This window comes from Rana temporaria, chromosome 6, assembly GCF_905171775.1.
Source record: "Rana temporaria chromosome 6, aRanTem1.1, whole genome shotgun sequence".
Lineage (NCBI taxonomy): Eukaryota > Metazoa > Chordata > Amphibia > Anura > Ranidae > Rana > Rana temporaria.
In genome coordinates, this window is record NC_053494.1 from 44,239,830 (window position 1) to 44,311,918 (window position 72,089).

At 44.2% G+C, this 72,089-nt stretch overlaps 1 protein-coding gene and 1 long non-coding RNA gene across 3 annotated transcripts; one reads left to right on the forward strand and one right to left on the reverse strand.

Moving 5' to 3' along the window:
- Window positions 1–7,971: 7,971 nt before the first annotated feature.
- On the reverse strand, window positions 7,972–18,081 carry LOC120943432. Of its 2 annotated transcripts, none has more exons than XR_005750289.1 (3): window positions 17,841–18,081; window positions 10,750–10,852; window positions 7,972–8,083 (listed from the first exon to the last, which is right to left on the reverse strand). It is a non-coding gene; the product is annotated as an uncharacterized LOC120943432 (long non-coding RNA). The 2 variants fall into 2 exon arrangements; XR_005750288.1 differs by lacking the exon at window positions 17,841–18,081 and adding an exon at window positions 12,789–12,893.
- A 219-nt stretch (window positions 18,082–18,300) lies between these two features.
- UBE2I (ubiquitin conjugating enzyme E2 I) lies at window positions 18,301–55,721 on the forward strand. Its single transcript, XM_040356724.1, has 7 exons — window positions 18,301–18,461; window positions 46,639–46,715; window positions 46,809–46,892; window positions 47,680–47,752; window positions 52,351–52,460; window positions 52,539–52,618; window positions 54,637–55,721. The coding sequence occupies exons 2-7, from the start codon at window positions 46,650–46,652 to the stop codon at window positions 54,698–54,700; spliced, it is 477 nt and encodes a 158-aa protein (XP_040212658.1). The 5' UTR covers window positions 18,301–18,461; window positions 46,639–46,649; the 3' UTR covers window positions 54,701–55,721.
- The last annotated feature ends 16,368 nt before the right edge of the window (window positions 55,722–72,089 follow it).

Genomic DNA, 72,089 nt, shown 5'->3' on the forward strand with positions numbered 1-72,089 from the left:
TCATCCTAAAAATAAAGTACACAATCCTGCATCATAAATCGCCCCAGTGCAAATAAATATGTATACACTGGGGGAGATTCAGAAAGAGATACGACGGCATATCTCCCGATACGCCGTTGTATCTCTGAGATCCGACGGTCGGATCTATGCGACTGATTCATAAGAATCAGTTACGCATAGATCTCCCTTAGATCCGACAGGTGTAAGTGACTTACACCGTCGGATCTTAGGCTGCAATCTGGCGCTTCGGTTTTTTACGCGACGAATATGCAAATTCCGATTTCCGCCGATTCAGAAACGAACGCCCGTCGTTTTTTTTTTTTTTACGTCGTTTGCGTTCGGCTTTTTCCGGCGTATACTTACCCCTGCTATATGCGGCGTATCCAATGTTAAGTATGGCCGTCGTTTCAGCGCCGAGTTTTGAATTTTTACGTCGTTTGCGTAAGTCGGTCGCGAATACGGATGGACGTAATTTACGTTAACGCCGGGAAAATTCACGGACGGCGCATGCGCATTTAAATCGGCGTGGGGACGCGCCCGATTTAAATACTACACTACACTCCCCCTAGCCGCGGAATTTGAATTCCGCGGGGGGAGTTACGATCCGCCGGGGGAAGTTTCGAGGCAAGTGCTTTCTGAATACTGCACTAGCCTCTCAAATTTGCGCCGGCGGGTCGTAAATCAGATATATTACGCGGATCTAAGGATCCGCTAATCTATCTGAATCTAGCCCACTGTCTATAGCCCTAATTGAGCACAGGTGAGAATTTTTGTGGAGGCGATATATCCCTCTCTTAAAAACAATTTTTGGCACCCAATTTTAAAAAGCAGTGGTATCGATATACGCAATGCTGACCGAACTAAAAACCCCACAAGAACTGGGCTTTATACAGGCTTGGGAAAGAGACTTGGGGGTTATATTCTCAGAGACGCAGAAGAACCAAATACTTAAGTTCACACATAAAGCCTCATTGGAAACCAGATACCAAGAAGGGGGTATAAGATTTTGAGTAGGTGATATAGAACCCCAGTAGTACTGAACCGGATATTTCCACAGGTATCAAATCTATGTTGGCGATGTCAAGGAGAAGTGGGTACCCTGTTAACACATTTTTTTGGGAATGTCCGGGAATAAAAGACTTTTGGAAAATGGTATCCGAAACAGTCAAAGAAATTACTGAGATATCTCTGGGAGAGAATCCAGCGGCCTTTGTTTTGTTTTTTTTAAACATCACTGGTAAGACATTTGCTTACAACAGCGAAATCATGTATCCCAGTTTTTTGAAAAAGTACAATACAAAACAGATCACAATGGTTTGTGAAAAGAACAGAAATTCAACAAATGGAAAAAATCTTACTATGACGCTAAGGGAACAGGAGGACAAAGTTCCGACAAACCTGGACTCCCTATATCACATATTGGGAGAAGATGGGGTGAGGGGGAAGGGGAAATGTAAGGGTTTTTTTTCCCCCCTCCATGCTTTTCTGTTTCATGTTCATGCCTGAATTTCAGAGGTATTCTCTGGGGGCAGGGGGGGGATAACTGGGGATGGGCCCAGGTTAATGAAAGTATAACAAGGATAGGTCACTATAGCAGGGTGGTTAAAAAGTAGACATGTGCACAACAAAAAAAAATCCATTTTTTTTGTTTAGTTTCTTCTCGTTCCTTAGATTCGTAAGACGCAAATTTTCCTATTCGGACCCGTTCGTATTTTCGTAACAGTTTTATTTTCGTTGATACTGAATGATTCGTAATTCTGTCCAATTTATTTTCGTTGATTCGAAATTTGTAATTTTGTTAGATAATTTTCGTTTAATGGATTCGTAATTTTGTACTTTCGTAAATACATAGCAACACGTGGCTAATCCATATTAAGATATACTTTCTCTTAAGCCCCGTACACACGGTCTGAGTTTTTGCCCAAAAAAATCAAACTGAGCATTTTCCAAAAAATCCGACCGTGTGTACGCTCTATCGGACAAACTTTTTCGGTTTTAAAAGTCTGGCCACCTCCCTTCAGACAAAAATCCACGGAAAAGTTGGTTTGAAGTCCGATCGTGTGTACGAGGCTTTACACTGTACAATGTGACTCAGCACAAAAGAGATAAGCTGATTGGCTAAGATATTAAGTAAGATACATCACTCACTAACTACACTGCCCAGTGCCCATTTGAAAGAACGATACAAGTACACAAATTTACGAACAGACAAAGAAACGGATTTACAAAACACACAAATGAAAATACGAACATACAAATGATTTAAAATACGGAATGCAAATCGTTCGTTATAGATGGCATTTTCGTTTTTGCTTTTTCGGTGTTTCGTATTTTGGCAAGATTGTCCAATCATACGTTCGTATTTTCGTTGTGTGTTATTGTGCTTGTTCGTAATTTTCGTATTTTGGTTCTTTCAGCTTTTCAGATGTTTAAATTGATCCGAATGTAAGAATACTAACAAATTTGTACGAAAATCCATTTGTTACGAACGGGAACGCACATGCCTATAAAAAAGGTTGGGTATAAAAGAGCATCTTGGAGTCAGAGGGGGGTCATTTACGAAAGGCAAATCCACTTTGTAATACAAGTGCAAACTACAAGTGCAAAGTGCACTTGAAATTTCACTGAAAGTGCAGTTGCTGTAAATCTGAGGGGTAGATCTGAAATGAGGGGAAGCTCTACTGATTTTATTACCCAATCATGTGCAAGCTAAAATGCAGTTTTTTTTTTATTGTCCTTGCATGTCCCTCTCAGATCTGCAGCAACTGCACTTCCAAGTGCACTTTCAAGTGCAAAGTGGATTTGCCTTTAGTAAATAACCCAGAGTGTCTCTGAAGTAAAGATGGGCAGAGGTTCACCATTCTGTGACAAGCTGCATCCGAAAATTGTCAAACAATTTCAGAATAGTGTTCCTCAAAGTAAAAAATTGCAAAGACTTTAAATATATCATCATCTACAGTACATAATATCAAAAGATTCAGAGAAACCGTAGAAATCTCTGTCGAGAAGGCCGAAATGCCATATTTGATGCATGTGATCTTCAGGCTCTTGGACAACACTGCATTAAAAAACAGGCATGATTCTGTGAAGATATCACTGCATGGGCTCAGCAATACTTCCACAAATCACTGTATTTCCTGATATGTAAAACAAATAATGCATTCTGTATGCAGGTCAATTAATCGTCTGGCCGATTAATAGATTATGAAAATGGTTAACTATTGTCAAAATTGATTAGTTGCATCGGCCCTAGTTCCTTCCTAGTACTTTTCATCAGATTCTGTGTGAACCAGTTTTAGTAAATCTCCCCCTTTAAAATAATCATTAAAAGTATCAGATGTGTTTTGGTATTTTTCTTTAACCTTAATATTGACAACATTGTGATAAGTATAATACCTGCTTGAGTACTGGATTGTTGTGCATTGTATTTTCTAAAAACATGAATAAAAATCCTCAACGATAACAGAAAAAGTGCAATTTTATTCTGTCATTTCTTTTATAGTGACCCCAAAAATGACATTACTGATACAATAAACAGTAAAAAAACAATAAAAAATAGAGGCACTTTACATTTTGTATCTTTTAATGCAATACAAAACACAAATATTTTTTTTTTACATACATAGGCTTGCGCATGGGGTGTGCCTGGGCACACCACAATCACCCTGAGCTGTCTCCCGAGCTCTTCCCCGAAATGCTACATCCAAAGAGTGTGTATCCAGTACTGCCTGTTAAACAGTTTCACAGGCAGCAGATGGTGAGGCTTGTCAGAGCCGCTCAGTGTGTGAATTGTCAGATAATGTAACTGCTTGCAGAGAGAAAGACCAGCTGTCAAAACTCAGCGGTAATGTCAGGGGTGGGCGGGACCAAACAGCCAATGGGATGGGGTCTGTGCGGGCGGCTAATTACATGTGGCTCTGCCCACTTTCTTAAGTAGCCTAATCATTGGCTGGTGTTTGATTGCTGCTTGATCCCGCCCATCCCAGACATTGTGGCCGAGTTGTGACAGCTGGTCTTTCTCCCAGTAAGCAGTTACATTATCTGAAAGTATCACACACACACACTGAGCGGCTCCTGCAAGTCTCACTATCTGCTAAATGTGAAACTCCCCCTCTCCCCCATCAGTACTACCTATCAGTGCCCATAAATGCTGCCATTCAGAGTCCATCAGTGCCACCTATTAGTACCCAACCATGCGGCCTATCAGTGCTGCCAATCAGTGGCAAAAATGTACTGCCCAACAGTGCCAATCAGTGCTGCCCATCAGTGCCAACCCGTGCTAAATATTGGTGTCAACAAGGGGCAGCTATTCGTGCCCATCATTTTAGCTAATCAGTGCCAATTTAGGACCAATCACTGCACTGAGCTCAGGGGTGGGAAGATTAAATCAGCAGCCAGGCACATTGTCCATGGTTAGGGGCTGCCTGGTGGGGCACACCTGAAATCTGTTGATGTTTATTAATGCCACATGCCAATCTTTTGTATAATATGTAATCACCACACAACTATTTACAATTAACTACTGGAGGTAAAAATAAAAAAAAGTGTCAGTAAAAGGCCTGCCGCTAAGCACTGTTGCGTGTTTCCACATCACAAAAAAAAAAAAAAAAAAAAAACACAACACAGAAGAGGCCATCTCCAAACTGTTCCCGCAAAGTTGGGAGCATGAAATTGTTCAAACTGTCTTGGTAAGCTGACGCCTTAAGAGTTCTCTTCACTGGAACTAAGGGGGCAAGCCCAATCCCTGAAAAAACATCCCCACATCATAATCCCCCCTCCACCAATTTGGACCAGTGCACAAAAAGACACGGATGAGCGAGTTTGGGGTGGAGGAACTTAACTGGCCTGCACAGAGTCCTGACCTCAACCCGAAAGAACACCTTTGGGATGAGCAGAGACTGAGCCAGGCCTTCTCGTCAAACATCAGTGCCTGACCTCACAAATGCGCTTCTGGAAGAATGGTCAAACATTCCCATAGACACACTCCTAAACCCTGTGGACAGCCTTTCCAGAAGAGTTGAAGCTGTTATAGCTACAAAGGGTGGACCAACTCAATATTGAACCCTACAGACTAAAGCCTCATACACACGATCAGACTTCAAACAAACGGTTCCTTGGATTTTTGTCCAAAGGGAGTTGGCCGGGCACACCCACAGCATACACACGCTCTGACTTTTCTGCAAACTTTCCCAACATCACATGTTTTTTCTGCTCTTTTCTGCCACCCTTTGGTCAACTTCTGCTATTGTTGGTTGATTTTAACATTGGTTCTGGGCATGCGTATTTTCACTTTGTACAAAAGTCCGATGGCTTGCTGTACACACGGTCGGACTAGGCACCAATCTGACTTTTGTTGCCGGAAAGCGTGTCCGCTTGCAGAGCGAACTTTTGTCCGATGAAAATCGAAAAAGTTTGTCCGATGGAGCGTACACACGGTCGGATTTTTTGAAAACTCGCTAATTTTGAAGTTTGTTGGCAAAAAGTCCGACCGTTTGTACGGGGCTTAAAGCGGGGGTTCCGCGGGTTTTTTTTTTTTTAATCCCTCGGGCGCTCTTACCTTGTGGAAACAACCACTCGTGTGTGTCCCACTGTTATAGCCGCCCGCATTGTGTTTGGCCCGCAAACGATTCTTTTAAAATTAGTAGATGGACGTTTCCATCTTCAGTGTGGGCACTCTGAAGCCCAGCAGGCATTTACACTTGTGTTCCCTCAGCTAAAATGGCAAATTAGGATCCGCCCTGGTCACATGACCGGCTTGCCGAGTCACGTGACCCGCGAGATTACGCTACAGCGCATCTCCTGGGAGTCTCGACACATCACTCCCAGGAGACATTGTGCTGATCGGGGAAAACTAAACTACCGCGCGGAAAGGTTCCAGGAGGAAGACAAAATGCTGCCAAATCAAGGTAAGGAAACAGATAAAAAAAAAAAAGGCGGATTGTACATGAACGATGGGTAATGGTATGGATGAAACAAACTTGAATTTTAGGGTGAACCTCCTCTTTAAGACTGGAATGTCATTAACCACTTACCGACCACCCACTGTAAATGTACGTCCTGTTTTTAAAGCTGAATATCTCGGTAACGGCAGCAGCTGCTGCCACAACCGAGGTATCCAGCTTTACAGTGGGCGGCCGTGTGAACGATAATGGCGGTCTCCGCGGCGGATTCGCCGCAAGATCGCCGTTATTGGTGGCGGGAGAGGGCTCCCGCCGCTCTTCCGCCGCTTACCGGAGCCGTCGGTAGCGGCGGAGGAGATCGGATGCTGCCGCCTTGTGTGTGAGGACTTGAGTGAGGGCAAGATGGCCCCCACCCGTCCTCATAGCTCTGCTGGGCGGAAGTGACGTCAAAACGTCAGTCCTGCCCAGCGTCTTAAAAGAGACAATTTTTTTGGTGTCATTTTTTAAATGACAAATTTTCCTTTTTTTTTTTTTTTTTCTTGCATTAAAGTCTAATTATGATATCTGAGGTCTTTTTGACCCCAGATCTCATATTTAAGAGGACCTGTCATGCTTTTTTCTATTACAAGGGATGTTTACATTCCTTGTAATAGGAATAAAAGTGATAATTATTATTTTTTTTTTATTTCAGTGTAAAAAATAATAAAATTAATAAAAATAAATAAGAAAACCCCAAAAAAAAATTTTTTAAAGCGCCCCGTCCCGACGAGCTTGCGCGCATAAGCGAACGCATACGCAAGTAGCGCCCGCATATGAAAACGGTATTCAAACCACACAAGTGAGGTTTCGCCCGGGATCGTTAGAGCGAGAGCAATAATTATAGCCCTAGAGCTACTCTGTAGCTCAAAAAATGCAACCTATAGAATTTTTTAAACGTCGCCTATCGAGATTTTTAAGGGTAAATGTTTCACACCATGCCACGAGCGGGCGCAATTTTAAAGAGTGACATGTTGGGTATCATTTTACTCGGCGTAACATTATCTTTCACAATATATAAAAAAATTGGGCCAAATTTATTGTTGTATTATTTTTTAATTAAAAAAAGTGAATTTTTTCCAAAAAAAGTGCGCTTGCAAGACCGCTGCGCAAATACGGTGTGACAAAAAGTATTGCGATGACCGCCATTTTATTCTCTAGGGTGTTAGAAAAAAAAATATATATAATTTTTGGGGGTTTTAAGTAATTTTCTAGCAAAAAAAAATGTTTTAGTCTTGTAAATGCCGAATCTGAAAAACAGGCTCGGGGCTTAAGTGGTTAAAGCGGGGGTTCCGCGGGTTTAATTTTTTTTTAAGTTTTCTGGCGCTCTTACCTTGTGTAGGTAAAAGCTCATCTGTCCCAGTCTTTCAGCCCGCTGCAGTGGTAATCGCAATAAAACGATCTTTTATAAAATCCTAAGATGGACGTTACCATCTTTACTGTGGGCACTGTGAAGCCCTGCTCGTTCTTCTTCCGGGATGCGGCGAATCCTGACACGCTGGCGAAGTCACATGACCCGCCAGACGTCACGTGACCCGCGAGATATCGCGGGATTTCGACACAGCGTGTCTCCTGGAATTCTCAGGAGACGCTCCCAGGAGGGAGCGCTGATGGGGGATATTCTAAAACCACGCCCACTCCCGCGGGGAATAGTGAGTGACAGCTCACAAAAGGGCCTCGTTTAAGGTAAGGAGGCCGATTAAAAAAATTAAATAATCGAACACATTGTGTACCATGGCAGACGTTTTTAACAAGCAGAACTTGTAAATTAGGGTGAACCACCGCTTTAAAGTTCATGTGTGTGTAAAGGCACGTGTCACAATACTTTTGAGTGTGTGGCAAAAAATAATTAAATTAGAGACAAGGTGATTGGGATAAGTGGGAACGGTTTTCTCCACTTGTGAGGCTGCTTTGATTTACACATAAAACAAGCCTAAATACTTTGAAACCAGTGGTGGACAATGAGCAGGTTCTGGCAAGTTTTTTCTTCTTTTATTTTAAATGTACTTCATACACACTAGGTCTTCAACTGGTAATAAAAAAAAAAAATATAAAAAAAAAGTACCTTCTGAAATAAAGGTTGATCAAATCTCTGCTGTGCCAAGCTTCAGGGGACATCACGGGCCTTAATAGAGAGCAATTGAGGCCTGTACACGATCAGAAAAATCATACGAAAAATAGAAGAATCAATTAGAAAAATCGTACAAAACCATCAAAAAGGGTTTCCCAGTGCTAAACCTTTTGCCCTGGTTCACATTGGTGCGATTTGACATGTAAAATTGGCAGCAATGGCCAGTGGCGTACTAAGTGGGGGGCCACACGCTGGGGGGTGTCAGGCAGGCGTCCCCCCACTGAAGCGGAGATAGTGAGTGGTTGGGTTTAGATAGTGGGCGGGTTTAGACAGCACCCCCCCCCCCCACAACTGAAGCGGAGACAGCGGGGGTGAGTGGGCGGGTTGAACTTGAGACAGCGGGTGGGTTTAGGCGGCGGCGCGTAAGGCTCAACACAGCAGAGAGAACCTGAGGTAGGGGCATGGTTTTGCGGGGGGGGGGGGTCGCGTTGGGGTGCGAGCCGCACCGAATTGTGTGCGACACCCGACACGTCAGATCCCCTTCTCTCCATAGTCACGGCTCTGAGCAGAGTGAAGCCGCCTTTCCCCTCCTCCTTTATGTCGACACAGGGGGAGGGGAGAACCGGACCAGTCCACTAGTGCTGTGATCATCTGAGGTACATAATGGGACTGTGGGGGGGGGGGGGGGGTCTGTGTAACATGCAGGCGTCCAGAGGTGCAAGGTGCTGTGCAAGGTGCTGTGCAATTTAAAGGGGTCCAGTAATGCAGGGTGCTGTGCAATGTAAAGGGGTCCAGTTGTGGAGAGGGGGTACACAGTAGTGACAAAATATATTGAATGATACAGAGGTATGCAGGGGGCACAGTGGGGTGTTTTTACATTTTAAGGTGGTGGTGGGGGGGGGGGTGCTAGATATAGGATCTGCCCCAGGTGCCAAATACTCTAGGTACGCCCCTGGCAATGGCAGTCCTTATCGGTGCGACACTGCATTCAGATGAACTTGCACCATTTCATTCCCGCACTCTGTGTGAAGTCTATGGAACCAAAAGAAAGTCCCTGGCCCTTTCCATAAAATGCACAGATGTGAGCTACATCCTTAGGAAACCATGTTACATGGACTGGAGTGTGTTTCTTCAAAACTGAAAATGATAAAAAATAAAAAACTTGTGGGGTTTAACCAATCATTTTTTTTGTACAATTCCCCTTTAAGGGGGCATGGCAGGGGATGTGTCCTATGTCTACATACTTTTGCCAATAGGTGTCCCTCATTCCCATCTCAGAATGTTGAGAGGTACAAGTACAGTGACAGTGCATATTTTCCGGAGGTCAAGTGGTTAAATACTAAAAATATGAGCTCACCAAAGATACAGAACACTTTTTCCTTAAGGACCGATGCACACAGGGGTGTCCAATTTTTTTGAAACTATTGAAAAGTTACAAAACATCATGATGCCCAATATAGGTATGAGCAAGGAACACAGAAAATAATTGTTTTCTAGGTCACCTTGCGTTGCACCTGCTTTGATCTCTGCAGAGCAACACACATGGTATAAACAAGCGCCAACCGTAATATTTCCAGAAAAGCTGTACAATTCCTATTCTGATAACCACCAGGTTTCTCTAGAAGGGAAAAAGGTTCATTTAGGTTCTGTTTCCACTATTGCAACCAAAAAGTCGTGTGATTTACAATGCGACTTTGCAATGCGATTTGTGATGCGTTGTCATGCGACCAGTTAAAACCATGTGACAAAGTCACACTGAAGTCGGAAGAAAGTAGTGCACTTGAGTCGCACCAATTAGAACGGGGACCATTGAAATAGAACTGCACGATTAATCGCGGAGAGAATCGCGATCTCGATTCTCCCCGCCCGCGATCTCCCCGTGGGATGACCCGCGATTCTTCTGTGTTCACCGCTGGTTCCACGTAACCAGCGTGGAACGCAAATGCCGCCGATATCGAAACCGACGTCAGCAGCCTGCGCCGCTGGATAGATGCCTGAGCTTCTCTCACAACAGTAGTTTGTATCCATGCGCCACCCAGTGGTTGCCGGCGGTGCTGCTCCTGATGTATTAAACCTTCTCACAGTTCTGTACAACTGTGTGTATCCATGCGCCACCCAATGGTTGCTGGCAGTACTGCTTCTGATCTATAAAAAAAAAAAAAAAAAAAAAAAAGAGACCGGTGATATGTCTATAATGTTAAAGACCATATAACTCCTATGAAAAAAATCAGAATCAAACTTTTATTCTTCTTTTTTCATAGGAGTTATATGATCTTTAACATTATAGACATATCACTGGTCTCTTTTTTTATATATTCATATTTTCAGATAAATCACAGGTTTATTTATTATTTTTTGGGGGGGGGTTCTGGCATTAAATTTTTGAGAATCGTGATCTTTTGTCTAAGCAAAAGAATTGTGATTCTCATTTTGACCAGAATCGTGCAGCCCTACATTGAAATATATGGGTTTTGACTTGTCATGCGACTTCACATGTGTCAAGTCGCACAACTCAGTAGTGGAAACAGAGCCTTAAAGAAGATTTCTACAAGTCACTTAGGTTGCCAAAATTATGTTATTCTATACCCCCCCTCCCCCACACACACCCCTAAGGAACCGGTTCATATATACAGTGCGGAATGTGAAAACGTGTATACAGCATCTCAGGGCATTGAAGTGCACATTCAGTTATTAAAATTTTAATCTGTATTAAACCCAAAAATGTAATCTATTGCAGCTTACCACCCTGCCAACGGTAGATAGTTTGTCTCCATGTATACAGATACATTCTGCTGGAGAGCTTGTACTTTTGAAAAACAAACAAACAGACTTGCTGGCTTGATCACTAGATGAAAATAGAAGAAAGAAAACCTTAAAAAAGGAAAATACAGCCATCACATCTAAAGCCCGATACACAAGATTGGATTTTCCGCAGACAAAGCGTAGGCCTTTTGTCTGAAGGGCGTTGGCCATGATTTTGTCGTGCATACAAACAGCACACAATTGTCGGCCAACAAACATGAAACTACGTTTTTTTTTCAGCTCTTTAGCGCCACCCTTTGGGCACCTTTTGCTAATGTCGTGTTATGTGAGCATCACTTCCGAGCATGCGCATTTTTACTTTTGCGCGACGGACTTGTGTACACACAATCGGAAAATTTTAAAGCCTGCCATCCATCATTTGTCAGTGGAAAATCTGACAATTGTCCGATGGAGCGTACAAACGGTCGGATTTTCTGCCAGCAACCTGTCATTACACAATTCCCATCGGAAAATCCGATCGTGTGTACGAGGCTTAAAGGGGTTGTAAAGGTACACTTTTTTTTTTCCTAAATAGCTTCCTTTACCTTAGTGCAGTCCTCCTTCACTTACCTCATCCTTCCATTTTGCTTTTAAATGTCCTTATTTCTTCTGCGAAATCCTCACTTCCTGTTCTTCTGTCTGTAACTCCACACAGTAATGCAAGGCTTTCTCCCTGGTGTGGAGTGTCGTGCTCGCCCCCTCCCTTGGACAACAGGAGAGTCAGGACGCCCACTAACACACAGCTCCTTTGTCTATCTGCAACATAGAGAGCGTCCTGACTCTCCTGTAGTCCAAGGGAGGGGTGAGCATGACACTCCACACCGGAGAGAAAGCCTCACATTACTGTGTGTAGTTACAGACAGAAGAACAGGAAGTGATGATTTCTCAGAAGAAATAAGGACATTTAAAAGCAAAATGGAAGGATGAGGTAAGTGAAGGAGGACTGCACTAAGGTAAAGGTATTTTGAATTAGGCGGGGTTACGCCGGGCCATTTGCACTACGCCGACGTAACTTAGGAGGCAAGTGCTTTGTGAATACTGTACTTGCCTCACTATGTTACGTCGGCGTAGTGCAAATGGGATGCGCTACGCCGACCTAAAGATAGGCGGCTGTACGTGAATCTAGCTGAGTATGTGCAAGATATCTCTAATGATATATTATGCATTTCTAGTTTGTCTAATACAGGGGTCTCCAAACTTTTCAAACAAAGGGCCACTTTATTGTCCTTCAGACTTTAGAAAGGGCTGGATTGTGGCCGGGGGGTGCAGAAAATGTCCTGGGCCCAGCACCAGTAAGAATAAACGTGGCCTCAGGGTTGGGGGTCAGTAGGGGGAGAAGTAGGGCCCCTATCAGTAGGAGGAATAGTATCACATCATTGATATCAGTAGAAGAAATAGTGCCCCCTTGTTGGTGTCAGTGGAAGGAATAGTGCCCCAAGGGCCGCATATAGGCTAGCAAAGGGCCACATCTGGCCCTCGGGCTGCAGTTTGGAGACCCCCTGGGTCACAAGTGTGGAAAAAAAATAAAAAATAAAATAAACACACACCCCACACAAAAAGGGGGTTAAACACCCTATATAATACTTGCAGGGTATCCATGTGCAATTGATACGGTACTAAGGGCCATGGGTATCCCCCATGTGGGGGGGGGGAACATCTTTTCTGGGAGCTGAGATTGTATATTAGGAGGCAGACAGCCCAACAGGAAACCCCTCCAAAGGACGTGCATCAGGCTGTGGTATATGAGTGAGCATGTGTGATCGCAAAGGCTAAATTGGGGCTGTAAAAAGTAAATGAAAATTATAAAAAGGTGAGTGATATGTGTATTAAGTAAACGGTGCATAGAGTTCTTAATAGGGAATATATATATATATGTGTGTGTGTGTAATAAAAAAAAATGGCATGAATATGATGCAATCCCCCGAAGGAAAAGAAGAAGGTGTGCAGTCTGGGTGACAGAGGAAATCACAGACAGTTACCTGGTGACATCGCACAGAGACAGGCTCTAAGACATGAAGTGCATGTGAGAGGAGAAAAGCCAGAATGTGAACAAGTCCCAGAAGTGATATAAGTAGCACCTAAGGCTCCCTGGGCTCCTCCCATAAATAATCATGGATAGGAAACCAACACCCATTGTTGTCTGGAAAAGTAAAGAGTATGGTGGGTACAAAGTAAAGGAAACACCACACAGGGGGAAAACAAGAAAAGGGTGAGAAATCACATGAAGATCCTGCAGTTTCACAAAAAGGGAGAAGGGCGAGGAAAAGCAGGGAAGTGTGCGAAAGATTAAGGAACATCCCCAAAAATGTTTACTTTTGAGATTAACACAATTTAAAAGGTGACAATCTTTGACAATATACAGAATGTGGTATGACATAATGGCACCCTAAACATGGCAACCAAGACACACGATTTCTTACATCAGAGTCCTCCCTTACATCCCTGCCCTTACATCAGAGTCCTCCCTTACATCTCTGCTCTTCATCAGAGATCGCCCTTACATCAGAGTCCGCCCTTAATCTCTACCCTTACATCAGAGTCCGCCCTTAAATCAGGGTCTGCCCTTACATCTCTGCTCTTCATCAGAGTCCGCCCTTACATCAGAGTCCTCCCCTAAATCTCTGCCCTTACATCAGATTCCTCCCTTACATCCCTGCCCTTACATCAGATTCCTCCCTTACATCAGTGTCCTCCCCTACATCCCTGCCCTTACATCAGAGTCCTCCCCTACATCTCTGCCCTTACATCAGAGTCCGCCCTCACATCTCTATCCTTACATCAGAGTCCGCCCTTACATATCTGCTCTTCATCAGAGTCCGCCCCTACATCAGAATCCTCCTCTACATCTCTGCCCTTACATCAGAGTCCTCCCTTACATCCCTGTCCTTACACCCTTACATCAGAATCCTCCCCTACATCTCTGCCCTTACATCAGAATCCTCCTTTACATTCCTGTTCTTACATCAGAGTCCTCCCCTACATCCCTGCCCTTACATCAGAATCCTCTCTTACATCCCTGCCCTTACATCAGAGTCCCCATAGATAAATAGGAAGAAAGAGGTGCTACTCCTCATAAAATAATATGCTGTGCAAAGAAGTAAAAATAAAAAAATAAACACTCAAATTGTTCACCAGGATTGTACACCAAATCACTGTGAATAAACAAGTATTTTACACCATGTGCTAAAAAGAGGAATCAAATGGCAAAAAACAAAAGCCTCCATACAAATCGTGTGTCAAGTGATAATCAGTTCATTGCACGGAAAATCCTCCAAACACAATGCCTTTGAAGAGGGTGATGAGAGCTTTTCAAACAAGAGCTCCACCACATGAGAAGAACGCTCACTCCCCATATAAAGGTGACCTCTGAAGGTCTCAATCACTCTTCATAGAATTACGCCGGGTCTTTAAGGCTGGATTCACACCTAGGCAGTTTTAGTTCTTTTTGCAGATTTGCACTACAGAACGTGTTCCATAGGAAACCATGTTAAATGAACTGTAGTGCAAACCTGCAAGATGCAAAAAGCACTAAAAATGCATAGGTGTGAATCCCGCCTCATAGGTGATGCAAACCACAAACCCAAAAACATAATGTAATCATGGTGCAATGTTTTATTCCAATAGGGAAATAAAAGCAGAGAATATATTGCACTTACATTTATAGGGGCTTTAAAAGCATCAACAAAAAGAGACTTTGGAGCTTGCCTACAGAGTGTGCGTTCCACAAGTAGCGTGTAGGGTTGCGTGGTCTCTACGCATTTCGCACTCTGTGCGTCCTCAGGAAGCCCCTTTTTTTCTTTTAAGGTGGCGCCATTCTTTATCACTTTGAATACATCAGTCCCCATGACAACAACATTTCCATTAGAGTCACCCTTAAAGCGGTAGTTCACCCTCCTTCACCTCATTATTCCATTACTTTCGGCATCGTAGCGCGAGCTACGGTATGCCGGTCTTAAATTTTTAATCCCCGTACTCACAGTGCTATCGATGATTGAAGAATCCGACTCCCGCGGGGAATGGGCGTTCCTATGGTGAGAGAAGGTGATTGACGGCCGGCTCTGGCACGTCACGCTCCCCGAAGACAGCCGGAGTAGGTCTCGGCTATTCACAGCGCCTGCGCACAGGCTATGCGCAGGCGCCGTGAAGAGCCAAGCCTATTTCGGCTATTTCCGGAGAAGCGTGACGTGCCAGGGCCGGCCGTCAATCACCTTCTCTCACCATAGGAACGCCCATTCCCCGGATTCTTCAATCATCGATAGCACTGTGAGTATGGGGATTAAAAATTTAGGACCGGCATACCGTAGCTCGCGCTACGATGCCGAAAGTAATGGTCTAATAAAAAAAAAAAACTTTTTTTTTTTTTTTTAACAGGGTGAACCCCAGCTTTAAAAAAAGAGTCCATATCAGAGTCCTCCCTTACATTGATGCCCTTTCATCAGAGCCCATATTACAACAGAGATCCCATAAGGGTCCCCCTTTATCTCAGAGTCCTTCATTACATTTCTGCCCTTACATGAGAGTCCCCCCTTAGATGAGAGTCCACCCATACATGAGGAGTCCACCCATACATGAGGAGTCCACCCATACATGAGGAGTCCACCCATACATGAGGAGTCCACCCATACATGAGGAGTCCACCCATACATGAGGAGTCCACCCATACATGAGGAGTCCACCCTTACATTGATGCCCTTACATTGATCCCATAAGAGTCCCCCTTTATCTCAGAGTCCTTCATTACATTTCTGCCCTTACATGAGAGTCCCCCTTAGATGAGAGTCCCCCCTTAGATGAGAGTCCACCCTTAAATGAGGAGTCCACCCGTACATGAGGAGTCCACCCGTACATGAGGAGTCCACCCGTACATGAGGAGTCCACCCGTACATGAGGAGTCCACCCGTACATGAGGAGTCCACCCGTACATGAGGAGTCCACCCGTACATGAGGAGTCCGGAGTCCGCCCTTACATGAGGAGTCCACCCATACATGAGAGTCCACCCATACATGAGAGTCCACCCATACATGAGAGTCCACCCATACATGAGAGTCCACCCATACATGAGGAGTCCACCCTTACATGAGGAGTCCACCCTTACATGAGGAGTCCACCCTTACATGAGGAGTCCACCCTTACATGAGGAGTCCACCCTTACATGGGAGTCCATCCTTACATGAGGAGTCCACCCTTACATGAGGAGTCCACCCTTACATGAGGAGTCCACCCTTACATGGGAGTCCACCCTTACATGAGGAGTCCACCCGTACATGAGAGTCCACCCGTACATGAGAGTCCACCCGTACATGAGGAGTCCACCCTTACATGAGGAGTCCACCCTTACATGAGGAGTCCACCCTTACATGAGGAGTCCACCCTTACATGAGGAGTCCACCCTTACATGAGGAGTCCACCCTTACATGAGGAGTCCACCCTTACATGAGGAGTCCACCCTTACATGAGGAGTCCACCCTTACATGAGGAGTCCACCCTTACATGAGGAGTCCACCCTTACATGAGGAGTCCACCCTTACATGAGGAGTCCACCCTTACATGAGGAGTCCACCCTTACCTCACACACTTAGGCCCAGTTCACACTGGTCTAACATGTGCTCCAACTTCAAGAGCACAGGTCGCATGACATGTAAAAATCAATGGTTCCTTATGAGAGCCTTCCTAACTTGTGTTGGTCCAACATTGAAAAAGGTTCCTGCACTACTTTGGTCCGATTGATCCAGATGTAAACATCCCTTGTAATAGCAATCTATCGTGACAGGTCCTCTTTATGAAGAGATGCAGGGTCAATAAGACCCCACATCTCTCCTCTAGCCTGGAAAGCATGAGATCGGAAAAAAAAATCACTGATCTCATGCTGACAGCCGCGATCGGGGCTTTGTTTACATCCGAGGGCCCGGGCATGACATCATATTGTCGTGCCTGGGCCTCCGATGGTCATAGAGATGACTGGTGACCATCTAGGAGAGCCTGGAGAAGCACCGGGTGGCGGTGGGACATCCCGTCACCTGTAAGAGCGATCAGGCAACAGAACTGTTCATTCTTATCGTGAACAAAATCGCCGCCTGAAAATAGTGATGTCTGAATGATGCCTGCAGCTGCACCCACCATTCAGATATCCCCGCACAAAGTCAAGGACGTCAGATGACGGCGTGCGATATTGAAGTGGTTGAGGCTCATTTCTCATTCCGGAGAGGAGCGTTTGGTCGCAAAAACAAAAAATGCCTGCCATTCTAAAACGCACTTTATCGCTAGGCGTGTTTAGTGCTTTAGTGGTGTTTATTCATTTCAATGGCCAAATTAAATGAATATTCTGGCCAATAAAATAATAGAACGGCCAAGCGCTAGACGCACCTAAACATGTTTGGAAAACGCGTCTTTGGGCGCAGTTTACGCCGCTTTATCCTCCTCTGGTGCACAGGGGTCCAGGGGAATAATAAAACCCATCCTGTGCACATGGGGCCAAATACATTTCGGCTGCTGCATAAAAATGAAAAGATGCCTCCAGCACCCAATCAGATGTCTGCTTTCATGCACCAAGCTGAACTAGGACAATGAGCCATGGACTGTGAGTGCCTGTTGATAACACTTTTATTTCTGGTTGAATAACTGGTATAGTTTATATTTATGACAGAGGTGTGGCTGTAGTCTGGAATAACATTGTGTCCCTGGTCCTATCAGGTGTGTCTGTGAAACCCGCAGACATTAAACTCACACATCTATTTCTGTGAAACAAAAGTTAGGGACCATCTGCACTGCTCTCTTCGGCTCTCTCCAACCTCTGCAACGCCGCTTTTGATTGGCGTAGATTTGCTGTCCCCGCCCAATCCTAGCCGTCTGCACCAATGAGCGGAGGGCTCTCTGCGCTCCCGCGCCCGGTGCCTCCCGACCAGAGGAGGGAAACCCTCAGCAGTTTTAGGCCTCGGCCGCGGGGTGTCTCCCGACCCGTGTCCTCGGAGCTTTCCTTCGATAGATATCGATAACTGAACGCCAGCTCTCTCCATATATGCCCTCCACTCACGGTTTTCTGCTGCGAGCCGCCCCCGGTGACTTGCTACACATTCCTTGCGGCCTGCTACCTCATCCCGACTGTCGCTTGGCAGACGGTCCCTAATTTTTAAGAAGCGGCTCCTTTAAGTGTGTAGCTGTCTAAGGATATGCCTGAGCGGATTTAAAAAAAAATTGTAACCGGGATGAAATATAAATAGTTGGTGGATGTTGTAATATGATATCAATTCACCATTTATTATATGTCAGGGAATGTGCCGGGGAGAAATTGTGGTGAAGTGTAGAGTGAACTCTGTGCCGTTATACTCGCAGGGGACGGGCTCTGAGGTGTGTTAGGTGAGGAGAGTGAAAACTCAATGTAATATATCCGGCAATTGTTTTATTTGTATAAAAATTCAGGACCCTGTCAGGACGGGGCGCCCCTCCCCCACTCCTGGCGGGGTTTTCCTGTTACTCCCTTTTGTCAGGCATGAGTGAGGGCAGCCCCGGCGCGGGGTCCTTGTGACATGAGGTCCTATTTAGTCTGGGTCAGGATCAGCGCGGCTTCAGGAGGGAAACTTTAGCGGCTTTGTCCCGAGACAAAGAGCAGAGAGCGCCGCCGAGCCCGGATTGTCAGGGGGTGAAGCTGTATCAGGTGAGGGGCCCCCGGGGGCCACAAGGGTAGTGAGGGGGTGCAGCCGGGTTCCGCTCTCCCTCCTCCCCCCGGGGCACTGCGGGGACGGAGAGGGGAGGAGGCCGCATCGTGACTCGGAGCAGCCAGTCCTCCGCCCGGTCCTGCTGTCAGTGCTGAGCAGGGACCTCCTCCACCGGTTCCTGCATGTGAGGAGGAGGAGGAGGGCGCCGATGTACACTCACTCTTCCCATTCATTCCTATGGAGGGACAGGGAGCATGCACTGCCCACCCAACATCACCTGCACTGCCCACCCAACATCACCTGCACTGCCCACCCAACATCACCTGCACTGCCCACCCAACATCACCTGCACTGCCCACCCAACATCACCTGCACTGCCCACCTGACAATTGCACTGCCCACCCAACATTGGATGCACTGCCTATCCTGATCCTTTAACATTACCTGCACTGCCCACCCAACATTGGGTGCACTGCCCATCCTAAACACCCAACATCACCTGCACTGCCCACCCAACATCACCTGCACTGCCCACCCAACATCACCTGCACTGCCCACCCAACATCACCTGCACTGCCCACCTGACAATTGCACTGCCCACCCAACATTGGATGCACTGCCTATCCTGATCCTTTAACATTACCTGCACTGCCCACCCAACATTGGGTGCACTGCCCATCCTAAACACCCAACATCACCTGCACTGCCCACCCAACATCACCTGCACTGCCCACCCAACATCACCTGCACTGCCCACCCAACATCACCTGCACTGCCCACCCAACATCACCTGCACTGCCCACCCAACATCACCTGCACTGCCCACCCAACATCACCTGCACTGCCCACCCAACATCACCCGCACTGCCCACCCAACATCACCTGCACTGACAATTGCACTGCCCACCCAACATCACCTGCACTGCCCACCCAACATCACCCGCACTGCCCACCCAACATCACCTGCACTGCCCACCTGACAATTGCACTGCCCACCCAACATTGGATGCACTGCCTATCCTGATCCTTTAACATTACCTGCACTGCCCACCCAACATTGGATGCACTGCCCATCCTAAACACCCAACATCACATGCATTGCCCACCCAACATTGGGTGCACTACCCATCATGAACCCTCATAATTGGGTGCACTGCCCACCCAACATTGGGTGCACTGCCCATCATGAACCCTCATAATTGGGTGCACTGCCCACCCAACATTGGGTGCACTGCCTTTCCTGAACACCCAACATTACCTACTCTGAACCCCTGACATTGGGTGCCCTGCCCCCTCTGAACCCCTGACATTGGGTGCCCTGCCCACGCTGAACCCCCTGACATTGGGTGCCCTGCCCACGCTGAACCCCCTGACATTGGGTGCCCTGCCCACGCTGAACCCCCTGACATTGGGTGCCCTGCCCACGCTGAACCCCCTGACATTGGGTGCCCTGCCCACGCTGAACCCCCTGACATTGGGTGCCCTGCCCACGCTGAACCCCCTGACATTGGGTGCCCTGCCCACGCTGAACCCCCTGACATTGGGTGCCCTGCCCACGCTGAACCCCCTGACATTGGGTGCCCTGCCCACGCTGAACCCCCTGACATTGGGTGCCCTGCCCACGCTGAACCCCCTGACATTGGGTGCCCTGCCCACGCTGAACCCCCTGACATTGGGTGCCCTGCCCACGCTGAACCCCCTGACATTGGGTGCCCTGCCCACTCTGAACCCCCTGACATTGGGTGCCCTGCCCACTCTGAACCCCCTGACATTACCTGCACTGCCCTCCAGCATCGGGTGCGCTGCCCGCCCGCGAGTCCCCCAGCATCGGGTGCGCTGCCCGCCCGCGAGTCCCCCAGCATCGGGTGCGCTGCCCGCCCGCGAGTCCCCCAGCATCGGGTGCGCTGCCCGCCCGCGAGTCCCCCAGCATCGGGTGCGCTGCCCGCCCGCGAGTCCCCCAGCATCGGGTGCGCTGCCCGCCCGCGAGTCCCCCAGCTGTGTAAACATCCTCCCCTGCTTCTACAGCATCCTTTCTAATTCCAGCCACCAGAGTTAGTTGGCTTTGAATGTTCACTTGCTGCCCTGGAGGTACAGCAGGTTGTCTGTGTTGGGAGGGAGTCAGGTGGGCATATCTGGTGTTCCAGGGATGATCTATTTTCAGCATGAAGACTGCAGAATCAGATATGTGGAGTTAAGGGAATATTACACTGGTGTAAAAGTGGACTGAATAATAGTGAGCCAGCACAATCTATCCAATCCATCAGTGGATGGCATTACAGCGGAACTCTACATCTCTCTTTCAATGCAAAAATGACTGATTCCCTCTGGGACTCACTGTTCTGGTTAGGACTGTACTGTGCTGAATAGGGATCCTCCTGTTGCATTAGGAAGATGCGTGTCATCTATTCTCTTGGCTGTACCATGATGAAGAATGGCCAAATGACAAGTTTGTAGGCGGAGGGTGGGTGTATGTGTATATGTCAGGGGGGGGGGGGGGGTGTATGTATATGTCAGGGGGGTGTGTATGTGTTGCAGGCAGAGGTGTGGATTTAAAGGAGGGCGGGTAATCCAAAAGAGAAGAGGAGGAACCAACCTGCTACAGTGTGTTTTTTTATTTTTTATGTCCATTCATTAACATAAGGAAAATGAACACAACCAGGATTAACCCCTTTATGACTGCACAACACCTGTGGGTGGGCTTCAATGCCCACATGCTGTGCAGACAATTTTCTTTCAGTGACGATTGCACTCCCAGCACAGAGATGGAGCTGTGAAAGAGGAATCCCCCTGTTTATCTGATGCTTGGCTGTGCATATTGCATATACCCGCCTACACAGTGAATCCAGTGTTGTCGTCCTAAGATCCTCATCTCAGCAGCCCCCAGGTCCAATGCCAACATGTTTCTACGTGACATCATTGGAAGGCTGCCCTGGCACTTCCAGGTTAAGGCCCAGCCTCCCAATGATGTGCCACTAGGCCCTCAACATCCTCTGTTAGTGAATGGGGGTGATATGCAGGGTTCCAAATGCCTCCTGGGATATGAACATCATGTATTTCAAGAGGCATCGGTGGCACTGACATCATTCGCTTGATTGAAGGTGGTTTTATTTTTTTTACCCATCACACTTACCTAGGTGGATGCAGCATCTGTCCCTCAGTGCCTCTGCACTAATAACTGAGCGATTGAACCTTGCCGATGACTCGGTTCTCTCTGCTTAGGAAGCTGAGAGCTGCTGCCTTACAGTCAGCAGCTCTCTGCTCTGCCCCCCCCCCCCGTGCTCACTGGAGAACTGAGCTGTGGAGGAATAAGGAGTGGCTGTCTCAGGCTCTCAGTGAGTTGCTGAGACTGGCATCAGTCCAGGCACCTGGCGGATCCTGATGTTGTTGTCATGCCGCGGTGGCTGGACTGATTCCTGTGACATTTTCAGTGCTGAAAAATGAGTCACAGGAGCGCATAAAGAATTGCACTCTGGTGACCCATAGGAGAAGCCCAGCCAAACAAGCTCAGGTTGGACTTTTCTCCTTCAATGTATTTTATAGTCGTAGTAGAGCAACAGCCAATTTGTGTAATCACTAGTAGGTGTCCACTGTTTTAAGAATGTTTTGTGGAAGATAGGGGATTCCCAAAGGGTCTCTGCCACATTCATTTTCATTTGGCTCAGCAGGTGGCAAAGTCGCACTGGTAGACTATGTAAAACAGGTGAGGAGGTTTCTGGAACCGATGACCAGATCCTTCTGAGATGCTGGCCATTGTATCCAGTAGCTGTCATACACTAACAAAGGCCATTCATGTCTGCTCACTTCAGCTGAGTAATCCAGGATGACCACCAGTTTGTGGTCATTGGTGATCGGGTCTCTCTGGTTGCTTTTATTTTCAAAGATGGTGGGAAATGATCATGTGTGGAGTATTGTGATCTGGCTGTAGCAGGCCCAGTCTGTAAGCCCTCCACTGTAAGGGGCCATGCAGGCCAAGGTCCTCTGGGTTTATTTTTTGATGGAGAATGTATTGGGTCCACCAATATCTATGGTTTCCTGAAGTCCCATGTAAAGGTTTTCTCTGGGAATGATTCTTAAAAAGGTGTTCTGACCCCCTGACAAAAAATTAAGTCAACTGCTACAAATCCTGTAGCTGCTGACTTTTAATATTGGGACACTTGCCTGTCCAGGTTTCCTGCAATGTCGGCACCCCAGTCGATTTTTGAATCGGCTGTCGGGCACTGCCACTCCTATTAAGGGAAGACGTCAGTGGAGCCTTTCGCCCTCCACAGCCGGTTCCCTACTGTGCATGTGTGAAATGCACTGTGCTTTCTAATTGTCCTGGTGGAGGGGGAGAACGTCTGAGGGATGGTGCCATCTCTGGGAGTAGAGAAGGGGGACTTGTCAAAAAGCAGGTACAGTTTCCTCTCCTTAAAGGTGCAAAATGTGACACTGGAGGGAGGAGACGGATGAGCAGAAGTTTCACTTTTGAGTGGAACTCTGCTTTAAGATTCTCCAGTGTCTTGGCTATAGCTGAGTGACTGAGTGTAGTGCCTAAAGGTGGTTTTCTTTTCAAGTGGCATGTCTGCAGGAAGGAGCTCTCTTGGTCAGCTGCTTTCTACACTGGACCGAAAGTAGAACTTTTAATAGCATGTATTTCTGCTACTGCAGTTTCATCTGTCTGCTCTTGAGATTTATGGCCTTTGCTGTGGAATTCTAGAAATGTGGATCTTTTAGACCTTTTCCCACTAGAGAACTGATCCGTGTTGGCCAGTAATTTGCATCCAGAAAATTAGGTTTAGATTAAGGTACAGTTGCCTATCCCAAAGCCCCCAAAAACTTCTATGAATATATCCGTGTTGGTTAGCAATCTACATTGACCATTCCTCTTTGGGCTCGTGGTGATTTGTATTCATTACCTTTACTAGCGGTATCGTAAAGAGAGCTCAAATTGGGGGCCCCTTCATGCATTTGCATATTTCTAACTTTTTTTTTTTTCTCTCTCAAGTCATCTTCCAGGGCAGCAACTGAGATTGGGCTCCTTCCAACTGGAACGGGAAACTCGTCACCCACCATTATAAAATGTGGCACTCGCATTTGTCCCTTCGTTTTTGTTTCCACCGACAGGACATCACCTGTTTGGGGTTTCTTTTTTTTTTTTTCTCAGGAGCCTCCCTTTCCAGCATTCAAGGCACCTAGCTGCCAGACAAGCGCAGATAGGGGACCCCCGAAAACTGCGTCCTACCTCGGGATTCCAAGGTTTTCATCTCTATTGGGAGATATGCAACCATCCCCTGCTGACCGGTCGATGGCCTCTTCCCCAGCTCCTGTCACATTGACCTTACACTGGCCTGCTCTGCGGGGATCATCTATATTGAAGGAGGCCTCCAAATCTTCAACTGTTTTCTCTGGCCAGGCATACCAAGATGGTGAATGCCCACCCACACTGCATGTTCCAGTGATGCTGGGCTTACAAAATTTTGGGATCGGGACGTGTGCTGAGCTGGGAACATGGCATTACAACATCTAAGAGGGAGGCAAATGGCAAAGGGAAACATCCGATATGTACCCACCTTGCATATTGAGGGGAGCCAAGGCAGAACATTTAAAAGGGGGTGGTGCATGGCTTTTGCACAAACTCAAGTTGGACACCACCCGCCCTGCAGATGGATCCAAGGTATGCCAGAGGGTAACAGAGGTAACCTCTTCTCTTGCCAAACCAGGTGTTTCTAGGAGCTGAACGTATAGTGTTTTTTCTTCACTGGTTCCTTTTGTCATTTTGTTTTTTTGGCCAAGGCCCCAGAAGACTAGCAGTGGCTCCCATACACACCCTAAAGTATGTGCTTCATGCAATTCAAAGTTGACAGCTTGCTAGGCTAAACCTCTATCAAAAGTGCATAAACAAACTGGTGGCAAAAGAATTGCAAGGTGTTTTTAAAGGTCTAAAGTGTCTTTGGTCAAAAAATGTCGGCCACCTTTTCTTTCATTACGGAATATGGTTCAAGGTCTGCCGATGTAATGCCTATGTTAAATGCTCCCAGCCAATCGGCTATTCCCTCGTAGCTGGGAAGACCCCTCCATACAGAAAGAGGCTGAGCATTCTGAGGAACCAGAATCTGAGGACGTGGAGTCCTCAGGGGGAGGATACAAAGAAAAAAAGTTAATTTTTCTCCTCGACACAAAGGAGATGCTGAAAGCCATTACCAACACTTTAGGCATCAAAGAGGAATATTGAATTATTGCATGACAAGATGTACAGGAGCTTACAACCTAAAAGTGTACATCAATTCTTAAAGGCTATCATTTTTAAAGAGTGGGCAGAGCCACAGAAAAAGATGTTCACCCCTACCGCTATAAAGTGAAGATTTTGGCTTCTTGGTGAGGACAAAAAGATTGATGCTTCCTATTCTAAAATATTGAAAAAAATAAAATAAAAAAAATCTCTGCTTGTCCTTTGACACTGAGGCTTTAAGAGATGCAATGGATAAAGAGGGCCTTGGAAGCAGGCGTGGGGAACTTTCAACTGATCATTGTGACTTCAAACATAGCCAGCATTAAAATGCTCTGGCTGAACCAGTTTACATCTCACCTAGAGGTAGGAAAAGCCAGAGAAGAACTATTGAGAACATTAACACTGAATAAAGCTGTGACACTTATTCCAGACTCCTCAGAAGAGCCAGTATCAATTAGGGCTAGGTCCACAGCCCTAATAAACTCCTCCAGGAGATGCAACATCAAAAATCCAAGTTGTGTACAATCCCTTTCTCTGAAGTTTATTTTCTGTACCAGAATTGGGATCGGTACTGGACAGGTCTGCTGACCAAAAAAAGGGTTTATTACCAAATAACAGAAGTACTTTGTGCGCTCAATGGCAAGTACAAAAGTAGCAGAAGGAAACAGAGGTGGTCTTTCACAAAGGGTAAAAATAGAAAGGAGTTTCTGCTCAAGCCTTTCTACTGCAAAGAAATCCAATGACTTGATCTTCGTGTCCACCTTGGTCAAAAGAGATTCAGACAAATACATTCTTAAACATCAAGTTATAATTCCCTGGTGCTGCTCTCTCGCTCTCCAAAGGGATTTTGTTGGCCTTCCCAGAGAGGACGGGGAAGGTTTTACTCGCACATTTCCTAGGATAAAACCTTCAGGGAAAACTCTTATCCTACGCATCCCAAACCTCAACCCATTAAACGGGAAGGTACAAATTTTTAAATGGAATTTGATATACTTGATCTGTAATATTTGCAGCTTGGAGTTTTCATAGCAACACTAGATCTCAAAGATGCTTACCTTCATGTACCCATTCAACACAGCCATCAACAATTCCTAGGATTGGCAATAAAAGGCCCAAAGATTTCAGTTCACTTTCTGTACTCTGCCCTCCCCCTTTAACAAGAACTCTCTCAAATTTTGGCAGATGCTCTAAAGGGTTACGGGGGTTTGGTATTGTGCCTTACCTATGCGACTTCTTTCTTTTCGGCGACTGAGGAAGTAGCATGCAACCTGGAAACAATTTCAGTACCTTGGCTGGTTGGTAAATGAAGAGAAAGCATGAGTTAGACTGCCACTTAAGCTATGTAGTGGACTCTACAGAGAGGAGAAAATAAAGTAATGGATGGTGTGTTCAAAATTCCCCCTTAAGTCATGGGCTACATGAGCTGGTTTTTGAGAGACAAGATATAAAGGCAGGGATACCCATGGACACAATACACCATCAGAACAATGACGCCAGTGAATGGGAGCGTGGTTTAGAGACTAGGAAGCCCAGGGCATATGGGACAGAACCTGAACAACGGGCAGACATGTTCTGATACACCTGGCAATTCAACAACCATGGCATAGATCAACAGGCGGGAGGGTCCCTGATCTTGCTGCTTGATGGCACTAGCAGGTAATGCGTCCGGCTCGTCTGAAGAAAAGCATACTGTCTTTGCTGGCAGATTTTTCTGAGCAGAAAAGGCCTAAAACAGAATGGTCTCTAAATCAGTAGACATTAAAGGAGAAGTTATTTCTATGGATCACAGGAGTGCAGTTCATTCGGGGGTAAAAGCGCACCCGCTAGCGGCCGACTAGTGCCACGAAATTGACGGTAAAACGCTGCTAAAAATAGCGGCGCTTTACCGCCGACGCCACGCCAGTGTGAAAGGGGCCTTCGAGCTGGTGGGGGACAGATGCAGCATTCGACCATTGCTGCATTCACCTAGGTAGGTATGATTCTGAAAAAATAGCCATACGTCTTAAGTTGAATAACAGATACATAGAGGCATACTAGAGGAAGATCTTTTTTTGCATTACAACGCCAAGGTCCCTAAGGGTTTTTGCTCAACTTTTTTTTATTTTTATTTTTTCTTTAAAAAAAAAAAATCATGGCAATAGGTTTGAAAGCTTTTGCTCCAGAGGTGGCCTCTTTCATCACTTTCCTGTTTAATTCAAACCTCATACTGAAGGTCATTTTTAAAATTGGAGCATTGAAGGCAACCACCATTCTTGTAGCATTTCACTGGCCTCAAAGGGCATGGTTCACTCACCTTTAAAATCTCCTACAGCAAGGGTGAGTGACCACATCTGCATGTAAAAAAAAAATGAATCCTTTAAGGCTTGGCTATTGAGAGGATTCCTCTGAGAAGTAAAGGGTCAGATATGGTGACCGACTCCCCACTAGCCAGCAGAAAAAAGGTTACCTTGGGTATCTGAAAAGATTTCCAAAAACTTTCATTCTTGGTAGTATGAAAACAAACTGGGAAGCAAGCCTCTCTTTCCACAATCCTATAATTTTTTTGCAAGCAACAGTGGATGAAAACCTGTCAATCGGCACTCCGAAGGTACATATCTTGGCTTTATCTGAATTTCTTGACATTGAAGAATCCCTAGTAAAACCTTTAAGATTCGTAGACCGGTCTGGACTACCGCCTGCAAAAGAATTTCCGGCTTGTGACCTTATTGCTGGCATTTCTATTACCTCAGTTTGAGCCCATCGAAAGAATGTTCAATAAAATTTATTGTGCTAAAAAAATATTTTATTAGTTGCTATGTTGTTGGCATGCAGAGTAAGCAAAATTCAACGCTCTCCTACCTAGAGCTGTACTGTTCTACCTTTTATGGATAAGGTGGTCCTTAAAACTGATCCTGCTTTTCTATCTATGGTAGCCTCTGTTTTCGCAGATCCAAAGTCATCATTCAATCTTTTGACGCAAACGTTTCCAACAGTAAAGAGAAATTTTATGGATTGGAGAGGCCTCGACTTACCTGGAAAGAACTAAGGACTGGAGAAAGTCATCCGCCATGTATGTTCTGTTTTTCGGGACTAGCAAAGGCCACAGGGCCTCCAAAAGTACTATTGCAAGATGAATCAAAATCTCCATAACCCTGTCCTACAAATCCTAAAATCCTGATACTTTCCAAAGGAACCTCTGCCCAATCTCATAGGGCCTGGGCAGCGTATGCAGGAAAAGCAGGAGCAGCTGAGGGCAGCAACACAGTCCAGCTTTGAAATTGCCACATTTTCTATCGATCGTGCCAAGACCAGTCAGTTTGCAAGAAAATCCTGCAGGGGGTGGTCCCCCCCTCCTAACTATTCCTTGCTAATCAAGCACTGCCCTGGAAGATGACTTGAGAAAACTGTTGGGTACCTGGTAATTCCTTTTTCCAGGAATCTTCAGGAACAGAACGGCTTCCCAGCCCACAATAGTGCGCCTTCCATTTTTTTTATGGCTGTATTTAAATGCATATTATACAGAATCACAAAAGTGAGTACACCCCTCATTTTATCTTTTCATGTGACAACACTGAAGAAATGACACTTTGCTACAATGTAAAGTAGTGAGTGTACAGCTTGTATAATAGTGTAAATTTGCTGTCCCCTCAAAATAACTCGACACACAGCCATGGTCTAAACCGCTGCCAACAAAAGTGAGTACACCCCTAAGTGAAAAATGTCCAAAATGGGCCCAATTGGCAATTTTCCCTCCCCAGTGTCATGTGTCCTGCTAGGGTTGCAGGTGTGTTTTAAATTTGTTTTTTTCTGTCTGTCGACCAAAGAAGTTGAGTGCACGTGCTCATCGTTGTATCCAGAGGTTGTCTATGGGAAGACGTAGGAGTGCTGCCATCATTGCTGCAGATGTTGGGGGGGGGGGGGGGGGGTGTCAGCCTGTCAATGCTCAAACCATAAACTGTATCAAATTGGTCTGCATGGCTGTCGTCCCAGAAGGAAACCTCCTGGCTGGCCTGGAGACAGATGCTGGGAAGGAGGGGGGAGGGGACAGCAGCCTGTCAGAGGGAGACATTTTGACCATGGTGATCAACGCGGAGCTGCCCTGGTTATGGTCTGAATAGAGAAGGGCATACAGGGGGGGGGGGGGTTTACAGTTGAGGGCAGATTGCATAGCACAAGCACTGTGCTGTGTAATTTTGCTTTAAGGGACCAGAATCTACTTTAACCCCCCAAAAAAACACTTTAATGGCTGAGTTATTTTTGAGGGGACAGCAAATCTACACAGTTATACAAGCGGTACACTCATTACTTTACATTTTAGCAAAGTGTTATTTATTCAGCGTCGCATAAGAACATATACCTTTTTTGTTAAAAAAATAAATAAAAAAATGTGAGGGGGTGTACTCCATTTTGTGAGATATAGGGGTTGATTTTCTAAAACTAGAGTGCAAAATCTGGTGCAGCTCTGCATAGAAACCAATCGGCTTCCAGGTTTCACACTGGACTGCAGGAATGAAGTTGCGCGAGTTCAGCTGAACTCATTCGATTTCACTCCCCGCATGTCAGTCCCGATTACGGCTGCGATTTCTGCACAGATGTCAATGTAAATCGTAGTCTGAAATTGCAAAAAGTAGTACAGAAGCTACTTTTTGAAATTGGTGCAGCGCCACAGATGCGGCCTTGCACAGATTATGATTGTGCAATTTTGTCGCCGATTTAACATGTCAAAACGCACCAGTGTGAACCAGGGCTTATTGTCAAAGCTTAAAGGGGTTGTAAACCCTCGTGTTTTTTCACCTTCATGCATCCTGCGCCACTCAGCAGCTTCTCGGGTCTTCATTGGACAGATTGATAGCAGTGCAGCCATTGGCTCCTGCTGCTGTCAATCAAAAGCAATGACACGGCCGCTGGGGGGCGGGGCCGAGTCGTACACTCATCGGCTATGTCAGTGCAGGACTGAAGGTGGGAGAGGATTGGTCATGGGGAGGGATTCAGAAACGAGTGGCCATCATCCATCCTGCAGCTTACTGGGAGAGAGAAGGAAGGGCCGGGGGAGCAGAAAGAAGTTTGTGCGAGGCAGCAGCTGAATTTCAGTGCCCAGGGCTGTGCTGCTTCTCGCCGTGTCAGCTTTAGCTGAGCGAGGTACGTATGGGAGCCACGCCGCTATGCGAATTGGCATAATAATCGGCCAATGACTATTTCCTAAAAAAAAAAAGGCCCAAATATTGGCTGATATATCGGTCGACCTGTAGTCTGTACTGGCCTAGCTGTAAACCACCCCCCCCCCCTGCATAATCGTGTTATAGCCAGTGGAGAAGCAAAAATAAATAGATATAGAGTATCAAGTGACAGCCGTGTCCAGCAGAAGTCTCAACTTTTACATATCTACACAAGGAAGAAAGATTTATGTGAAATGAATGGTCAGACGATATATTTAATGTGTACAAGTTCACCCTTCAAACACTGTACAACCTCCCCCGGTCCCTGCTGCACTTACTACTGTGGGGTTCTGGGGATGTGAAACCAGTATTCTTCTGGGATGGATCAGAGCAATTGCACGTGACACTTTCACCAGTCAGAATTGCCCTGACCCATGCCGCTATTCCTTTAAAGGGCAAAAACTAGCACTTTTCAAATCCCTGACCCCTGCATTGGCTGCATGAGCAGTAGAAGCTAGTCATCCAGATTGCAGCGGGTGGGTGTACAGTGTTTGGTTCACCTGTGGTGTGGGTGTGGTTTTTTTTTTGTATTTATTTTTTGTGAATATTGCAGTTGTCAAGCCATTCACTTCCATAAGAATCTTCCAAAAAGATGTGTTTTATGCACCTTTAACTGCAAAAGACTCTTGTGTACAGTGTGGATTTGATTTAAATCGCTAGTAAAAAGGCTTGGGTGGGGGGATCATAATTTTTAAAGAGCAACTGTCATCTCTGTCCTGCAGCAGCTCCTCCTCTGACCCTGTTGACTCACCGACAGTCCCATTCACTTTAATGGGACGGCTGGTGATGCTGCAGTAACTTAACAAGGTGAGGGACGTGGCGGAAGCAGGTGATCGTATGCACGCTAACAGGCGCTGCCATGATGGATCTGAAATGACAGGTGCTCGTTAAATGTAAGGACTTATTCTTGCTGGTATTTAGAATCTTTCATATTTGCAAGCAAAATGAAGGTTTCCTATTTGAAATAAGCTGTCAGGTTAGTAAAACGGCGATGTCGGAAACCAATTCAATCATACAGTTTGTAGTGTACATAGATTTGCCAAAAACAGTGGGATAAAGGAATATTCCTGAATTTTGGTGGTTACTGTGAAATTGTGTAAATGCATCAATGCAGTGCATGTTCTCAGCTTGTAGAGCTTGGGTTCATTGAATGATTACCAAAATGTAACTATTGCAGAATATACAGCTTCATGTTGCATAACTAAACTCCATTTCATGCTGAAGAAACTAAATTTATTAATGTATTTTAAATGAATCTATTTTTAGATTTTTTTTTTCTCAAAGCCTTTTTATTTTTAAAATAAAATTTGATAAACCTGTGTTTAAATATTTTTTTTTTTTTTTTTTAATCATTGCTTTATATCCTTCCTGCTTGTGTAGACATTAAAAAGCTGACACAGCCATCTTTTAAAATGATTATAACAAGTCTGTTATATAAAAACAAAAAAAGCTTACCTACCTGCTCTGTGCAATGGAGTTGCACAGAGCGGCCCTGATTCTCCTCTTCTCGGGTACCCTGTCAACACACCTCTTCTCTGCTGCCATAGGAAGGCATGCTCTCTTACTGGCTTTTAATGACGGCAGTGGGAGGCAATGGCTCTGGATTTTTCAGCAAAGCCTGTGAGCAAGGAGCACCACTACAGATGGGCACAGCGTTTGATCTAGTGAGGGCTTAGGTAAGCATAAGGGGGTGAGGTGCGATACTGTTGCCTAAACATTTTTAACTTTAATGTAGTGGATGTAAACCGGGGGGGAATAAAAATGAAGACTTCTACCCAGTACAGTAGAGGATGTCAAGTCATCTGTGCCCAGTCTTACCACAGAGTTAATCCAGCTCTGAGCAATCCTGCTTTTTTTTTTTTTTCCTAGGCTAAAAACCAACACGCAGATAAATGTCGCCACTTCCCCCACTGCTGTGATTGACAGCTCATTTCCTTTTCGCATGACAGCAGAGGGAGAGCGTCTGGCTGTCAAAGCTGCCCTGAGTAGATATATGCGCACAATGGTGGGGGCCGCCAGCTCACTCTGCTTTTTGCTGTGCGTGCAGTAAGGACTGATCTGTGCATTATTTTCATTGACGCTACCTGGTAATAGGGGGGCGGGGGGTGGTAGAGGTGGGCAGGGATTCATGTGATGTCATAACCCTGAGCACCAGGAAAGGGAACCGCCCACCGATTCCCAAGTTTTGCGGGTCTCCTACAGCAGAAGGGAGTAAGATTGGAAAGGTAAGGATACAAGCAGGAGGATTTATATGTGTATGGGACCGCTTTTATAATTCTGCTTTTAGTTTATTCACTTTAAGGTAAATGCTTGGGCTTTAGAAGCTCTTTAAATGTGCAGAGGAAGTATCCCTCAATCAGTAATTTGTCCAATTTACTAAAATATAAGTAGAAAGCTTTTAGTGGAAGCAGTTTTTGCTTTTTATCCTTTTAAAACTTTAATTTCCTAACACATACATGACCGGCTACACTTTCCGATACCCTCTCACTGTAACCTCAGAAATGGCAGGTTATGTTCAAAACTATCGTGCTTATTAACCCTTTCCTGTCGCGCGTACGCATATAGGCTTTTGGGGGGGGGGGGGTTATACCGGCATGATGCCCGCAGCTGCATGCATCATCCCGGTACTTTTGTTTAGAGCCGGCGATTGGCTATCCAGGCATAACAACTAAAAGCCGCCATAGATTGTCGCCATTCCACGAGTGCGTGCAATTATAAAGCATAACATGTTTGGTATCTATTTACTCGGCGTAACATCTTTCACATTATACAAAAAATTGGCTAACCCAGAAAGTTGCGTTTAAAACACCGCTGCACAAATAGCGTTTGACATAAAATATTGCAACGATCGCCGTTTTATTCTCTAGATTCTCTGCTGAAAAACTTGTAAACACCAAATATCAGAAATAGGCTTGGTCGTGAAAGGGTTAAAGCTGGTCATACAGTACTTGAATTCACTTAATGGGTGGCCCGGCTATAAAATAAAAAAAAGCAAAGAAGTTTGGAAAATTGTTGGCTGAGCAGCAACAGCTTTCAATCAGATGCAGCCTCTGGTTGGGTTTTCTGATAGCTGGCAACAAAGCCCAGCAACCCCAATTCCAAAAAAGTTGGGACGCTGTTTAAGTTATGTAAAAACAGAATGCAATGATTTGCAAAGGTTGGGACAGGTCCATGTTTACCACAGTGTAGAATCTCCTCCTTGCAACACTCTGGGAACCGAGAAGACCAGTTTTGGGAGAGGCATGTTGTCCCATTCTTGCCCGATATAGGTTTCTAACGGCTCAACGGTCTGGCGTTGTCTTTCGTGTTTTTTGTTTTCAAGATGCACATAATATTTTAATTTTCACAAATCCATGCTGTTTTATATTCAGTATACGGGTTAGCAATGTCTTGCTGAAATGTGCAAGGCCTTCCCTGAAAAAGTTATCTAGTTGGGAATAGAGCTGCACAATTAATAAAAAATAAAATAATTGATCTCGATTCAACCTCCCTGACGATCTCCAATGCAATTTGGCGATTATTTTTTTCATATAACAAGTGGAGAGACTTAATCTGCTCACTCAGCTGTGGAAAGAAAATATCTGGCAGGCTGCCAAGTTTTAAACAGGAAACCTTGTAACTAATGCTTCCTCCTTAGATCAAAGGGATAAACTTTTTGTCTAAAAGAGAAAAATCTAGGCAGTCTGCCAAGTTTAAGGGCCCTTTTACACGTACGGACAAACGGTCCGTTTATTACAAGTCCGTTTACGGACTTGTAATGTATCCCATCTGCGTCCGCAAAGATCCGCTTTTGCGGACGGAAGAAAACCCTATTTTTCTTCTGTCCGGCGGAACGGATCGGATGAATACGGACACACGGTCCGTATTCATCCAATTCCCCATAGGGGAGAGCGGAGGAGAGACAGGGCGGTCTCTGCACTGTGTGCGGGGACCACCCTGTCCGCCAACAGCTCAGCGGGGATTAACGGAGGAATCCCCGCTTAGCCAAACGGGCTAACGGAGCGGATCAATACGGATCCGCTCCGTGTGAAAGAGCCCTAACAGGAAACCTTGTAACAAAGTTCCTTCTTAGGGCAAACTTCTCTGTAAATGCAAGAAGTTTAACCACTTAAAGTCCATCTTTTTCTGACACTTGTTACGTTAAATGTCGCACTGTATTTGCCCAGCGGTCTTTCAAATGCAATTTTTTGGTGAAAAAATACACTTCAATGAATAAACACGAAACTGTAAAGTTAGTTCAATTATTATTATTTTTTTCTTTGTGAAAGATGTTATGCTGCGAGAATCGTGATCTATCTTCTAAGGAAAAAAATTGCGATTCTCATTTTAGCCAGAATCGTGCAGCTCTAGTTGGGAGCATATGCTGCTCTAAAACTCATATCTTTCAGCGTTGATGGTTCCTTTCCAGATGTGCAAGTTGCCCATTCCGTATCCACTAGTGCACCCCCATACCGTCAAATGCAGGTATTTGAACTTGGTGCTGTTAAGCCAGAAGGGTCTCTCTTCTTTTTAGTCCGTTTGCCAAAAAGGTACAATTTTGATTCGTCTGACCTCCCGACAATATTCCACACTTTATTAAAATATTTGAAATGAGCTTTGGCTTCGAGAAGACGGCGGTATTTCTGGATCATGTTCCAATATGGTTGCATGATGGAGCTTTTTCATTTTTGGATAGCACAGTGAACTGTGTTCAGACAGGTGTGATGTAGGTCCCCCCTCCCCCCCCCTTTTTTTTGAACTAAAAATTAACAAGGCACTATGGCGCTACTGTGTCTACAGGCAAATGGGACACAAGTGAAGACAGCTCCTCCTGGAAAAATAGGTCCTGAATATCTATGAAAGACAAATGTGAGTGGAGGTAGAGGGCACCAACCTATTGAAGACGGATATGAATAGAAACAAACGGTACAGTTAAATGATGGGAAAACTCACTTTTGGAAGTGGAGAAACTGCTTGGGATTTTGGATGGTGGCACCCCGTTGTGAGGTGGAGGCTGGGCTGTGTTCTGACCGCAGGCAGGGGTGCTGAAAACCCTGCAGTGCATTGGCATTCCTGACCTGTCGTCCTGCTTCAGTGGGGTCGGCTGAGTTTAGGTCTCCACAAGGGTGACTTGGTTACGTTGAGAGGGCGTGGTTGGGCGTTTCAGTGCTCCGCCTCTTTATCGGACCTATAGCAAGAAGCCAATGTAACCGTCACCCTCATGGAGACCTGAACTCAGCTGACCCCATCGGAGCAGGCCGACAAATCAGGAACGCAGATGCACCGCAGGGTATTCAACTCCCCTGCTTGGGGTCAGAACACAGCCTCCACCATCAAAATCCCAAGCAACCACACCGCAAGAGAGCCTGCACGGACAGCCTTGGCTTCCATCCGACAGCGGCATTTCCAACTGCAGCTACCGTCATACTTCGATCAGCCTGATGCAATCGACTAAAACTGTCATCCACCACACAGCCCTGACAACTCGCCAGCAAATGCTGTGACTGACTAAGCAACCACCTGCAGCCGCAGACTTCCATCCAAACATCCCTCCTGCATGCCATTGCATCGCGGGTTTCTCTTGCCCACACCAGCCGCTCTCCACAGAACCTGAGCAAGACCAACAGCCCCTCAAATGATGAGCACTTTCTCCCCTTCCAAAAGTGTGTGGGTCGGGTTTTTTCGTGTCTGTACTGTTCTTATCCATATCTGTCTTCAATAGATTGGTGCCATCTTCCTCCACTCAAATGTATTTGCACTGTCATAGTGACACTGTCTCCACGCTGCAGTGCAGTAAAACGCTGTTTCATCCAGTACACTGTGAGAAATGCAAACCTTCTGCACTGCATCACAGCAGCATTGTGGTGTTACCCGGGTCAAGGGGAAAGTTCTTTCTATGTCCCTTGGTGAAGACCTGCATCTATCCAGTGCAGTATAATACAGGTTACCACACATAATGCGAGTGGGCCTTAAACAATATTTTACATGTCACTTTTGAACTGGTAGCCTTTGTCCCCTTTAAAAACTACCCTGGTGCTCAACCTCCTGTTTACTACCCCTACCCTTACCACAAGTGTAAAGGAACCTTGAAGAGAATTTTTAATTTTTGAACTGCATATTTTAGAGTTATAGCTGTATTTTGCTAAATGTTGTAATGTTTGCTCTTCCTTTCGCTTTGGTATAGAACATTTTTAGATTGGCCGCAGCAATAGTTCACTGGTGAAATTTGATATCTGGACACTAGGGAGTACAACCCAACTCAGACTTTTTTTATTCTAAAGGCCCGTACACACAATTGGATTTTCCGACGGGAAAAGTGTAACAGGCTGTTCGAAAAATCCGACCGTTTTTTATATGCTCCATCGGACAGCAAATGTTGGATAGCATGCTTTAAAATTTTCCGGCAACAAATGTGTCTTGTCGGATTATCTGATCATGTGTACACAAGTCCTTCGGCCAAAAATCCCAAGTATAAACATGCATGCTCAGAAGCAATGCTCACCATAACACAACATTAGCAGAGATCTGGGCAGCCTGCCAAGTTTGAGAACATAGCTGATAAAAGAAGCAGAGATGCAATGCAATGTGTGTGTTAGTTTGAACAGTTAACCCCCTTCCCTGCCAGTGACGCTTACACAGTAATCGGTGCATGTTTATAGCACTTATCGCTGTATAATTCTCAATGGTCCCAAAAATGTGTCAAGCATACGATCTGGCTACCATAATGTCGCAGTCCTGATAAAAATCGCTGATCGCCACCAATACTAGTTTAAAAAATACCATAAACCTATCCCCTATTTTGTAGACACTATAACTTTTGCGCAAACCAATCAATATACGCTTATTGCTTTTATATATATAAACATGTGTAGAATACGTAATCTGCCTAAACTGAGGAAAGTTTGCCTCTCATTATGAAATAATTTTATTCTAGAAAAGTACAAAATATTGTGTGGAGGTTAAATTGTCTTTTTTTTTTTTTTTTTTTTTTATAGTGCAAAAAATAAAAACCTCAAATATGATCAAATGCCACTAAAAGAAAGCTGTATTTGTGGTGGGGAAAAAAGGACATCAATTTTGTTTGGGTACTGCATCGCACGCTTGTGCAATTGTCAGTTAAAATGATGCAGTGCCGTATAGCAAAAAATGGCCTGGTCCTTGAGCAGCCAAATCTTCCAGGGCTGTGGTTAATAAATGTTTTACTTTTAAGACCTTTTCTGTATCACTTATTACTTAACTGTTAGATTTTACGAGATAAAGGGGGATATAAAAATCGGTCTAACATATCATGCAGCTGCGATTTTTCTAAATATCGGTCAACCTCTCCTAATCAATGCAGCCACATCATGGGGGGGGGGGAATTACTTTTCAAAAATGTTATGGTTATAAAATTTTGCAGAAAAATCAGTTAAAGTGACGCAGTGCCGTATTGCAAAAAATGGCCTGGTTATTAAGGGGTTAAATCCTTCCAGGGCTAAAGTGGTTACAATTTCATTTTCAGTATGGTGTTGCATGACTGCACAATAGTTATTTAAAGTGTAACCGTGCTAAAAATTGACCTGGGCAGAAAGGGGGTGAAGGTGCCCGGTATTGAAGTGGTTAAACTGCTGCAGGCATGAAGTACAGGCATCTAGAATCTGAGCATACTGCAACATTCCCATCGCTATGATGGACAGCCGGTCTGACCAAGTCTTTCATTTTAACATGGCAGAGACTCTTCCAGATGAAGACACTCGCTATTTCAGCATATTTTATCAAGTTTTGAAATGTACTTTCCTTGCTGCATTTTGCATTAAAAAACCTGGTTCGGCTCCAAGAAGTTTAGTCTTCTGCTCTTCCTATGGTGTTGATTTGGTAATCCCTGACATTTTGATAGCCATGGATTACAGGTACTTGGAGTAAAGGAAGCCTTGTGAAGTTTGATTTTTAGCAATAGCGGCTCAGACTACTCTTGACCTGTTTCCTGGAATTGCTCTTTAACCTTTGACTACCCCAAACACATAAAATATGTAACATGTTATATGCCTGTTTTTAAATTGCACATCTGGCTTTCCTCATGGGCAAGAGTAGTCATTGTAAGGTTCTGTCTCTGGGAAAATCTGCATTTTGGGAGTACAGCTGTGTACAGCCATCTATAGGCAACTGTACATGGCACCTGCAGCTCCCTAAGCAGTGGGCTCAGGAAAGTACTTGAGATTTTACACTAGAGGATTTTACATCCTCTAGATTGGTGGGTCTCCAAACTGTGGCTCACGGGCCAAATCCAGCCACTGGAGGATTGCATTTGACCAGCAGCTAGGATTCGTTTCTCCAAGTTAGTTGCTAGGACCCCCAGAATCCTAGCATCTGATAAATTGCTTGCCTTAGCTGAAGAATGGAACTTCTCTAGCCATACCTGCTCCAGCTCCCACCGTGATGCTACATTGACTAGAGCCACACTATAAGTGGGGTATGGGTGTTGATTAAAGGGGAGTTCCACCCACAATTTCACTTTTTAAATATAAATACCCCTGTAATACACAAGCTTAATGTAGTCTATTAAAATTAGTCTGTAAACTAAGGTCCGTTTTGTTAGGTTGTTAGAGCATTTAGTTAGTTTATAATCTAGAAATAGGCCGTGGCCATCTTAAGTGTGGGCATCATGAAGCCAGACTGTATGACTTCCTCGATTTCAGCCTTGCAGATCTTGCACATGCTTAGTGCTGCACAAGCGATGTAATAGGTTTCAGTCGGGTTTCCATAGCAACGGGAGTGTCAGAGGAAGTTGCCGCCTCTTCTCTATGCAAATAGGCTATTTGCAAGGACTACTGGGATACATGATGCCTATCCCAGAAACCCTTGCGATTGGCCTTGTGACTTAATAGCCTAGGCTAATAAGGAGCAGGAAGTAATGGAGGACTACAAAATAAAGGTATTTACAAGCAACAAAATAAATAAAGTGTCCATTCCAAACACTATGAGATTAGGGCATGCAGCACAGACAAAGATAAAAAAATGAGTGGAACTCCACTTTAAAGCAGACTCTGATATATAAAGGTTTTTTTTAAAAGGCATACTGATGTGAGGTGGGCCTCTGAGGTTCCTAATTTGGGGGAGGGGCTGGGATGTAGTCTCTGTTGGGTACCCTGATTCAAACGGACTTTGGTTGTTTGTTTTTTTTTTTTTTTTTTTCCTTTTCCTGAGACCTATCATGTGGATTACAAAATTATTTAAAGCGGAGTTCCACCTAAAAAAATTAAATCCGCAGCTACAAATACTACAGCTGCTGACTTTTGAAATTAGCACACTTTCCTGTGCAGGGTGCCCGCAATGTCCTCTCCCAAAGCCTACCCTTCCCTCGGCTCTGGGTGGATGCGCTGGCATCTTAAAGCGGATGTGTCACGGGGAAAAAATATTAAAAGCCAGCAGCTACAAATACTGCAGCTGCTGACTTTTAATATTAGGACACTTACCTGTCCTGGAGTCCAGCGCTGATCGCAGCAGAGCACGAGCGATCGCTCGTCTCTCTGCTGCTCCCCCCTCCATCCACGCTCAGGGAACCAGGAAGTGAAGCGCTGCGGCTTCACTGCCCGGTTCCCTACGGCGCATGCGCGAGTCGCGCTGCGCCCGCCGATTGGCTCACACGCTGTGTGTTGGGAGCCGAGTGTTCCCAGCACACAACGGGCGACAGACGGGATGTGACGGAATGCCCGTCTTTCGCCCGTAGCGTGTGGCCGGAAGTGGGTGCAAATACCTGTCTTTAGACAGGTGTCTGCACCCCCCTCCCCCCTGAAAGGTGTCAAATGTGACACCGGAGGGGGGGAGGGTTCCGATCAGCGGGACTCCACTTTAGGGTGGAGGATCGCTTTAAGTAAGGGAATCGGAAAGTGAAGCCTTGTGCCTTCACAGCCTGGTTTCCTACTGTGCATGTGCAAGTCGTGCTGAGCGTTCTGCAAGGTCCCTGCTGTCTTCTGGTCCCTGTGTCTCGCCATGGATACTGCAACGATCTTTTCCCGGAAGTGGGAGCAAATACCTGTATTAGACGGGTATCTGCTACTCCCCTCTGAAAGGTGCCAAATGTGACACTGGCGGGGGGGGGGGGAGGAATCCAGACAGCAGAAGTTAAATTTCTGGGTAGAACTCCGCTTTAATAATCCTTTTTTTGTATAAAACCCTTTTGGCCTCAAATATTTGTAAAATGTACATTTTTGGCTTTGTATGGAGTTTTTTTTTTTTCAGACCCCTGCTCCTAGATGATGATGGGGATGAGGGGTGAACCACTCAAGTACACCTGTTTGTTTACATTAGCAGACTGACAGAATGCCAAGTTTCTGGTGTAATAGGAAACTTTTGAACTTTGAAAATGTCTTCAATGTGTTTTTTTTTTTTTTTTTTTTGTAGATCTAGAGATTGAATGAGTACCGTATATACTCGCGTTTTTCAGCACTTCTTTTTAATTTTTTTATTTTTTTCGTGTGTGCTGAAAATGCCCCCTCTCAGCTTATACACAAGTCGCCTTTCTGCACCAGATCTCCCGGACTTTGGGGACCTGGTGCCAGCCGTAGGTCCCCTGGACCCCAAACTTGGCACACATGTAGCCCCACTCCTCTACAAGTTTGCAAAGTTTTGTTGGCACTTTTTTTTTTTTTAAAGCCGGGCACCCCTTCCGCAGACTCCCATGTTAAACGTCAGTCTAGTCATAGACACAGTGAAGCATGGGCACAGTGAGGCTTGCAGATGGACACCCTAGGCTTGTACGCGAGTCGATACGTTTTCTGTGGTAAAATTGGGTGCCTCGGCTTATATTCGGGTCGGCTTATACTCGAGTATATACGGTACTTTGTTTTTTAAAGTGTTCTTACCGATTCAGAATCTGTAAATACTGCGTGTAATCTGAACTCTGGTTCAATAAACTTTCACCTTACAGTGGAATCCTCGTGGACTGCAATGGATACATGCTTGCTTTGCCTAGGGATGGGTTTCTTTAATTATTATGTTTTTTTTTTTATTTATTTTTTTTAAGATTTTGGGGGAACCCCTGAAATCCCCTCTACAGCTCTCAAGTCAGGGTAATAAGGGAGCTGTTGACAGAACCAGCAGCAGGGCAAAGATCAGGGGTCAGGAGAACATGCTGCATGGGATTAGTGCACATTATGGGCAAATTTCACTTTTATCAGTCCCCACAAAGCTGCTTTTGCTGATGACCAGTCGCAGTCTGGCCTCTTCATGTACAATGCAAGAGCTGGGGTCCTGCTAGGTGAAATTTTAGATACCTGGAGTTTTAGTGAAGTTTAAATAGTTTGTTTGGCTCAAGCTGGTCCAAATGCACTTTACATGTGTGCACTGGAATAGGCTCAGTTCATATATGCAGTGTGGGAAACAAATCTAAGGCAGTGCGTTTCCTGCACCACATTAAAATCACATGGCGTTCATGCGAGCCATAGTGGGTATCAATGATGAGTTTAAAGACGCCCCAATTTTTTATCACAAAATGCATTGCGATTGACTGAATTGATTCATGGGTATGAACACTGATGTGATTTTATTTCAGTGCAGAGAAAATGTCCTTTTTGGGGGGGGGTGCAATTTGAGCCATACAAATATGTCTCAAATTGCATGTAATTTGCACAGAAATGTGGTGCGAATCACATGCGTTGTGCCGCACCACATGTATATATACCGAGCCCAAACAGTAGCCGCAGTATTCTCCCACTGGGATGGGGACTTCCCATCCTGCGCCTTTATCAAAATCAAGTCGGACTGAGCACTTTTCAGAGAAAACCTTGTATTTATTCGATTGCACCGATACCAGGGTTTTTTTTTTTTTTTTTGGACCGAGTACTCCATTACCGATACTCTACCAACTGGTAGAGGGGGGGGGGTTGACTTTACCCCTGATGTATCTCACCAAACAGACCCCGGGTATCTCCCCTTTTGAGACAGAGAAAGGGACTGAGGACACACATTCCCCAGTCACTTTCTCAGCAACCTCGGCTGCACTGGAGATGGATAGACGGACATCGGCCTATGTTTATTTATAAACGGAAGCATTGTAATCGGTTTGTCCATTCATAAGTGAGAATTGCAAAGTCGATGATCACTGAATCTGGATTCAGAAAAGGAAGGAGCCGGCAAGTGTCAGCTGCTTTATTGAAATCAATACAGGGAAATCTGTGCTTGCAATGGCCCCCACCACCACCACCGCTCATCCCGATTGTCCGGGTATCGGATTAGGCATCGGAGCATTTGTATAAGTACTCGTGCAAATGCTCGGTATCGATACTAGTTTCGGTGCAACCCTAATATAATTAGAATCCAAAGACTCGTATCATTTGTGACGGTTTCTTGTACCTAGCAGTGATGTTCTTTGGGATATAAAGAGCCATATTCCACAGTGAATTACACAGTTGTTCTTCACCACTATACTGTGGCTTACAAAAAAAAATTGCATAGATTTAAAATGTCACGTTTCTGTGGTGTAAAAAAAAAAAATTAGACAAAGAAATAATTTCAGAAAATTTTCCACTTATAACGAGACCTATGCAACTCAATTTAAAAACAAACTGAAATATTTTAGGGGGGACTACAAAAAATGAAAATGTGATTGCATGAGTGTGCACACCACCTTATAACTGGGAATGTAGCTGTGTTCAGAATTAAGCAATCACATTCAAACTCATGTTGAATAATCGGTACACACCTGCCATTATTTAGCATGCCTCTGATTAAACACAAATGCAGTTCAGCTGTTCTAGTAGGTCTTTCCTGACATTTTGTTGCATCCTACAGCAAAAGCCATGGTCCGGAGAGGGATCTCATTGTTAAAAGGTATCAGTCAGGAGAAGGGTTCAAAAAGAATTTCCAAGGCATTGGCTATATCATGGAACAGTGAAGAGCACATCGTCAAGTGGAGAAAATGTCACAACAGTGACATTACCAAGAATTGGATGTCCCTTCAAAATTGATGAAAAGACGGGAAGAAAACTGGTCAGAGGCTACCAAAAGGCCTACAGCAACATTAAAGGAGCTGCAGGAATATCTGGCAAGTGCTGGCTGTGTGGTACTTGTGACAAAATCTCCCGTAATTTTTCATATGTCTGGGCTATGTGGTAGAGTGGCAGGACGAAAGCCTTTTCTTGCCAAGAGAAACATCCAAGCCCGGCTAAATTTTACAAAAACACATCTAAAGTCTCCCAGAAGCATGTGGGGAAAATGTGTTATGGTCATAATTACAAAAGATGTTTGGGGCATAAACACTGTGCACATCACCAAAAGAACACCATACCTACCGTGAAGCATGATGGTGGCAGCTTATTTTGGGGTGGGTTTTCTTCAGCTGGAACAGGGGCCCTAGTCAAGGTAGAGGGAATTATGAACTGTTTCAAATACCAGTCAATATTGGCACAAAACCTACAGGCTTCTGCTAGAAAGCTGATCATGAAGAGGAACTTCTAGAAAGCTGATCCTGAAGAGGAACTTCATCTTTCAGAATGACGACTTAAAGCATACATTCAAATCGACAAAGGAATGGCTTCACCAGAAGATTAAAGTTTTGGAATGGCCCAGCTAGAGCCCAGACCTGAATCCAATTGAAAATTTGTGGGGTGATCTGGAGATGCCCTCGCAATCGGACAGATTTGGAGTGTTTTTGCAAAGAAGAGTGGGCAAATATTGCCAAATGTGTCATGCTGATAAACTCGTACCCAAAAAGACTAAGTGCTGCAATAAAATTATAAGGTGCTTCAACAAGTATTAGTTTAAAGGTGTGCACACTTGTGCAACTATATGTTTACGTCCCTCCACCTAAAATTTCAGTTTGTTCAAATGAGTTGCATGGTTTATAGGTTACATTAAACTGGCTGTAAACCCTTTACAACCAATTTATGCTGCAGGTAAACCTATAATAAGGCTTGCCTGTAGCTACCCAGGATATCTCCGAAACCTGCACGGTTTAGGGGATATCCCCTGTCACCTACATGTGCCGATGTCGTCGGCGCACTAGAGCAATCGGAAGCAATGGCACGTATGTGCCGTTGCCTCAGTCAGTGTGCCGTTACCGGCGTTTAGAAGCATTTTTTTCAGAGGAGTTTGAAGTGCCAAATGCCTGTGAAAGCGGTAACTTGCGTTTAGCCGTGTTTCGTTTACAGTAGTTACTCAGTTTTGACCATTTTTGCAAAAAAAAAAACTTCCAAATGCTGAAAAATGTACATTTTAAAACATCCCGTGTACATTGAGCCTTAAGGCTAGGTTCACACTGCTGCAAACTCGCACGAATTTTAACCGCCATTTGCGGCCGTGATTTCAGGGAATGCCAGTCTATAGAGCTGAATTCGCCTCGCACAGGACCCTTTTTTCCCGCAGCTTAGATTCGCACCGCACAGATTTGAACGGCACTAATGGGAAAACAATGTTATTTTAATGACTTGCGAATTTGAGCGATCGCAACGGCTCATATTCGCAAAATAATTCGCAACAGTGTGAACCCAGCCTTAGCCTCGTACACATGCTCAGAATTTCCGCAGACAAAGAGTCTGACTTTTGTCCGAAGGGAGTGTTCCTGGATTTTGTCTTGCATACAAACGGCACACAATTGTCGGCCAACAAACGTAGTGACGTACTACGTGTTTGTGTGTTGTTTTTTTTTTTTCTTAGCGCCACCCTTCGGGCACCTTCTGCTAATGTGTTTGGTGTGCATTGATTTTGAGCATGCGTGTTTAACAGACCGTTGTCTGGAAATTTTTAAAGCCTACCATTCAACATTTGTCCGAAAAATCCGGCAACAATTGTCCGATGGATCGTACAAACGGTCGGATTTTTGGCCAACAGTCTGTCAACACAGAATTTTTTTTATTTTTTGTAAAATCCAATCGTGTGTACGAGGCTTTAGAGACCCCCTTGAACAGAACTTCTTTTTTGAGAAGACGTCGTCCCTGACTACTTTTATTTCAGTCTCAGCTGTGTAAAGCTGTTATCTTAATTGTACAGCACACATGTCTTATTTATAAACCATTGATGTTCTGTGCTGTTATATTCTGTAACGGGGTTTACAACCACTGTGCAGGAATTGGGCAATTTAACCACTAGCCGACCTGCTCACACAGATATCCTGTGGCAAATCGCTGTTCCTGTACGGCAGCTTGTGCAGTGGCGGGTGCATGCCACGGGAGCCTTGTTCACAGGCAGAACAGGAACTGCCTATGTAAACAAGGCGTTTCCCTGTTTACATAGGCAGTTCCTGTTCTGCCTGTGTACAAGGCAATCGCGACCCGTGACATGTCAGATTTGTTCACGGTGATCGAAATCCGTGATCTGTCAGCCCACCCCCCCCTACAGTTAGACCACAGTTAACCCCCTTGATTGTCTTGATGGTCTTTTTTTGTTTTGTAGCGCAGCAGTTTACATCTTTAGGGTGTGTTTGTTTTTTGTTTTTTTTTATAGAACAGGGATCGGTATCCTCCTAGTATACTCTCCACCGACCCTCAACTGCACTTTGACAATGGTGGATCTTCAGGGTGATTTTATTTTTTTCCCCAAGATTTTGAAGAGGGCTTTAAGAAAAACAAGTGCATATGTGAACACAAATGTTTTTTTTAAATTGGCTTCAACCTGGAAATTGATGTGTATTCAAATAACACTGTGTACCCATGGGGAATGTAATTACCAATGTACTTTAATGCTTTCTTGCATAAGACCTCTAGGCTTGCAAAACCTGGTGGCAATAACAAGATAGCATTTTTGTTGCATCATAATATACTTCAAAGAAAATTAAATGTGTCTTGGAAACGGTGCTTGTAATATCCCCCTCAGGTCTTGCAGGAAAGACTTGTGGTCCTCTTGGGTGTATAGCTGTGTGGATAAAGTGAGGGAAAAACTTGTATAGCGCAACACATGCGAACTGAATAGCCTCTGATGCACTTTAATGTGGCATCTTATGCTTTAAAGCTAACTCTTAAAGAGGTTGTAAAGGTAGAAAAAAAAAATCCCTAAATATCTTCCTTTTTACTTTAGTGCAGTCCTCCTTCACTTACCTCATCCTTCGAATTTTGCTTTTAAATGTCCTTATTTCTTCTGAGAAATCCTCACTTTCTGTTCTAACTACACACAGTAATGTGAGGCTTTCTCCCTGGTGTGGAGAAAGCCTCTTGAGGGGGTGAGCAGGAGTGTCAGGGCGCCCACTAACACACTGCTCCTTTCTCTATCTGCTAAGTAGAGAGTGGCCTGACACTCCTGCCTGCCCCTCAAGAGGCTCTCCACACCAGGGAGAAAGCCTCGCATTACTGTGTGGAGTTACAGACAGAAGAACAGGAAGTGAGGATTTCTCAGAAGAAATAAGGACGTTTAAAAGCAAAATGGAAGGATGAGGTAAGTGAAGGAGGACTGCACTAAGGTAAAGGAAACTATTTTGGGATTTTTTTTTTTTTTACCTTTTACAACCCCTTAAGTACACACATATAAAAGCTGCCACGTTGTACATTAAAAGAAAAAAGGTGCAGGCTCTGGGACTTGTCACCCTGATTTTTGTCAATGTCTAGTGAGTTGCCAGGAGCAAATTGTCTGAATTCCTGTCTTGTATGCCAAATAAGATCATGATACAATAAGTGTTGGAGGATGGCCACCCTGGAGCCTGCACCTTTTTCAGACCGATTGATAATGGCAGTTCTGCATTTCTATTTAGATTCCTTTTTCTGAGTATTGATGAATACTTTTATTGCAGTGTGCATCTTGAACACTAGATGGTGATGATGTGACATAATTGAATTCTGCATTGATGTCCCTTTTCCTTATCCTGAAATTAACTTCTCATACTCTTTGCAGGAACCCAAACTATGTCTGGCATAGCCCTGAGCAGACTTGCGCAGGAGAGGAAAGCTTGGAGAAAAGACCATCCTTTTGTAAGTGGTGGTCATGCACCAGTTTTATTTTTTTTATTTCTTAATCAGTTTGGTTAAGTTGGTAATTGTGTTTTTTTTTTTTTCCTCTCGAAGGGTTTTGTGGCAGTTCCAACAAAAAATCCAGATGGCACAATGAACTTGATGAACTGGGAATGTGCCATTCCAGGCAAGAAAGGGGTAAGGCAGAGGATTCCAGAATTTGTGTGTAGGACTTGGAAATTGGCAAGGATGTGTACAAGGCCCAATTTTACTGAAGGGAGAATTTGTATCTTTCACCAGTTTTATGCTCTGCTTAATTTTTGGGTGCTCAACACCTCCAAATACCTTCTTTATAACTAAATATAAAGGCCAAGTTCACCTTTTTGGAATTTGTTACATCTGTATTTAGGGCATAACCTGTTCCAGCATTACCAAAAGTGCATACTCACATTGGCCAATGGCTAAAACAGTGATGTAAACACAACCCAAGTGTCAGGGTGGTTATAATAAGAGTTGAAGATCACATCACGCTAACACAGGGGTCTTCAAACTACGGCCCTCCAGGTGTTCAGGAACTACAATTCCCATCATGCCCAGTCATGTCTGTGAATGTCAGAGTTTTGCAATGCCTCATGGGATTTGTAGTTCTGCAACAGCTGGAGGGCCGTAGTTTGAGGATCCCTGCGCTAACATCAGTCAGACTTGCCATGTGATGTTTCAAGGGATGAACCCTCTTCAGAGCAACGCTAATGAGTCTGAGATTAATTCTACTATGCAATGCGTCTAACTGTCAACTGTGCAAACTCTTGCTGACACTTAAAGTACACAGCTTGCTGTACTAGGGGAAGAATCCTCAGATATTAGAATCATTTCAAACAAGAAGAAAAATGCTGTGAGCCTTTCATACAGGCCACTAGTGGTGTTGCTTTTTGATCCTTCGATCTCGGCTCTTTATTCATGTTTGCTTGTTTTCTTTGCCCTGCAGACCCCTTGGGAAGGAGGATTATTTAAACTTCGGATGCTGTTTAAGGATGATTATCCCTCCTCGCCTCCAAAATGTAAGTGGTGTTTTTTTTTTTTTGTAATGTGGTATTAACCACTTAAGGACCCCTTCACGCCGATATACGTCGGCAGAATGGCACGGCTGGGCACATCAACGTAACTGTACATTGCCCTTTAAGCCCAGCTGTGGGGCCGCGGGCGCGTGCATGCGACCTGGTCCGAAGCTCCGTGACCGCCGAACTCGCGGACCCGATCGCTGCTGGAGTCCCGCTATCTGTCCCCGGAGCTGAAGAACGGGGAGAGCTGCGTGTAAACACAGCTTCCCCGTTCTTCACTGTGGCGCCGTCATCGATCGTGTGTTCCCTTATATAGGGAATCACAATCGATGACGTTACACCTACAGCCCCGCCCCCCCTACAGTTAAACACAGATGAGGTCACACATAACTCCATCAGCGCCCCCTTGTGGTTAACTCCCAAACTGCAATTGTCATTTTCACAGTAAACAATGCATTTTAAATGCATTTTGTGCTGTGAAAATGACAATGGTCCCAAAAATGTGTCAAAATTGTCCGAAGTGTCCGCCATAATGTCGCAGTCACGAAAAAAATCGCTGATCACCGCCATTAGTGGTAAAAATATATTTTTTTTTTATAAAAATGCAATAAAACTATCCCCTATTTTGTAAACGGTATACATTTTGCGCAAACCAACCGATAAATGCTTATTGCGGTTTTGGTAAAAAAATAAATAGGTAGAAGAATACGTATCGGCCTAAACTGAGGAACAAAATTGTTTTATATATTTTTGGGGGATATTTATTATAGCAACAAGTAAAAATATATTGAATTTTTTTCAAAATTGTCGCTCTATTTTTGTTTATAGCGCAAAAAATAAAAACCGCAGAGGTGATCAAATACTACCAAAAGAAAGCTCTTATTTGTGGGGAAAAAAAGGACGCCAATTTTGTTTGGGAGCCATGTCGCACGACCGCGCAATTGTCCGTTAAAGCGACCCAGTGCCGAATCGCAAAAACTGGCCGGGTCCTTTAGCTGCCTAAAGGTCCGGGTCTTAAGTGGTTAAAGTGCTAAGCACTTCCTGATATAGGGGCAAAAGTGCCCTGCTCCAGTCTACCATTTGGGCTCTCACATCACACAGGCTTCTGATGAAGGCTACAAGTGGCCCTTTTAACAGTTGTTTTCATTGGGACACCCACACTGAGAAAAGCCATGCAGTAAAGGAAGAAAGGCCAAAATGATCACAAAGTGAAATGAGTCAATTGTTTGATAACACAGTGCTTTAGCAAACTAAATGCCATTCAGTTATGGCTTTTTACAGGTAAACTGTTTTGTGATGACTTTTCATGTACATCAAGCCTCTTTGTAGAACAGGAGGCATTTATATAATATGAAAAAATAATGGCATTCCCCCAGAACAGCATTATGGTAGATGATTGGCTCTTCCTGCTGCATTTTTGAAGGGGAACTGTCATCCAGCATTTGCATTTTTTTGTGATCTGAAATGTTTTCAAGCTTACAAAGTTTTGGGTGAATATGTGCCCTCCGAGCTTGAAACTGCTTATCTCGGGTTAAAGAAGCCCCAGCTTTGCCCTCTTTAGGATCAGGTTTAGAGGAGGAAGTTGAATATGATAATGGGGAAGCCCCTATCATGGGGTAATCTCCAACTTTTTTTAGGGCAAGGTAAATAAAATCTACTGGGAGGAGAAGACTCGTAAACTAAAAATTAGTTTGAAGACATTTGCAAGTTAAATGGAAAGTAAGGAGTTGGTCTGGTACAGACACCCGCACAGGTTGAAGCCCAGCTGAAAATGTATTCTACTACAGGGTGTCTCTTCAGGATCTTGTTCCCTTGCTTTCTCTTTATTGCCAGTAAAGCTCAGGTGTGTTTTTTTTTTTTGTAAGGTGTAGTTAAAGCCAAAGCGCCTTGTTCAGTGACGAGAGGTGAATACTCCTTACATTTAGAGTTCTCCTATTTCAGTTCCTGTTTTGCGACCAGAAGTAAAAGGAGGTCCTCTAATGGGACAAAGGCCGCAAAAATGGATGCGTCCTTCCATATTCTTTTTCAAAGCTTAATCTTTTGCATATAATTAATACTGAGCGTCCATAATTTGATATGTCCGCCCCCCCCCCCCCTTGAAGTCCAAGATGCTTAACAATTTCAGGCCCGGAATATTTGGCTGCTTAATGACCAGGCCATTTTTTTTGCAATACGCCACTGTGTCACTTTAACTTACAATTGTGCGATGCTGTACCCAAACAACATTTATTTATTTTTTTACACACAAAGCTTGCTTTTGGTGGTATGTGATCACCATCATTGATTGGTTTGTGCAGAAGTTATAGTGTCTACAAAATGAGGGATAGATGTATGGCATTTTTTGGGACCATTGACAGTTGAACAGCGATCAGTGCTATAAAAATGCACTGATTACTGTGTAAATGTCACTGGCAGGGAAGGGGTTGACACTAGGGGGCGATCAAGGGGTTAACTGTATTCTCTAGTGTGTGTGTGTGTGTGTGTGTGTGTGTGTTGTCTACCTGTGGGGGTGGGACTTCCTAGGGTAAGATCAGTGTTCATACTTTGTATAAACACAGATCAGTCTCCTGAGAACCAGGGTCTGTGTGTTTACGCACGCCCCTAGTGGACCAAAAAGCGAAGCGACATAAGGTAACGTTGTTTCGCCCAGCCGTGCCATTCTGCCGCAGTAAAACTGCGACAGCTGGTCGGCAAGTGGTTAAAGTGTGTGTTTTTAAACAACGTGCACAAGATTTCATTTGTGCACGTTGCATTTTGGGTGAAGGTTTTTCATCTAGACAAGGAATTACTGGACTGGTAGATCTGATCCTTATTTATGGACCAGACTTTATCACATGTGTGATTTTTGATAGTTTTGCACTTTTTTTTCCACTTTTATGCTAGTTTTGTTTTTTGTATATGTAGTAGCCATTTTACTATGTATTTTCACTGTTAAATCTTTACAGGATTATAGGTGTTTGTTCACTTTCATCCGTATTGTTCATTGTAGTATCAGATACTTTTTTTTTATTTTATTTTTTTTTATTTTTTTCACTGCTTAGTTCACCCACAATCCTATTACTTTGCATTCTCTTTTCACTTCCCCTTCCCATTCCCTCCCCCACAGCGCAGCTACCATACTTCACATTATTATCACTTTTTCTGTTAGGATCCGATCCACAGGTGCTGCTGCAGTCCCCCCCCCCCAGTCCATCAGACAGCGCCGGAGTTCTCTATTTCTATAAAGCCCAATGGTAGGAGTCGGTTCATATAAAGGCAAAAATCTCACAGCGATAACTTGATAGAAGAAAAAAACAGATAAAACATCTATCCAAGCATCGACTGTTAAATTTATGAATTGGCCGCTCACCTCCAACAATGACCCAAGGGTCAAACAAGGCTCATCAGTCAGATAAGGAATCCTGCTGATGGATCTGTAAAGGCATCCAGGTTCCAGGTGAAGAACTACGTCCAAAACTTGGCATCAAAACATCTTGGGTAATTCCACATATAGAGGGAACAACTTGCTCCAAGGAATGGCACTTCTTGTATAAATGGCGCAAAGGAAACTAAGAACAGCCATAGTGCAATACTTCTGTTAAAACACCACCGGAACTAATGTCGCAAGGCTCCACCCGACACGTTGCGTCACTGATCACATGACTTCCTCTCTTTGCCGCTATTTTTTTGTTTATAGTGCAAAAAATAAAAACCACAGAGGTGATCAAATACCACCAAAAGAAATCTCTGTGGGGAGGGGGGGGGAAAGGACTCCAATTTCGTGTGGGTACAGCATTGCATGACAGCGCAATTATCAGTTAAAGCAATGCAGTGCCAAATTGTAAAGTGCTTTGGTCAGGAAGGGGGTAAAAGCTTCCGAGGCTGAAGTGGTTAAACAAAATGTTAAAGGGGTTGTAAACACTCGGGGGGGGGGGGGGGGGGGGGTGGTATTTTTTATTTATTTTTTATTAAACATATCATACTTGCCTCAACTGTGCAGTTCGTTTTACACAGTGGCCCCGATCATCATCTTCTGGGGTCCCCCAACGGCGCTCGCGGCTCCTTCCGGCATCAGTGAACCCCCCCAGGAGAAGCGCTCTCCCTAGGGTTTACTGTGCGGGCACGCTCCTGAGTCAGCATTTGTGTTCACAGAATGCCAGACTCTGCCCCACGTCATTGGGATAGATTGGCAGCAGCGGGAGCTGCGCTGCTAACATCTATCCAATTGGGAACCCTGACCAGAGGTAGAACGTACGGACTCAGATGAGAAAAGCTGGGGGGCTGCTCAGTGACTAGGTGTGTGGTGTTTTTTTATTTTTTATTTTTTTTTACCTTAATGCATAGGCTGCATTAAGGCGGGGGACACAAGTGTTTTACAACCCTTTTTAAGTATTGTTCTAAATGCTCATCTGTTGCAATTAGGAAAAAAAAACAATTTTAAATTTGTATACAATTGCAAATACTGCCAGTGGATACAATAAAAAAAAAGTGTACAATTGTTTCTTAATTGAGCTCACCCAGTGGGCTTCTTGCATCATTACAGTGACTGTTTCCTTGCAAGATACGCAAAACATTGATTACCCAGTAGAGTCAATCTAAATCTCTTGGTTTTTATACAGGTAAATTTGAGCCTCCTTTATTCCACCCAAACGTTTATCCTTCAGGCACAGTGTGTCTGTCAATCTTAGAAGAAGATAAGGATTGGAGGCCAGCAATCACAATTAAACAGGTAGGACTCTTGCCATCTACTGGTTGATCACCAGCTTTGTCACAAATTTCATGTTTAATGCTTTCCATCTCTCCACAGATCTTGTTAGGAATACAAGAACTTCTAAATGAACCAAATATACAAGATCCAGCTCAAGCAGAGGCATACACAATTTACTGGTTAGTATATGTCTTGTTTGGATAGTTAAGCTGGCCATACATTTTCCTATTCAATTTCCTTTAGATTTACCTTCAATTGTGTAGTGAAAGGGCCTGCCTGGTTGCATACAAATAGGAAGTGGTTGGGTTTGACCTTCTTATAATATGATTTTGGTAAATCGTACAAGATAATGAAACTGTGATACTCATGTAAACAGAATCAAGAAAGGGGAAGGGTAGGTAGCACTAAAAAAAAAATTGCACTACTTAAATTAAGTGTAGATATGAATATATTCATATCTACACTTAATTTAAGTAGTGTGTTTTTTTTTTTTTAGCGCTACCTACCCTTCCTTTTTCTTGAGGAATGCATGTGCTAGCTCTGTAGAGAAGTGATATTCAGCCTTTAACCACTTGACGACCAGTTTAATACCTGGTATGTCACTGGCCTTCAAGTGGTTATAATAGTTTGTTTTGCCCACTTTTGCCCGAAGTTGAGATCTCTTGTAAAAGTAATCCGACTAGCTGCAGGATTGCTATTACAAGCAGCAGGAGGGGACATCCTAAATCAGGGGTGCCCAACTTTTTGACGAGCGAGGGCCACTTAAGCGACTTGGTCCACAATGAACCCCAATAAGGGGCCCAAGGCTGCTTTCACACAGATGTCCTGCAGTTTACCCACACCACTGGTGCAACGCAGTGTACCTTTTGGCTTTCCTGCACTTTGCAATAGTCTTCTATTATAGTCTGCAGGTTTTGTGCACTTTCAGAAAGCTCACAACTCGCAGGTAATAACAGAAGTCTATGGCTCAGTGCAGGTAACCCGCAGGTGCACTGCTCTGAACCTACAGATCAGTTTGAAAGCAGCCCAGTAACCAATGCAGAACAAATATGCCCATAAATACAATGTGATTTTAGTAATAAAATTGCCCTTTAATAACAATATTCTATTCCATCTCCTAGAGCAGGAGACTGTGGGCCACTGGGCTCTGCGGGCCACATGTGGCCCCCGGGCCACTGGTTGGGCACCCCTGTCTTAAACTGACTTTGTTCAGCTCTGGGCTATGGTAACCTGGAAGCGTTGGTCCCGCGTGCAAACGGTTATCGTCCCACACATGTGAGGCATCACCGTGGATGTCAGATCCTGGGCAATAATTCTAGTACCAGACCTCCTGTGTAAATGTAAAGTGGTATCCTGTAAAGCAGGGATATGCAATCAGCGGACCTCCAGCTGTTGCAGAACTACAAATCCCATGAGGCATAGCAAGACTCTGACAGCCACAAGCATGACACCCAGAGACAGAGGCATGATGGGACTTGTAGTTTTGCAACAGCTGGAGGTCCGCTAATTGCATATCCCTGCTGTAAAGGCTTTAAAAGCATCGCTTATGGATAGTAAACTGTACAATGTTTGTCGCCGTTGCATGGGCGTGTGCAATTTTAAAATGACATGTTTGGTATCCATTTACTCTGCGTAACAGCATCTTTTAGAGTGTGTGAGTGTCTCCCCCCCCCCCCCCCCCCCTAAACTCGAGTTTGAAAAATTGCAGCTCAAATTCCATGTGACAAAAAATTGCAAAACCCGTCAATTTATTCTCAATGGCCTCTGCTTTAAAACAATATTGTTTGGGGGTTCTAAGAAAGGCCTGGGGGGTCAAGTGGTTAAAGTAGAACCTGTCCTGAATTCAAGTCTTGAACTATGGGCTGCTGCTTATACAATATCGACTCCCTCTAGCCTGTTAGTGTTTCCTCTTTTCTTATGGCCTTTATACTGTAAATTCACAATGCCTTAGTAACATCCCTGTTATGTGAGTGATGTGATTATGTAGTGCAAGCACATGCAAGCTTGGTCATGAGATGGAAGGGGTGGCTTACTGTGGATGTGTGGGTAACGGTAGCAACTGTCAGACTTGGCATACATATAACTATATTGGCATCAATATCTGTGGACCTCGATGTTTTGCCATTATCTGTAAAATGTTCCCTAACGCATGCTGTTAATCCTGTTTTTTTTTGTTTTTTTGTGTTTGTTTTTTCAGCCAAAACAGAGTTGAATATGAAAAAAGAGTCAGAGCACAAGCCAAGAAGTTTGCTCCATCATAAGCTTCAACTGTGTGGCATCTTACAATAAAAACTTTAAAAAAGAAAAAAAACAGAACAGAAAAAGGAAGGGATTGGTTTGGCAAGAACTTGTTTACAAAAACAAATTTTTTTTGCAAAATTGAATGATGCTATATACAAAAAGTCACTTAGGGGAGGGGGTTATGTGTGCCATTTTCCATTTTCGCCACTTGTATAGAGTTCTAAATCTGCTGAATATTCCCCCCAGTTTTTTCATACAGGGTCTCTTCCTTCCGTCTTTTTGTATTTTGATTGTTATGATGTAAAACTTGCTTTTATTTTAATATTGATGTCAGTATTTCAACTGCTGTAAAATTATAAACTTTTATACTTCTATAAATCCACTAGTAATCTATAGTTTTTCCTTTGCTATCCGATGCAGGCATGCTCTAAAATGTTTAGAACTATATCTAGCCTCTAGCTGGCTGTAGTGTAAAAAAAACAAAAAAAAAAACAGAATGCAATGTCATATTCCACCCCCTCCCTGCCCCTAAATTTCCTTTTTAAGGTTTTTTTCAATGACTAGGTTGCCATTCTCTGCAACCTAGCGCCTCAGACAGTCAGCAACTTGCTTCTGCATCACTTCCTTTGTGTTTATATGGCGTTCTGTCTGTGTTGCTGTTTAGATTAAATAAACTGTTTATATAAAATTTTTGTTTCTTATCTTTTTCATGAAAAGGACCATAAAAGTAGTAAACTTTTTGGCTTGTAAATTTGACATTGAGTTTTTTTCCTGTGCATTCTGTAAAGAAAAGAACAACTTGATGTAATGTTCTTGGAACATAGGATACGCAAAGATATTGGCCTGGTATCTCGATGTAATTGGCTGACAGTCTGTATATGTTTTGTAATCCCAAAATGCAAACTTCAATAAACAGCAGTAAACCAAAAAAAATATATATATATTCCTGGTAAGTATAATTAACTTTGTTATAACTCCGGTAATCTCGTTAAACACTGTAATGCAAATCGAATGCAAATAAAACAAGTCAACTGGAACTGATTTGTTTTGGTAAACGGTTCTATTATGTCTGTAATTCATGTTTTGGAGGGAAAAAATTAAAACTTTTTTTTTTCGTATGTTTGATTTTTGAAAGGGGGAACTACCCTGGGCACCAACTAAGTATGATGGGTAATAAACAAAAAAACCCAGTTGAGTTTGTTTAAACCCACTAAATGTGTTCCACCTATAAGAAGTGCAAAGCCCTTGTGTAATCATGGTTTCAAGGATAACAAACTAGAAGACCTTGCACACTTTTTTTATTTAGTGGATTTAAACCTAAAGTTCAGTTTGGCTTTAAATTGAAATCCCCTTATTTTTTTGAGAGAGAAGAGTTGTCGAGGTTCTCTGCTGCTGTTATGAAGACTTTCAGTAGACGGCGCTATGTGGAAAGGTCTGTCTGGGTAAAAATCATAGGATGTCCCTTAATACCTCCCAGATATGATGTTGCGCTATGATGCTGCTCTAGATGACGGAAACCTGTACGTGTGATCTTACCTAAAATTGTGAATGGGAAATAAATACCCTTGCTGTGGTTGAGGAAGGAATTTTACATATTTTAACAGTCCCATAAAATCAAAGCTGTGTGCATCTTACACTGGCCTGTAGTTTAAATATATACCGTATTTTCCGGCGTATAAGACGGAAATTTTGGTTTTGGGATATACTCACTGTATAAGACTACCCCCTTCTTACTAGTCTTTCTGGAACCTGAGGGGTAGCCAGAACCGCTGACAAACAGGCTTTTTCAAATCTCACTGCACTGTGCCATTACATTCCTCACGGTGTCATCACTTGCCCCTCACGGTGTCATCACTTGCCCCTCACGGTGTCATCACTTGCCCCTCACGGTGCCTGAACTTGTTGCCCCCCCCCCAGTGCAATCACTGCAAACACTCACTTTTTTTGCCGGCGGTGACCGTCTCCGTACTGCGAGCGTGAGCATCAATGATTTGAAAGCCGCGCCTTCTCTTCAGAGTGTTCGGCGGAACACAAGTTTTCCCAGCAGCGCCTCTGTTCTGTGTTCCGCCTATCAATGGACGTCTTCTCATCTCGTCCGAGGATGAGAAGGCATCTGTGATAGGAGGAACACAGAACAGAGGCGCTGCTGGGAAGATTTGTGTTCCTCCTATCACAAAACACTCTGAGGAGAAGGAGCGTCTTTTAAATCATTGACGCTCGCAGCACGGAGACTGTCACCGCCGGCAAAAAAAGTGAGCACGGAGACCGTACCCGGCGTATAAGACGACCCCCGACTTTGGATGCATGTTTTTGCATCCAGAAAGTCGCCTTATACGCCCCAAAAAAGGTTATCTAATAATTAAACATAATTTCAAATTTTTCCGTTTCATGAAATTGGCTCAGATTGCAAGTACAGTTTGTCATCCAAAAAAGCTGCTGTACGGGGGGGGGGGGGGTCTTGCTTTGTGCTTTTATTTTAAAATAAGTCTTTTGATACTAATCCCCACCACTGTCAGTCATCTGTCAAATGCACAAGCTCCTACTGCCCAATGTATTTCTGGAACTTTGACAGTTGAATGGCAGGAGCCTTGGGTTTAACAAACCCTTTAACTCTTTGTACACAGTAGCCACCACTTATTTTAACAAACATGCACAGTTCGCACAATCTTCTGGTGCAATTTTGACCTTCTTTATAAAGAAGGGTCTCACTGCTATGCTCAGACAGGTATGTAATCTCTGGCTCCTTACAGGGGTAAAGATTTATTTAAAAGCTGAAGTTGGGTAAAAATTATGTTGAGCCCCTAGGCTTTGTGACCTAGCTTACCTCTAAAGAAGGGTCTCCTCCTGGATCCATGGAAGTGTTCACTGTATTGATGCCCTGTCTTCCTGTTTCTGAACTTCTGGCATGCAAAGGGCATGAATATAAAAAAAAAAAATATCTCCTCCATTTGAGAAGGTCTTCCGTTGTTTTCGCTGACTGACAATTTCTGAATGGGGGAAGAGAAGTCTCTGACCTATAAAACGTATCTCCCTCTGCGCCCTCGGTGTATCGGCCAAAACTGAGGATTTTTTTTTTTTTTTTATATATATATTTTTGTGGGATATTTATTATAGCAAAAAGTAAAAAATATTGCATTATAGCACAAAAAATAAAAACCGCAGAAGTGATCAAATACCACCAAAAGAAAGCTCTATTTGTGGGAAAAAAAGGACGCCAATTTTGTTTGGGAGCCACCGTTGCACGACCGCGCAATTGTCAGTTAAAGCGACGCAGCGCCGAATCGCAAAAAGGGGCAAGGTCCTTTAGCTGCATTTTGGTCCGGGTTTTAAGTGGTTAAAGGGGATAATAGTTGACTGGTTCAACGAATGTTTAGTTCTGTGCAGAGTTCATTTTGTTTGGAAATCGGTCAGTGTCACCGGCTCTTATAAATGGCTATAATCATTCCTTCAGTATTCTAATGGTAAGAGTCGGTTTTACAGATATCAAACAACCAATCAATAGGTTTTTGAAGTTTGCTGAAGGGGGGGTGTTGGTGTTTTAGTCAACGCCTTGTGTTTTTTTTTTTTTTTTTGCTAATGCAGATTTTTCTAAATATAATTCCTTCAACCCCCTGTCCCAGGTTCAGAATGTCATAACCAACATATTACAGAATGTGTAATCATTTAATGCACACAAAATATGAGATCCTCGTGTGAGGATTTGTGTGTCTCCATCAGCCTTCTTCATCTGGTAATATAGACATGTTATGATTTGTGTTCTTAATTTTTTTTTTTTTTTTTTATACAGTGACCATGTTTTATGAAGGTATCCTGATTACAGTCATACAGAAATATTGAGTTTGAAAAAGATTGAACATAGAAGGCGAGATGGGACTTTGTGAGGCAGGTTGCAACCAAATAGTATTTGTCATAAAGAGGGTATAAAATTGCACTCAGTATGAAATGTATAGCAAAGCCATTAAATATATATACACACAAAGTACAGTTCATGAATACATAAAAATAAGGATATAATTACATATTCCAAACAGTTTATATACACATAAAAAGTACATGGCAGCACATTACAGTAACCCATGTTACTCTATGATGGAGTACATGTAATGATAATCAATGCTCAACATGTTTCGTGTTGGTAAAACACTTAATCAGGAAGGGTGCATCCACTAGTCTGTAAGAAATAGAAAAACCAATAAACTCTGGTTGAAACTACAAAGAAAGGGGAGGGAAGAAAGATATTGAGGCTAGATGGCTTACATGGAGCTGGAATTGAGAGGTATGTACTACTGCAATTGGAAGTAGCCACCAATAAAAGCTGTCTGTCCCGAGAGCTGAGGAAGTCACACTGCACGTGGGGTGAATAGCCAAGCTCGAGATCCCCCAGGGAATGAATACTCTGTGGTATTAAAATGGTACCATAGGGTTAGGCTCTGAAGGAGTTTGTGAAAAAAAAATGAAATTGCTAGAGAAGTATTCTTGGCAATTTCATTTTTATGGTTCCATTTTAATACCATGGAGAATCCATTTGCTGGGGATCTCGTGCTTGGATATTCACCCCCGCGTGCGGTGTTACTTCCTCAGCTCCTGGTACAGACAGCCTTTATTATTGGCTCCTTCCAATTGCAGTAGTACATACTGTATCTCTCAATCCCAGCTCCATATAATCAATCTAGCCTCAATGTCTTCCTTCCCCCCCCTCCTTTGTAGCTGGAGTTTTAACTAGAGTTTATTGGTTTTTATATTCCTTACAGAGTAGTGGATTCTCCTGATGAAGTGTTTAAATAACATGAAATGCGCTGAGCATTGATAGGATGCACGCTGCTTTGATTCATCTCAACAATTATTACATGTACTCCATTAATCTCTGCTACTTTCTAATCCTCATACTGAGTATTTACTCCATACATGGGTTACTGGAATGTGCTGCTATGTCGCTTTCATAATTGTGTGTGTGTATATGTGATTATATCCGTATATATTGCAAAGCCATTACATATATAATCTTCTTTATGACAAATAAACAATTGCTAAGCCATCTATACATGCATTATCCTATTTGGTTGCCACCTGCCTCACAAAGTCCCTTCTCCCAAACCTCTTACACTCCCCCCCCCCCTTTTTTTTTTACGAGTTCAAAAAAGAATTGGGTTTGGTAGTGTAAAACAGACTAGAATGTGTATATCCTAAAAACATTCAAGACTGGTTTATGACTGAGCTGCATTAAGAGGCTAAATGAGATCCTGGCTAAGATGTTGCATCCCTTTCTAGCTGATCTGCAAAGTGGTTTCGTTTGTCAAATGTATTGCCTAACTTAAATGCCTAGCACAGGCATTAGATATAAAGCGATAATAAAGCCTTGTTTAAAAAAAAAAAAAGAAACATGTTCTATTTGCCTTCTCTATGCACAGAGCAGCACTGATCCTCCTCTACTCCTGGCAGGGTGCCCCCACAACAGGTAACATGCTTTGGGGGCACCCAAGGAGGCATGCTCCCGAACTGTGGCTCTATGTGTCCATTAAAAAGTGCTTCCGTGCCACCACACAAATATAAAAGATGAAGGTAAAAAAACAAAATGCTGCTTAATCTGAATAAGTAAATAAATGATTATAAACCTCAAAGTGGATGTGATAAAAAATGATCAGCGCATAAATTAAATGGATCAATAATGGATAATTAAATGATACTAAAAGTGATGTATAAAATTGTCGGTCTTTTTTTTGTTTATAGCGCAAAACATAAAAACCACAGAGATGATCAAATACCACCAAAAGAAAGCTCTATTTGTGGGGAAAAAGGACGTCAATTTGGTTTGGGAGCCACGTCACCGCGCAATTGTCATTCAAAGCGTGACAGCGCTGAAAGCTGAAATTTCGCCTGGGCAGGAAGGGGGTATATGTGCCCAGTAAGCAAGTGGTTAAAAACTTTTTTTTTTTTGATGGTGTCCTATGCTACTACATCTCTGGGGAGTAGTTTCCTGCTCAAGTAGAGAATGGTACCAATAACATATGTAGTGTAGTGTAGTGCTACTTTTTTTTTGCTAAACTCAATTCACAGAAAAAGCTTTAAAAAAATTGATACAATAATATACAGCTTTTTTTACTAATGCAATGGCACTGCATTAAAAAAAGGCAAAAATCGTAATAAAGTATTTTAATGTGTAAAGCACATATCAAGGTTCAAATATGAATTGTTAAATAACCAAAATACTATGAACAATCCACCACAAAATAATAAAGTCCCGATCCAGGTGAGATGACAAGGTGTACATATCCCTTTAAATTACACACTGTGAAGTACAGCCTGATCACCAGTGTCACGCCACCCTTCTCACTGTCATAATATGACCTCTACACAGAAATGAGGCCTAGCAAGCATGTATCTCCACAGGAATGAAATACTGCTCAGTCATCCAGATCAAGAGTTGATTTTAGGTCTTCCAGGACAAAGATTGCTCTACTTAATATTCCTCACCACATATGAGAAAAACTCCTAGTGCTTTCTGAATGCTTTATTCAGTAATAATAAGGATTAAAGTGATTATAAAGGTTCAAATGTTTTAAAAAAAATTATAATAACAAACATGTCATACTTACCTCCACTGTGCAGCTCGTTTTTCACAGGGGCTCCCGATCGTCCTCTTCTGGGGTTCCTTTGGCGTCTGTCTCGGCTCCTCCCACCATCAGCTAACCCCCTTCATGTAAAGCTCTTCCCCAAGGTGGTTAGCTTGCGGGCACGCTTCCGTGATACAGCCGCCGACTGTATCACTCGGCCCCGCCCCCCGGTGCGCTGCGTCATTGGTTTGATTGACAGCAGCAGGAGCCAATGGCTGCGCTGCTATCAATCATCCAATGAATGAGCCGAAAAAGCCTAGTCAAGAAGCCTGATCGTTCACAGTGCAGGACTTTCGAGGGCTCAGGAAGTAAGGGGAGGGGGGGGGGGCAGAAAACATCAGATGTTTTTCATCTTAATGCATTATTAAGGTGAAAAAACATGAACCTTTACAACCCCTTTAAAAACAATCATAGGCAGAGTAGTAAAAAAAAAAAAATCCAATATATGTGAACCAAATTGATGTCGCTAATTGACAAGCTCAACCCTACTCTCGTGGATTTCAAGCACCCATTAGCATGATGGAGTCAAGATTCATTGAAGAAGTCCCTCTGCAGGACGATATGCGAAAAGGTGGTGGCGGGAGGGGGGGAAGGGAGAAGAGTCTGATTTTTAAAGTTGTAAAGCTTTGTGGATTTTCATCTTAATGCATTAAGGTGAAAAACCTGTGCTGCCCCAAATCCCCCCCCCCTCTTTTTCTTACCTGAATCCTATCGTTCCAACGATAAGCACGAGCCCAGCAGCTCCAGCCGCTGTCTCGGGTCCTCATTGGATAGATTGATAGCAGCAGGATCCGAGTCCTGCTGTCTGTGTCAATTGAAGCAGGAATCAGGGACTGCACCTGCATGGGTGCCCCCATGAAATACAGCTCTCCGTGGGGGCACTCGATGAAGAGGGGGACCCCAGAAAAGGAGGCTTGAAATGTCTGTTCTTTGTAAAGGTTTTTTTGTTTGTTTTGTTTTTAATCACTTTAACAACACAATCGTGATATTGGGTGTTTGGGATCCACGAGCGAACTGGTGAGCTAAAATATGATTTTAATGAAATGTGATAGAAAATATTTAGCTATTACAAAGATATTGAAATGTTACAAAACAGACTGACCAACAATATAACAAAGGGATTAAAATGTGGATAATACTTTAAATATGTCTAAAGGTCAATTTTTTTTACGTTTTGAATAGTGGGGAGGTGGATTAGAACACCATTCAGCTTCAACCTCCTTTTTTGTCCTGTTCACCATTATCATTGAAAGTAGGGTTGTCCCGATACCCAAATACCCCCGATACCGAAATAGAATACTTCCCCCCCCCCCTGCGGCCGCCGTTACGCCGCATCCCCGCTACCGCCGACTGGGTAATACGGGCGAGGAACATTACAGCTTTGAATAGCTGTAATGATTTGCGCCGCGTATAGACACTCTCCCTTGCTCGGGTGAACTGTCTAATCCTGAGCAAGGGGGAGTGTCTATACACAGCGCGGCACGAATCATTACAGCTATTCAAAGCTGTAATGTGCCCCGCGCGTATTAACCAGTCGGCGGCAGCGGGGATGCAGGTAAGGTGGACATGGCTGGATATGGGGGGGAGACATGGCTGCATGGGGGGGAGACATGGCTGCATGGGGGGGAGACATGGCTGCATGGGGGGAGACATGGCTGCATATGGGGGGAGACATGGCTGCATGGGGGGGAGACATGGCTGCATGGGGGGGGAGAAATGGCTGCATATGGGGGACATGGCTGGATATGGGGGGGGACATGGCTGGATATGGGGGGACATGGCTGCATGGGGGTGGATATGTGGGGGACATGGCTGCATCTGTGGGGGGACATGGCTGCATTTGTGGGGGAACATGGCTGCATTTGGGGACACATTTAAAAAAAAGTATCGGTATTCGGTATCGGCGAGTACTTGAAAAAAGTTATCAGTACTTGTACTCAGTCCTAAAAAAGTGGTATCGGGACAACCCTAATTGAAAGTAAAAGAAAATCCCAAATTTTGGGTTGTCCTCAGAAAAATAATAGAGGGGAAGCCTTCCTATGTGGACGCTAATTCTGGTGAACTGGGGGTCCCCAAGGAATTCAATTAATTTTCAGAGATTTCCTCTCACTTTCTGTTTAGCTATGGGATACGAAGTGAAGATAAAATCTCAGAATGTAACGCAGATGGAAAAAAAATAAAAATCTTCTAGGGGTCCTTAAAGGTGTTGTAAAGTTATTTATTTTTTTTAAATAACAAACATGTTATACTTACCTCCACTGTACAGCTTGTTTTGCACAGAGTGGCCCCGAACCTGGTCTTCTGGGGTCCCTCGGCGGCTGTCTCGGTTCCCCCCCGCAAGGACTCAACACCTTAATGCGAGCGAGCTCGCATGGTGTTGAGTTCCTGTGGGCGCGCTTCCGTAAGACAGCCGGTGGCTATTGCCGCCCGCTGTATCACTCGGCCCCAGCGTGCTGCGTCATTGGATGTGATTGACAGCAGTGCGAGCCTATGGCTGAAGGGCGTTGGCCATGAACTTGTCTTGCATACAAACAGCAAAGAATTGTCGGCAAACAAACACAAAACTACGTGGGTTTTTAGCTTTTTCAGCTCGTTATCCTTTGGGCAACTTCTGCTAATGTGTTATTGTGAGCATTGCTATCGTGCATGCGTGTTTGTATTTTGGAGTTTTGTGTGATGGACTTGTGTACACACAAGAAAATATAAATCGCGCTACCTCAACCACCCTTCTTGACAAACACAAATGTATGCAAGTGGGTGGTCTATAGTGATATAAGTGAAAGGCTGGCTGCTATATCAGAAGTGACCTGTAGTGGCCACTAGGGTGCAACATGCAGCCACCTCAAAATCCCTCAGCAATCATAGTGATGGTGATTTACAAGAAAAATAAACAAAAAACAAAAGGCACTTGGATCAAAACAATCAGCTAAATATGAGTTTTGGCTCTAAGGCTGCATTCACACTATAACGCGGCGTACGCAGCGTATTTTGTCGTGATTTGTAAACTTTTTTTTTTTTTTTTTTTTTTTTTTTTTTTTTTACAAATCATTTACATTGATGTCTATGCCGAACGCCGAAAGCCACCTGAAAAAAGGGTCCGGGACTTGTTTTCAGGCGTACGGCGGTTCGGCGTGAGATGTGAACCATCTCATAGACATCCATGTAAATTCGCCCCTCCAGCGGCACGAGCGTCGCGCTTCAGGCGTATATACGCCTAGGTGTGAATGGGCTCTTAATGAGTTATTAAACAGTCCAAAATGTTGACAGTAAAGAGTCCATTAAATAGCAGGTAATATGTCAAACACCCGTGCATCTGTGCCACATTATAGATTGGTTGTAAACGTGTTCAAAAGAAAAGAGTGACATCTCCACCAGACTTATAGATTGGCTTCTTACCGAATTCCCATGATCCCTTATGACAGGGGATCAGAAACAGCATATAATAGGTCCCAATCTCGCAGTTTCAGATATGCAGTCCTGGCGGATCTCGTTTTCCAAGAAATTTCAGCCGTATCAATGCCCACTGCTGGAGTGACACACCGGGGGCCCCGTTCCTCCTCCCTCACTCGGTGCCGCAGTCAGTCCGGCGGGCCTTGGCTTGACACACGATGTTAGTGGTTTCACTTCTCTTTTAAGTGGTTTGTCTCATCCATGTAAACTGATACCTTCTGCTGGAGAGCTTGTGCTTTTAAAAAGCAACAGACTTGCTGGCTGGATCACCAGATAAAAACAGAATAAAGCCTAAAAAAGGAAACGAATACCGGCATCACATCTAAGAACTGGTAAGCTGCAATATAATAAATGATTGCTTTTGGATTTAATATTGCTTTAATCCCTACATCACCTAGGATTCTCTGTTCCTTTGTTCAGAAGTTATACTTTAAGGTGACATGAATAAGAAAGGCTGTAACAAAAGAGACACTTATGACTGTTTTGCAGTTATTTTTACCTAAGTAGAGGAAATACACATCAAGCCAGAGCAAGAAGATTAAAAGCTAACTGAAGCTGCTGATTTAAAGCATTTAGGCAAGTCACAATGGGCATATTTATGATATCTCTTCTTGTGATTTAGATAACAGAAGTAACCTCTCATTAGAGGGTGATGTTGAGGAAAAGAAGACAAAGCTCAATGTAGCCTGTGAAAACCCAACCAGTGTTTGCCGAGGCACCGATCGCTAACAAGACATTTGAAAGAGACGTAACAAGGGAAACAAAAGGGTGGATTGCGCAATACTTTCAGTTGCCATGACAACCCACATTATGGAAATCTACCAAAGGATTGGTCGGAAGTAAGTCTGGGCTAAAATAAGACGCCAGATAATGGTTTCTTATTTTGTTAGATTTGTTTTTTTTCCTGCAAGCTAATAATTGCTGACACTGACATTTAAAAAACAAATATTTTCATTAAACTGCGGGTCTGGATGGTAGACAACAGGCTCTTTAATAGCAAACAGCGGTCAAACATGAGAAATGTTAATTCAGAGGCACAACCTACCTCCTGAGTCGCCTAATTTGCATCCTGCAATACATTTTCTGGATCTTGCAGGTTAATTTGCTGAACCCGTCAGGGTTGCCAACCTCCCGCAGCATTTTTTACTGACAAAACATGGAAAATTTACTGGCGGGACACATTTTTTACTGGCAACCTGAGAAATTGCAAAATTCCTGTTGAAGACTAACACAGTGAATATTTGAACAGTATAAACATGATATGGAAACACTGACAATACCTATAAAAAAATACATTTATTTGATTTACACTTAAAAAGTCAATACAGCATGAAATGATCAGCCCCTGATACTTACTGGCAGTCGTAAAAAAAAAATCACAGGGGCCTGTCGTATATACTCTGCAGAAATGTGGGCCCTAGGTGTTGGTGTTGCCAAAACACTGTAAGCCCTCACAGTTAGTCTTGGTGGGTGCTGGAACACCCTGCTGTGAACTATTATATCAAGAATTGTAATTGCATGCCATTGTTAAACAGTTGTTGAGCAGGGGCAAAAAAATTGGGTCTTTGTTGGTGGTGGTGGTGCCACAACACTGTAAGCCCTCACAGTTACTCTTGGTGGGCGCAGTAAAAATACTTGCTGATCAGCCACTGCCTGTGATATTATTATAACAACAACAGCAATTGTATTCATATGGCTTTAGGTGCACACTGTGCAGAGGACACAGCACACCATGTGAAAATACTTGCAGAATGATCCCCTGCCTGTGGTATTAATATGAGAAGATCCCTGCCTTTAGGAATTAATATGAGAAACACCAGCAAATCTATTGACATAGCTTTAGGTGCACACTGTGCAGAGGACACAGACAGTACACCACATGAGAAAATACTGCAGCTTGCACAATCACCTGCCTGCCTGTCAGTATATTAGGAAAAGCGGATCTATCAAAACTTAATACAGTGTATAAATATATATACAACACCTGGAATGCATATATATCCTCTACACACTGTGGGCCAGATTCAGAAAGGAGATACGACGGCGTATCTCTGGATACGCCGTCGTATCTCTGAGTGTGCGTGGTCGTAACTATGCAACTGATTCAGAGAATCAGTTACGCATAGATTTCCCTAAAATCCGACCGGCGTAAGTGTCTTAGGCTGCATATTTACGCTGGCCGCTAGGTGGCGCTTCCGTATAGTTAAGCGATGAATATGCTAATTAGGTAGATACGCCGATTCAGAAACGTACGTCCGGCCGGCGCATTTTTTACATCGTTTACGTTAGGCTTTTTTCGGTGTAAAGTTACCCCTGCTATATGAGGCGTAGCCAATGTTAAGTATGGACGTCGTTCCCGCGCCGAGTTTTGAAAATTTTACGTCGTTTGCGTAAGTCGTTCGCAAATAGGGCTGTACGTAAGTTACTGGTGAATATGTGGTAATCTTTAGCGCTAGTCAAAGTGAATTGAATGAATATAATACAAACGTGTATACAATATAATTGCTGCTGCAATCTTAAGTGAAAACAACTCACTGTGTATGGATAAGTAAAAAGGAGGTGATGAGCGCAAAAATATAACACTAAACAATTCTAGAGAGTGCTCAATACAGAGCCTGTGTAGTAATTACAGTGATCTGAGTGCTGGGCTTAGTGGTCAAATAAAATCAAATAAATACATAAATGACAAAAATCATAATAAAGTGCTGAGTGCAATCGACAATCAGGGATCCTATTAGATGATGCCTGGATAATCCAATAGAGTCCCCCTGTGTGTCCCTTCCCCCCCGCAGAATTTCCAGCTTTCCTCCTCTCCTCTCCCTCTGACAGCTACTGCAGGCACAAAAGGAGATGTTTCAGGATTGAGAGCGGGGCAAGGGGCTGGTAAATATGTAATTTACTGGCCCCTTTCTTTCCTGAATAAACACAGTGAGCGATTGGTACCAATCACTCCTGTGTCCGTTCATTACTAAAGCATAGTAAACTATGTTTACTATACCTCAGTTTGAGAATGAGTAGGAAGCCTCAGAGCATTTCCTATTCATGTATTTGTGCTGCTGAGGCTGCAAAGAATGGGACTGATAAATCTATGTCCTCGGTCGCTTTGGGCCAGCAAGGGGGGTTCTGTCAGCTGGGCTGTATGGGGCCCCATTATTTCTAACAGCAACCCTGTGCTAATCCTCTGACTTCCTTTGATCCAGCCACCCTTCACCCATTACAAAGTAACCAGTCCTGAAACAAATATGTGAGCTGTGACCTCCTGAAAATGTTGTTTACCTGCCTTTCACACTGGCCCTTTTGTTTCAGTACCTTCCAAATTTCTGATCCGTAGAAGAATATCATGCCTCGTACACACCACCGGTTTTCCCGTCGGGAAAACTGCCATGACAGCTTTTGGCCGGGAAAACCGCCCGTGTGTACGCTCCATAGCAGTTTTCCTGACAGGAAAACCACTGAGAATCCTGGCGGGAAAAATGTGAACATGTTTTATTTTTTCCCGCCGGGATTCCTGGTGGTTTTTAAGCCGGCAGTTTTTCTATGGGGAAAACCTGCGGTGGAGAATACACACGGCCGGGTTTCCTGACCAAAGCTCTCATGGCTGTTTTCCTGCCAGGAAAACCGGCCATGTGTAGGAGGAGAAAGCTACCGAGCTGGTTCTCGGTTTTCTTCTCGGTTTTCCGGGTGGACTTTTTATCGCTGGGAAAACCGATCGTGTGTACAAGGCAGGAGTTCTTCTGACCTCACTGGCAGCCAGTGGCGGCCCGTCCATAGGGGCCGCCCCCCACCCCTATGCAGCGTTGCGCAAATAACATACACTCATGCATTGCATGAGTGTATGTTATTGTGGCCAGCCTATTCAGATAACCGGACATTGGGCGCCGATTATCTGAATAAGGACAGCTGGTTGGCTGTGCGGAAGTGCCTATTAGAGCCAGCGGCTCTGATAGGCTTTGCCAGTACAGCCCTTCAGCTCCCGGATGTCTTATCCTCGGAACGTAGTGGGCTACGTCCCTTGGATAAGACTGACGGCCGTCTCAGCCAATCAGGTTCACTGATTCTGGTTATCAGTAACCTGATTGGCTGAAGCGTCATCGAGGGCGGCAGAAGACATCGAGGTACTGTGGAAGGAGGATGCCGAACCCCAGAAAGGTAAGTGCCGGGCGGGGGGGGGGGGATTCAATCTGACTGGCAGCATTTTATAGGGCACAGTGGGGACAATTGATGTGGGGACAATTGATGTGGGCACAGTGGGGACAACTGATGTGGGCACAGTGGGGGACAATTGATGTGGGCACAGTGGTGACAATTGATGTGGGCACAGTGGCGACAATTGATGTGGGCACAGTGGGGACAATTGATGTGGGCACAGTGGGGACAATTGATGTGGGCACAGTGGCGACAGCAATCTGATTGGCAGCATTTTACAGGGCACAGTGGGGACAATTGATGTGGGGACAATTGATGTGGGGACAATTGATGTGGGCACAGTGGGGGACAATTGATGTGGGCACAGTGGTGACAATTGGTGGCATGGCACAGTGGCTGCGTTTGATGGCACAGTGGCTGCGTTTGGCATGGCACAGTGGTGACAATTGATGGGCACAGTGGTGACAATTGATGGGCACAGTGGTGACAATTGATGGCACAGTGGCTGCGTTTGATGGCACAGTGGCTGCGTTTAGCATGGCACAGTGGCGACAATTGATGGCACAGTGGCGACAATTGATGGCATGGCACAGTGGCGACAATTGATGGCATGGCACAGTGGCGACAACTGATGGCATGGCACAGTGGCTGCATTTGATGGGCACAGTGGCTGCCTTTGATGGGCACAGTGGCTGCCTTTGATGGGCACAGTGAGGCTGCAATTGTCTTTTTTTTTTTTCATTTGTTTGCGCCCCCCCCAAAAATTTTGAGCACCAGCCGCCACTGCTGGCAGCATACTTGTTCTGGGTCACAGAAAGCACTAAAGCCTGTTAGTCCCCATAACTGCCAGATAAATAGCATTTTCAGAAGGAAGTTAGCAATGGCAGCCTCTACATCTCCCTAATGGTTGGTTCCTTTAAGAAGCAAACGCAGGCAAGGAGTAAAATGAATGTGAACTGCTATTGCAATACTGGAAAGGTTACATTCCATACTAAAGTTAGATCAAGCCTGATCAATTTACATTTCACTGGGATTTTATATAGTCCATTACATCCAGACTCACATAGCTTAGCAGAGGCCATAGACACGGCTTCTATCCTGGAACTAAAGCATATCTAAACCCAAGAAAAAAAAAGTAAAAGATCCCAGCTACATGTCATTGTTGCATTCAGTTTCATTTTCTATTTTTATTTTTTTTTACCTGCCAGTAATACACTTCCCATTTAGGGGGGGGGGGGGGGGTCACAGTGACACTCTACTGTATCTATGGAGGAGCAGCATTGCCACCACAGGACAGAAGGTGTGTTAGGACTACAGAACATCTTCACCTCTTGTATTCTTCACAACATGGGTGAGGGACTCTGTAGTCCCAACGTACTTCACCATAACAATTTTAGATACATCAGACAAAGTGAAAAAAGGCCATAGGGCACCACTAAATTTGTGTCACAATTAACAGGCCATTTGTTTGCATTTATCAAACACATATGACAAAATGATTGCAATTGTATATTTAAAGCAGAGTTCCAGGCTTTTTATGTTTATTAAAAGTCAGCAGCTACAAAAAGTGTAGCTGCTGACTTTTATTAAACAGACACTTACCTGCTCCAGCGTTCCAGCGATGCGGCCGCCCGTAGTGTCGCTTCTCTCCCCCTTGCCGGCAGAAGTGAAGCAAGTGCCAGAGCAGCATTCTCACCAAATGGGCACGGTGGAGAATCAGGAAACTTCAGGCAGTGATCAAGCCAGGGACCCAACCAGTGGAGGTGATGCTTGCAAAGCAGCATTGTGAATCAAGCCAGGGGCCAAGCCAGTCAGCAGGGGTGAAGCTTGAGAAGTATCGGGAGTGTCAAGCTAGGGACTCAGCACGGAAGCGTGGGTGACGCTTGAGAGAGATACCACCGCAAAGATTGGTGGAGCTCAAGGGATTTGTTAAATATTTGTACATTCATGATTTAAAGGGACAGTGCACTTTTTCTTTTAATACTTAAATGGGCTCTGCCTGACCAAAGATGACTGCTAGAGTCACATGGGCCCGCAGTACCCAATCAGAAAGCTTCCCCAGTGAAACAGGTAACCATAGAGGAACCCTGTTCCCCTTGACTTCCTCTCCAGCCACAATGCCTCTGTGGATGTGTGCCACCAGCAAAGGAAAAAGTAGACTGCACCTGCCCACAAGAAGAGTTCCACTTGAATTTACTTAATGTAAAACTCCAGGGAGATCACGCACCTTTTGTTATAAGTTCTATATACTGTATATTATTTAACTCCAAGTCTTTTTGCTGGTCTGTTAACATCCCAAAGCTTCTTCTTCTTCTTCCAAGACCAGTGGGAAGCAGGCATTCTTCCAGGACTGAGCAGTCTACACATAATGATTGGTGAGTACTGCTGAGTCATGGGGTACTGTGAGCTCAGACTAGGGTGGGGACTGTCATTCTGTTCTTTAACCACTTGCCGACCTCCGCACGCAGATGTACATCGACACAATGGCACGGGCAGGCACATTGGCGTACCTGTACGTCCCTTTAAATTTGCCACCCAGCCGAGCCTGCCTCTTGAGCGTGCTCACGGGTCCCAGGAACTCGATGTTCCCGGACGGCCCGCGATTGCGGTCGGCAAAAAGGCAGAACAGGGGGATGCCTTTGTAAACAAGGCATTCCCCTATTCTGCCTGGTGACACTGTCACTGATGGCTGTTCCTCGTGATCGGGAACGGTCATCAGTGACGTGTTACGTGTGTAGCCACACCCCCTAACAGTAAGAATCACTCCCTAGTACTGACTTAACCGATGTAAAAATGACAATGGTCCCAAAAATGTGTCAAAAGTGTCCGATGCGTAAAGTTACGACGTTTACGTTAGGCTTTTCCCGGCGTATAGTTGCCCCTGCTATATGAGACATAAGTGCGCGTACCAATGTTAAGTATGGCCGTCGTTCCCGCGTCGAAATTTGAAAAAGTTCAAATTTACAACGGCGTACATGGCGCTGCACCGTCGTAAGTCCTTTCAGAATCTGGGCCAGTATCTATGCTTGAAAACATAGGAAATGTAGGCCGCGGCTGGGCTATAGCCAATTGCTGAATCGAGCTTGCCCTTTGGTAAGCGGCTTTGATACTCGGTGGTGGGTCTTCACTTAAAGTGTGGAACATCTGTGAAGTCACTGTGGTGTGAAGTTTTGGAGTACATATTTTAAGACCGACTATTTGT

Coding starts and splice junctions, on each gene's coding strand:
- UBE2I (XM_040356724.1), top strand. CDS start 46,650: ATGTCTGGCATAGCCCTGAGCAGACTTGCGCAGGAGAGGAAAGCTTGG. Junction 47,753..52,350: donor TCCCTCCTCGCCTCCAAAAT/GTAAGTGGTGTT, acceptor GTTTTTATACAG/GTAAATTTGAGCCTCCTTTA. Junction 52,619..54,636: donor GAGGCATACACAATTTACTG/GTTAGTATATGT, acceptor TTGTTTTTTCAG/CCAAAACAGAGTTGAATATG.